General features: G+C 48.5%; 2 long non-coding RNA genes across 3 annotated transcripts; both read right to left on the reverse strand.

Annotated features, from left to right (window-relative positions):
* Positions 1-17,404: 17,404 nt before the first annotated feature.
* LOC119707049 lies at positions 17,405-23,141 on the reverse strand. The gene is made up of 3 exons (XR_005258668.1): positions 22,951-23,141; positions 18,639-18,791; positions 17,405-17,906 (listed from the first exon to the last, which is right to left on the reverse strand). It is a non-coding gene; the product is annotated as an uncharacterized LOC119707049 (long non-coding RNA).
* A 5,631-nt stretch (positions 23,142-28,772) lies between these two features.
* On the reverse strand, positions 28,773-43,859 carry LOC119707225. Of its 2 annotated transcripts, none has more exons than XR_005258711.1 (4): positions 43,671-43,859; positions 40,429-41,360; positions 37,908-38,118; positions 28,773-28,906 (listed from the first exon to the last, which is right to left on the reverse strand). It is a non-coding gene; the product is annotated as an uncharacterized LOC119707225 (long non-coding RNA). The 2 variants fall into 2 exon arrangements; XR_005258712.1 differs by lacking the exon at positions 28,773-28,906 and adding an exon at positions 31,541-33,648.
* Positions 43,860-71,391: the final 27,532 nt, after the last annotated feature.

Here is a 71,391-nt window from a genome sequence, read left to right on the forward strand (position 1 = left end):
TGGGTTTGATCGCTTTTTGCAGGGAAAGTGGCTTTGTTCAGCTGAGAGATACCTTCACCTTGATCCCTGGTTGAGCACTGTTCCTCCTCTATCTGATCCCTGGCAAGGTGAGGTTTTTAAGCCATTTTGTGCTCACAGCACAATTTCTGGATGTGTTTTCCCCCACAGCTCTTGCATGCTTGGTTTTGAAGGGTTTTCAGGGGCCAACAGCATAAAGGAGCAGGATGCTGGAGTGAGGTGCCCACCAGGGGCTGGTACCACTGCCCAGTCTGGGTTTGTGCAAGAGCACCCCAGAGAAGGGCAGCAAAGGCAGGGGGGAGAGATCTGCTCCTGGAGGAACTTCCCAGGCAGCTGCTCCAGAATAAGTCAGTGCTTTCTTCCTCAAGCCAGGGGTGGGGAGCCAGGCTGAGCTCCATGCTGATTGCAGGCATCTGTCTTCTCCTGACAGCTCTGCCTGTTAGTGCAAAGAGTCTGCTGTTTAATTTACCTGACTTGTTAACAGCTCCCTGTTTTGAAGTTGTAGGAAGTAGCTGATTTCACGTTTACAGTTGAAGCATTGAATTCCCATCGGGTGGCTAAAATTCACGAATAATCTGGTAATTTGTCTGCTGTCTTGGGAGCCCGTGGGGATGCTTCTCAGTGTATATCACAGTGTATATCACCATGTTTTGGTGAAAAGATTGATGAGCAAAAAGGAGCATGGAACTGGCTGGCCATGTGCCAGGAGGAGCTATCAAAACTGAAATGCTCCAGGAAATCCCTGCCAAGGAAAGCAGGGATGGGAGTTTTGCACAGCCTCCCCTTGCAGAGGGGTTGCAGAGGAGGGTGGTGGGGAGCTCACAGCTTTGGGGATGGTCTGCTTGCCACGGGTGGTGACCAGAGGGAACCAGAACATGGAGATGGGTTGAGTGGGTTCGTCTTGGCACGTTGCAGCCTCGGCCCCTCAAAATGTCTTGGGTATCAGCTCAGTCCACACAACACAGGGCAAGTGAGAGCCAGGCAGAGCTGAGCTCAGCTCTCCATGCTGCACATCTCAGAGGGGAAATGTGCTCTCAGGAGCACCACTGCAGGCAGGTATCACACCCAATAGCTGCAAGTAGAACAAGTCTTTAGAGTTTCTCATCATCAGTGGCTCATCTCCATCATTCAATGGATCAGTAACTGGCAGCCCCAGAAACTGAAGGACAGGAAAACACCATGTGATTAGCCTGGGGCATCCCAAGGCTGCATGAAAGTGGATTTTGACAATCAAACCCTCCCTGGTCACACCCACAATCCCTCACATGACCCACAGAGGATCCTGCAGGGACCCTTGGGAGGGAACAGACCCTCTGCTGCACCCAAGTCCATTCCCCAGCTGCCAAAGCAAGTGGGGAGTGAGCAACCTGCAAGCTCAGGCTCTGACTCTGTGCATCTTCTCCTGGAGCACAGACCACTCTACTCTAAGGAAAATGCTGCAGCTCCCCCAGAAACCAGGCATGTTGGATTTGTAAATGAGTTTGGAGTTAGGGAAGGCAGGCTGCAGCCATCCCAGCAGAGCAGCAGGTAATCAGTAGGCTGTCCTCTATGGGGAAGGTGTTAAATCCTTCTTGGAGTGCTGACAAAAAGAGTTACAGCCCATATGTTTATTGCCAGAAAAATAATAAAAAGAGTATTGGTTTAACCAAGTCTAACAGCCATCAGAAGGTTTAGACATGTGCTCCTGCCTGGAGAGTCAGTGTGCAGGGCCAGGAGGAATATTTCACCCCAGCCTTGCCATCAAGTGATCAAATCCAAGCTAACAACAGCCACTGGCTCAAACTCCCACCAGAAGGAGAATGTGGTGGTGAAACCCAACGTGAGGAAATCCCTCCTGCAAACCCTGGTGGCCTGTGAGGTGTCTCCCAAGAGACAGCTGTCCCTGCCTTCCTCCTGCAGTGCTCCTGCTGCACCTCCATCCCTGGCTGCCACCTGCTGAGGGCATGTCCCTGCACTGGGGTGCTGCTGTGGGGTGGGGATGGTGCAGGGTTTGCTGCAATTTCTGCCCAACCCCGCTGCCCTCTGGCAACTCCAGCCCCACCTTGTCAGGTTTTCCTGGCGCTCTTGGGGCACTGGTTGGGGCTGGGTGCAAATGGGCAGAAAATTTTGCTATTTGAGATGGACACACTGGTCCAGTGAAGTGTGGATGTGATGAGATGGGAAGACCCATTTTAAACTGAAGATTAGGAGATTTAAGTTTTCGATTTTTATTTTTTCTCCAACAGAAAAAAATAGAAAGAACATTGTTGAAAGGCCAATGAGTGCTTGAAATCAGAGCTGAGGGGAGCAAAACAAAACTGAGAAGGGGCCCAGGCAGGGCTGCTTAGCCAGGCTGGAGGCACAGGGCAGCCAGAGCTGGGGTTTGGCTGCTCTGTGTTCTCGTTTGCATTAACTAATGCTGCTTGGCATCATGTAATGTGTTATTGTTTTTATTGTTCTTGTTGTAAATACACCTAGAGGCATCTTATAAATAGAATTAATTATAGTTGTTTAATTCATTAGTTAAGTACAGAGCACATTCTGCTCCTAGAGAGGCTTGGATGGCTGCAGTCAGGGCACGCAGGTACAAATCTATGTGTGCTCACGTCCACTCTGCCTGGGCCTGTGGCACCAGCTCTCCAGACCCTCTGGTCTCACCTTTCCAGCTTCACTCCCACTGCTGCCCTTTCTCTCCAAAGCTCATGTCAAAATCAAATAGCTGCAAGGAGAGTTTGGGAAGATTGGTCTACAAGAGGGCAGCACAACAGGAGGAGAAGGGCAGAAAATTTGGGTGAAAAGCACTTGAAACCTTCCCAGGGTTGTGGGTGGGTCAGTCTATCCATCCTGGGTGGGAAGCCAAGGATGTGATGATGGGTGGTGATGGGTAGACTGTGTCACGCTGTCCTGGCTCCATCTGAAGCCAGCAAGGCCACTTTGGGAAGGGAAATGCTCTGTGCCAGGGCAGCTGGAGGAGGAATGCAGGTGCTGAGGCTGTTTTCTGAGAGAAAGGAATTCACAGGGCTTCTTACAGGGAAAGGGGACAGCAAAGTGCACAGGGTGACCCGGGCCTGAGGTCTGGCAGCTCCTATCTTTGAGCAGACAACTGCAGGGCAGAGAACATGTGTAAGGATGAGGATACATCCCCTCCCATCACAGCAACCATGTGAAAATAGCCTGTTCAGGAGACAGAGGAGTTGCCCAGAGTAGGGCCAATGCAGGCAGTGTTTCAGTGAGGATATTCGTGTCAGCCTCTGTCCTGCCTCTCCTCCAGCCAGGGCTGGGGCAAACCCAGTCCTTGGGAAGCAGTACAGGAGAGAAGGGGCTTTAAACCAGGCCATGTTCTGCTTTGGGACTTTTGCCTGTTCAAGCTGGCAGCTCCACAACCCTACAGCATGCAGAATTTCTTCCTGCCCTTCACCTATCATGGCTCACAGCAGAGTTTTATGAGCTCCCCCTGCCCAGGCTGACCCAGCTCAGAGCTGCCTCTCCTGCAGGAGCAGAGCTGTTTTTCTCCTAACCACAACACAACTGAAAAAACACAGCGGCTCAATACATCACAGAGCACACACTTGAAAGGGAAGAGGCATAAAACTCATGTCATTGATGCAGGGCAAGCCTTGCTCCCCTTCCCCTGATGCTCTGGACATTCCCAGGGCTGGCAGTGTCCTTTCCTGACCTGAGGATGGTAATGAGAGCTCAGGCCCTTGCTAAAGCTTGGAAAGAGGTGGAGGAAAACCCCGTGCAGAGCAATGGTTATGACACTAGACTCAGGAGGAGTTGGTGCTGGCTCTGGTGCTGCATGTGATGTCCCCGTGGGCTGCAGCATCCCCATCATTCCCTCAGAGGCAGAGACTCTAGCAGGGGATGGACGTGCCAGGACTTGAGCACCTCGCAAAGAGGCAGAGAGAAGTTCCTCTCTGCAAAACAGTGGGGTGGTAAAGACTTAAATTCAATCAGGGAGGAGTTCCAGTCCCTTTTTGGTCACCAGGCCTTGCTCTGCATTAACCTCATCTGGAAGGAGTGGTGATGCCAAGGAGCTGGGTCACATAACTCAGGCGTGCCCTGGACAAGAGCAGTTGTTTAAAACATCCCAAAATATCCCAAAACATCCCCCCTCCCGCCTGCACCGAGGCCACCACGAGCATCTTTGAAAGGTGCTGCTGCATCCCTTTGCAGGCAACTGCCCTTCATTCCTGCAGGACTGGGAGGCACTCACAACAAGATGGAAAAAAATCATAATCAAAGGAAAGCCAGTGAAGCCCCACGCGATAATAAAGGCTGACTCTAAGTAACAGTTGTTATTCAGACATTGTTAATGATATTATAAGCACTGCCATGTGCTAGGCAAGCTGTGACAGGCACCCCAGTGGACATATGGATAATCAGATCACATGCCTGCTTCAATCAAAGCCATAAGTACCAACTTGATCAGAATCAGAAGCAAGCCCAAGCTAACAGGAGCTGGGGATGTGCTTTGGGGGAACAGATTCTTACAGACAAGAAAACAAATAAAAAGGGGAATCATGATTGTGATGCTGGAGGGTCCTTGCTGTGCATGAGACAGCCCAGCCCAGGAGAGCTCAGCACCTCTGGGACAGAGCCTGGCCTGAGCTCCCACAGCCAGGGGCTTCCAGCTCCAGGGCACCACGGCCACCACAAGAGATGAATGCACCCAGAATCAACTGCAGAAGGAGTTTTCCTCTCTGCCGCCACTCCAGATTGTTGCCCTAGCTTGGGAGGAAGACTCTTGCTAGAGCTGCTATGGATGGAGGTGGTTGAGATGCTTTACCTTGATTCACCTCCTCCCAGCAGCCAATTGCACATTGCAGAGTGGTGCAGAGACACAGCTCCCTCCAGCACACACCTGAGCACTGCCAGTCAAGTCCCAGGCAGCTCATGTCCTTAGAAACACTGAACATAATCACCAAATTTAATGCCTTTATCATTGCTCGATGGATCAGTGAACAGAGGAGCTAAAAGAAAGACAATTAGAAGCGTCAGTCTATGCTAATTTTTTTCCCATTGCCTTGCTTTTGTCTAAAGAGTTATTCATTTCCTAATTGTGAAATGTAATTTTGTTTGGGGGCTTTTGTTATATTTGTTTTGTTGTGTGGCTAATGCAGTTATTTGCTGCACACAGCTGCTTTTCTCCCGCTCAGCCCGTTTAATGGAATTCTTTGGCAGCTTTGATTTAAAATCATTTTGGTTTAGTGACCAGGCCATTTCTGGAAGGGGGAATCAGATTGTTTCCTGGATTTCTCAGTTGTATTTTGCTCAGCAAGATTCACTTCTTTAAATGCATGTTTTCATGAAGGTTTTTTAATCCGGTCGTTTTGGTTCCAGTGGAGACAAATCTCAGCAAGAAACAGAGTTCTCCTCCCATCCTGTGAGGGGCCCACACCAACACCCTCCAGCCACTCTTTAGGAGAAAACCCCAAGGAGTAACCCCTCTGCATGCTGAACACACATCTCCACTAACAGCTGCAAAATCTTGGACCATGCCAGACTTTTCCTTCCCACAAAGGGTGCCCAGGAAGGAGAGCCACTGCCACCCCAGCCCTGCTGAGGCTCTTGGCAATGGCTGTGCCCCAGGCAGACCCACGGGATCTGCTTTTGTTACGTCATAAACCACACCTGAAAGTTGTTTTTTCCACTCTAAGTGTTTAACTGGAAGGCCTCCTACAGCTCCAGAGCCCTGCTGAGCTGGATGGCAATGCAGGGAGTGAGTAAATTGCCCTTTTAGCACGTTTTCTCTGGCAAGAGGATTTTCAGTACCGGCCCTCCCTCCACGTGAAATCCAGAGCGAAGGAAAACTGATTTAAAACCAATCACTAACACTTACACACAGCCCTTTATTCCAGCATCCCTCCCCATCTAAGCTTCATCTTGGACTATTGAATCAATCCTGTCTCCACTGCTGCTTTCCTAAGTAACAAACCAAATCAGATGATGGCACAGTCTCCTCTAATTGACTGAGCTGCACAAGCGTAGCCATGTCACAGGATGTGGGACGCAAAGTATGTGAAGATATTGATAAACTCCAGGCTGAGGGAGGCAGGAAGCAGGACTGGACCCAGGCATCAGGACTCACAAGGCTGGGGACCTCAACAAGAGAACTGTAGTTTGTCAGGAGCACAGAAGTTGAGGCATGTGGAAGTTGGGTGTGTCCAACATGACAAGATCAAGTTGGGTTTGTGGAGAGGTGATCCATCAGAGCGTGGCGTTTCAAATGTGGATTTGAAACCACGTGCAGGAGAGGTCTTGCATTTTGGATGCATCTGTTTCACTGAAGACTTTGGAATTCATCTGGTTTTAAAAGGTTTTTTCACCACAAAGCCACAGTTTCCATGATTTTCTGCTGAACAAAATTTACAACCCAGTTCTGTCGGACTCAGTGAAACCACCTTCATCCTCCATTTGTCACCCTTTGGGTGCACACCCATTTCTCCCCAGGGCTTGCATTCCACATCCTTACAGTCCCATTGTTTCCAGGGTGGACAAAGCAGGGACATTTCTACACCAGGCTCATCCCAGGCTCCAGCAATGTGGTCACTGGGGCATCCCTCTCACCTCTTTGCTCCCCACCACTTGTGCAGGTGACATGGAGATAGATCACAGTAATTTTTCAGGTCACCTCAGGCAGATGAGGTGTCCTGAAAAACACAGTGTCCACAGCTGACAGCTGACATATGGGATGGGACACCTCAGCAGCAAGTGACAGTGGTCTCTCCCACTTTGCCATGGAAATCATGGTTCAAAGCAGATTTTCCCTGCAGGGCTGAGGAAAGGGCTTTAACCCTTGTGGGGTTGTGGTCTTCAGAAGCAAAGAGATATACTTCACTTATCTGCCAGCAGTGGTACTTAACAACCTTAAGGGGCAGTGCCAGGGACCTAGGTGGCTTCCAAGGGACAAAATACTCTCTGTTTGGCCCTCCATAAACTTTTCCCTTCCTGCAGAATTGTGCATCCCTGCCAGGTCTGGCCCCACTGCTCCAACTTGGATGGAGCTCATTTCAACCATGCCCTGGCCAAGAAAAATCCCAGCTCCACCAGGAACCACAACCCCCAAACCACGCCTGGCTCTGTGCAGCCCTTCAGAACCAAGCCCTGCTGCCCACGTGGGCTCAGCCCAGCATCCCTGCAGTGGCACCGGGGGGATTCTTAACTCTGCCAGGCACTGCTGGAGAAGTAAAATCATCAACTCGTGTGGCTGGGCTGGGAACAGGTGTGTGAAAATCAGCACCCAGGCACCCGCTCGAACAACATTGTTTTTTCCTTGCGTGCCATAAATCAGAGTGCTAATCTTTCACTGTCCGGAGAGATCTCTCACTGGGAGGGTGATAAATTGCCCTCCAGCCCCTGACAGCTGCTGGGAAATCACTCACAGCCCGAGACAAACCTCTAAATCTGACATTATAGAGTGTTGAAAGGAAGAATGTCTGTTTTTATAACCTACCTCAGTTATAATAAATATTTAAAATCCACATTAACATCCTCTTATAGTTACAATCTGCCCTCTATGGAACAGTGTCCAACTTAGATTTAATTAGCAACTGAACCTTTGCAGTCCAAGCTCCTATTTAGGCTGAAGATCCAAATCTCCAGTGAAATGCTTCTGTTTTCTTAAACTACCTGCACTGTAATAAATATTCGCCATGTCGCCAGGCAGCTCTGTTGGAGACAGTGCTCTTTTTGTCTTCTCAAAGGCTAACATTTAATTTAAATGATAGGGTCTTTCCAGACTCCAGGGGGAATTTGTTTCCTGCTCTCCATAAACTTTGCCATACTTCACCTCCAAGGCACCAGGAGAACGCAGGAATGGAAACACCTTGATGCAGGTATGGGACTGGAGTGATGAAAATAAATTCTGGGCACAAATGCTCTGGCTTTTGGTCATGAGCACATGCTAGAAACATGGAGCAGAGACATCCCCTTTCTATAAAACTGAGGAGAATTTGGGAGCTGTATTCCAAACTCCTGCAGTTGGCTTCTCTTGGAGAAAGGGAACTAAAAATAACTGTCCAGAAGTTTTTCCATGTTCAGCCTTTTTTCCCACCTGCTTTTGCAGGGTGCCTTTTTTCCTCATTTATGGTTTTATGCCAGTTTATTTCTAGAAGGCAGCATTCAAACTCACTTCTCCCCTCCCTCCTGACTAGTGTTTCACCAAGATCTTTATCAAAAATACCACAGGAATACACACAGGCAGAAGTGTTAAAAACCCCAAAGTTTCCTGCACGTCCCTTCACTAAAAATCCCTCACCTGTCCATCTTGAATTGTGGAGGTTTCTTCCCTGTCCTACCTATTTGCTGCTGCCCTATGACTGTGTCAGCCTATGGCAGAGAGAGGAGCAGTGTCATATCCAGAAATCAGCCTGACCAGGAGTGTCATACCCAGAAATCAGCCTGACCCACATGCCTACAGCTCCCTGGCTCCAGAGGTGCCCTGGAGCTGCTCCACCAGCCCTTCAGGATTCCCTCTCTGGGCAGGCTCAGAGCAGCTGTGGCTGCAGCTCCAGGGCCAAGGCTGGGGAGGTTTGCTAAAAACCCTGGAGGTGTCAACCACCCTGCCAGCACCCTGCTTGGGTTTTGTGGTTAACAGGAGAGGGTCAGGAGGCTGCAGGCAGGATGGGCAGCAGGACAGCTGTGGTGTGTGCACATGCTCCCCCTCGGTTTCATATTTGGGCACCCCGTGTCCATCCCAGCTGCTGCTGGGATCAATAGCAGGGTATCAATCAAGGCATCCCAGAGGGAACCCGCTGCTCACGCAGAAATAAACAGACATTTTCCTTCTGCATGTCACAGAAAGCTACAGACATCTCCTGGCACTGCCTGAACTGAGGGTAAAAGGGACACAGCATCCTTAGCTGCACCACTGGAGAGTAGGTTATGGAAATTGGAGTGTATATTTATGTGCATTGGATATAAACATGTATGCAGACATATCTTGGCCCATGTTAAATAGACAGGCATGGGCTTCTGTTTAATTTCTAACTCTCCAAATGGTGGCCCACACACAAAAGGGTATGCAGCTTTTAAAAGAGCATCCTTTAAGCTCTGGTATTTTGCCTCCTCCATGTATTTTGTCCTGCACCAGAAGCTTAATCCAGATGTCTCCAGCGAAGGCAATGCTTGTGAAAGAAAAACCATGAGCATCCTGGTGGCACTTGCATAGTTTGGTGGCCTGATTGGGAGCTTCTAATCTCTGTTCTTGCAATGTCCATCAGGTTTTCCTTTTAATTTCATTTATTTCTGGCTGTATCAGTGTTTAGCCATCACTGAGTCAGGGCTGTCCTGCTAATCTTCGAGGACTGCAGGAGATGAAAGTGTAGCTGATCAGCCATCTCCTACCATCCAAAGCAAAAGCAGAGCCAGCTTCAAACATCTCCTCACCCCAAACCCTGGTATTTGTTTGCATGAGCTGCCTGCTGTGAATCTTGCTTGGGTTTGTAGAGATAGCATCACCCCCCTTGGGAAACAGCCAGTACCTTTTACCAGGAAACCTGCTGTTTTACAAAGGGTTTACAACCAGTGGCTCCTTCCTCTGAGAAAAGTTACATTCTCGGGCATTCAAGGTTTGTTTTTTGATTATGCGGGAAGTGGTGTGAATGGAAGTCACAGAGTCCTCATGGGAGAGAGGTAACATGAATCCCCAGCAGCTTTCTTAACCTTTGCTTTTGCAGATGTTTTTAGCTTTGCACAAGGAGTTCCCAGGAAGCCTCAGATGCAGAGCACATGGGAAGAAAGATGCTGAGATGCCCACAACTCTCTCAGTGTCTGCACTGTGCTGGGATGGCAAAGTCATTAGGAGGGACTGCCTGCTCAGTCCACCCAAAGGACCACAGAAGGATGTTTAGCACTTCTGGGATGAGCAGGGAAAGAGGTCTGGAAGAATCTGCTCTCTTAACATAGTAGAAGAGAAGGGTTTTCCAGCTCTTCCTAGACACCAAACTACTATTTCATGCAGAACTGGTGTCTGAGGACACATACCTCAGGATATTCCCAGTCTTCCCTGGGACTGCCAGCAAGCAAGAAGAAAGCAGGAGGTTCATGCAGCAGCAGCACAGCGTGGTGTGCAGATCTTCATCACACACTGGTGTGTGCGTGGGAAACAGACTCACCCTGGAGAGGGTGAGGAACACATTCCTGCTGGAGAGGGTGAGGAAGGCTGGAGTACCACATCCAGGCAGCCTCAGATCCAATTCCACTGCTGTGCTGAGCATTTGTCATGCCCAGCTCAGAGACCTCCAAGGGGGGTGACCGGGACCCACATGTCAGATGTGCCTATCATTGTCCACCGAGTAGGGACAAGGTTTTAGGTGGAGCTCAAGTCCTCAGGCCATGTTTAAATTTCTGTAGGATGACAGATGTGAACAGTTAGACTCCTAAAAGGATTAAGTTCTACAACGTCCTCTCTACCTTCTTGCCCAACTTTCTGCTCCTGCAGTCGGTATTATGCAGAAAGATGGACTAGATCAACTCATGGTCTTTTGTAGCCTCAGCCATCACCTGTGGAAGCTCAGGGAGGAGGTGAAAAAACAAAGAGAAGAAGGAAAATCAGCTTTCCTGGCAGAAGCACTGCTCCAGATTCCTAAGAGCCAATGCACTGCTCAGTCTGAATCCATAGCCAGCTCAAAATGAGGTTGGTCCCCAAGGAGGATTGTGCTTAGGGAGCCTGTCTGGAGGCTGCAGCCAAAACACCAGGTGACAGTGGGCAAGCAGGTGACAGAAGCAGGCAGAGATGAGGTGTGGCTTTGAAACTCCTGCAAGCTGCTTGCCAGTTTTACATCTGAAAGCCTCTCCTGGACAGTGGGGCTGGCTCATTGTGAACACTGGTGCTCAGTTCCTTTATACGCAGCCATTCCCCACGGGCGGCACCAGCTCGCCAGCAGCACGGAGTGTGCACCCTCATTAATCAACGTCACGCTTCGGGAGAAACGCTGAGTTCATTCTCATGTGTCTCCTCACACCTCTGGGGACTGGCTTGTCTCTAGCTGAGGCTGGTAGTCACCTGGAACAGTTTTCCAGCCCCCCTAAGCAGCAGGAGTGTCCATTAACTACCACGGATCGGTGGGGATGGTTTGTAAACTCCGGATACATACGGAGGGGCCCGGGCGCTTATTGGCTGGTGCTTTCCGCTCTCAGAAATGGGTCATTTAAACAGAAAACTGTAAAGTGTTCATGCCTCTGAATGCAGAAAAACTATCAAAACAAGCTCCCGTCTCCGTGCCACAGACCCGGCATTCAAACAGAGACTCAGGGCATGTTCTGCGGGAATGATCCAAGTGCTCCCAGCAGATTCCTTTCCTTTTTCTGATGCCTTACACAATAAACATTTCAACTCTCTGGCTCGAGAGCAGACATACCCCAATTACCAGGACAGCTTGTTTTGTTTGGAGTAATAGTTAAGGGTCCAATCCTGCATCCCTGGAGCCAGTGAGAAAACTCTCCTTGCTCCCAGTGGGCCTGAATCTAAGAGAGCCCCACGGTACATTAGAGATACCATTGTTAGCGGGAGAGTATTTTTGTCTTTCCTTATGGAAACAAAACCAGCTCAAGCAAGTTCTGCCAGGACTCCACCCACACAAGGGTGGAGACATCGTGGCTTCCCAATGAGAAGCTGGCATCCCCAAACAGTGCTGCTATAGGCCCATCTGTGACAGCCGGCCACCAGGGCTTCACTGTGTCCTACAGCTGAGTGACCTTTTGTCCATGTCCCTTGGACATCTGCAAGCCAGAGTGCAGCACCACAGTCCCTAAGGCCTTGGGAATCTCAGCTCTGCAGGGCCACATCTCAGGAAGCTGGAGAGGGGAGGAGTCACAAAGAGATTGGGAACCTTTTAGGCTTGGCAATTAATGACCAACCAAAAGAAAAAAAAGATAATGAATTTAGTAAATGAGATCTGAGTACAAACAGCCAGTCAGTAATTGTTACATTCAATATGGGCATTATACAAAGCTGGGCTGTTTATCCCACTGTCTTAAGGGATGTACAGCTGGGAAGTTCAATGACATGGAGAAGTGAGCTCAGGGAAACGAGATTGTGGAGGGGCTTGAACAAAGAGACAGGAGTCCAGAAATGAAACAGGTCTTGGTGAATGATTATCCAGCTCTCCTGGGGGATGTGTTAATAGAGAAGATATTTTTGAAGGGCCAGAATGCCAGAGTGAAAAAGTCTTGGAGGGCTTGGACAGAGGAAATAGACAGCTACAGCTGCCCTGAACCCAGATGTGTCCTTTCAGCAGGTACAGTGAGAGCTCTTCTGTGAATAACCTCCAGGTCACTCAAACTCCAGGGCTAAGCAAACTCCATCTCTGCCTTGTCTGAAGGCTCCAGTGAAGCCCATCAGCTCACTCATTTGCCTTGTTAAGTGCCATCTGTGCGTTATCAGCCGCGTGTCACATCCAGTTATTCCTCCCAGCTCCATCGCCGCGCTCCGCAGAGGTGAGGCTCTATCTGAATATTCACGAGCCAGATGAAGTCCATCTGCCCACACTACCAATATGTAGCTAGTCAAGGTGTCTTCTGTAGTATCCCACACTCATGAAGCTGATTTTTATCTTCTGAAATTTTCAGAATTACCCCCAAGCAATCTGATCCACCTTGTTATGGTGTCCAGAAGGTAAACAGGATCAAATAAACAGTATTGTTCTAGGGTGAGTATCAAAAGTATCAAAAGTGAGTAGACAGCTCTATGCTGTCAGAGTATCTCAGTGCAGAGACACTTCAGGATTTTCCTCCTGTCCTTTCAGCTCTTAGAATACCACAAAACTACACAAAATTTACTTCTTGCAAGATCCCATCTAGCCAGAAAGAGAACACACTGGTTGTGATGTGGAAATAATCTCTCACTGAGCATCTCTCTGATCCTGCTCTGGTTTTGGAATTGCACCTGGATGGACAAATAAATGTTATGAAGATGTGATGTATCTAAAAGTTGACAGATATTTCCAAAACTTGTTAAAAAGAGTATGGCTGGTGGCTTGTTGAGACTACAAGCAGGATATCACTTCCATGGGGCTGACCCTGCATCAGGCAGGAACACCCATGTGGCCTTCAAATTCTCCAAAATCTGTCTCTGAAAATGGTAGGGGCAAGCATATTTTAAAAGGGAAAATTTTCTAGCAAAATAATTACAAAATAAGAAATGTATTTCTGCCTTCTCTCAATGTTTTCAACATTTTTTTCCAGGAAAGAACTATTTTTCAAAATTTCCCTGAAAGCCTAGAGTGTTTCTGAGTACCCTCCAATAACATTCTTTCCACTATTTCTTGGAAAATACATGTCTTCAGAGGTTTAGGAAGCAGGACCTTCAATAGCAGGACCAGTGCTGAGTAGGGAAGAAGTGGGGAGCACAATGTGAAACCCTCTGGGGCCTACCTGGAGGAAAACACTCTGCTTCACTTTCTCACACGAGCTTCGGGTTTAACATAAATCTCCTTAGTAGCAGAGGCCTGAGCAAATACCAGATGTGGGATTTAATCTGTGTATGGCCTCAACCCTCTGACCCTTGACAAGATGTTGAGCTGGAGACCAGCACTGCTCCTAAATATCTAAAAGGATGAAACCATGGTGTGCTGAACTGGCATAAACCCTATTGCACGCACCCTCTGGGGCCATTTCTGCTTATTCTCCACTGCAAAGCAATTCTCCCAGGGCTCTGGCTTGCAGCTTGCTGCTGCCTCCTTTCACCACATGTGTTTTTGCATGGGGCAGGAGCTGCTGGGTGCCTGGGCTGGAGCATCCTCCCTGGCACCTCTCTTCCAGCACCGTGCCAGATGACGGCGTGTTGATGAGCTCTGGCTCTGCAGCCTGTGTGGTCACAGGCAAGCAGGAAAGGGGCAGGGAATGATGGCTTGGACATGTCCTGAAAGCCACTGCCTGCCTGGGCAGGGCAGACCCACTGGCTCCACACTTTTCCATGCTGTTGGCACTGCCAAAGCAAAGGGGTGTGATGGCTGCGCTCCCCTGTGCTTGCTGTCAGTCTTTCTGTCCGCCCAGATCCGTCTGCCTTTGTGCACCTTCCCTTGCAAGCAGCAATTTCTGACAGCTAATATTTCACAGAAACTGGAGCCAGCTCTCTCCCTCCCTCCTTTTTTTCCCTCTCTCTCTCTTCTGTTTATGAAGCTGAGGGTAAGTGTTTAATTAGTTGCCTAATTGCCTGGGTAATTGGTAGACATACTCAGCTCTCCAAGTAATCAGTCTGAACAGGCCTTGAAAATATCTGGCCCAATATTCATTAGTGCAGTTAAATCGTTAAACAGTTACTGTGTTTGGTTCCTGACAAAGCCCCGCCAAGGGCTCTGCTGGCTGTGGGGCTGCTCTCCCAGCCTGGGGGACACCGGGGACACCCCGCTTCCAGGGAAAGCTGCTCCAGCCCCCCCTGCTGCCAGAGGGGCTGGGGCTGCTGGATGAAAACCCCAATAAGTGCAAAGGAAGAAAGTGGGGGAAAGCAGGAGATCTGTCCCCTGTGCAGGGGACATCGGCAATGGGAGAAGTGCCTCCTTTTCTCTGCTTGACCTCTGGCTCCAGCCTCCCTTTCCCGTGCTGTTGGCTCCGGTCCCCTCTGCGTGTGGGCAGCTGCCCCTCTCCCTCCCTTGGCCACTGCAGGATTGGAAGCCAGTTTTGCCATTAGCCCGAGCATCAATGTGAATATTGTCTCAGCAGGCTGCCCTGACCAGAGGAACTCATTAAAAGGGCCCAGGCCAGTTGTGCTCTGGCTCAGTACAAAGTCACCCTTCTGCCAAGTGCTGCCAACCCGCTGCCTGCCCGCCCATCAGTCTGTCCATCCCACTCTCCCTCCTTGTGGATGGGGTTGGCACTGGTAAGGAGCCGAAGCCTCAAAGGAGATCTCCAAAGGGCTCCCCTTCCCCACAGCTGAGCTTCAGTCAGCGTCTAGCAGCACCTTCAGATTATAGGAAATTCCAAACGCCAATTCCTGCGCGACCATCCAAGAGGCCACCCTGCAGTAAGGAGGAAGGCATCAACACATCTGGTCTGGAGGCAAAAGATTTGAGACTCGAGCAAGTCACCAGGAGGAACGAGCTTCCCTCCACCAGCTTGGTCCTTGCAGTGGGATGATTGGGCTGCATAGAGTCCACAGCAGATGGGATTAAAAGTAAACAAGATGCAGTTGTAGGCCGGTGTGGCTGGACAGGACTGCCAGTGAGGGAGCTGCTCAGAGCCTCCCAAAGGCTCCAGAACACACGGAACAGTGAGCCCTAAACGCTGCACCCAGCTCAGCAGGTGGTCAGCAGGGATACATGACCTGAAGTTATTTCTAGCAATGATTCAAGGCAAATGCTTGTGTTATGGATTGGACCCTCGTTAAAAGGTTACTTGGCTGCAGATCCTTGTGCAATTAAGTGCAGAGGGGACGGGAGCCAGCCCTGCTTTCCCAGCCCAACCTCTCCAGCCAACACCCCCCTCCTTCCCTTGGTGCTGCCAGAAGTCTGTGTCCAGCAGCTCCACGTGCTTCATCTTCCACTGAGCTGGCTCATCCCCCTTTCCAGGGCTTCTCTGAGTTCACCTGCTTGGGGTCTGAGCTGGTGAGCTTATTTTTCCCTACCAACTCCTGACATTCCCCAAAAAGCCCCGTGCAGGACAACTCAGAGAAGGGACTGAGGTCCTGGGCAGTGGCAGAGGGGGAAATGACAACATCCAGGCACGTAAATTCCTAATCAGATCTCTCACCTTGGCTTTTGCCAGGTGAACTGTTGGGTTCCTGGCAGACAGGACATTGACCTGAAAACAAGGACAGGACATGCTCTGCCAGGCCCCAGGGCAGGGGTGGCCCTGTGCCAGCACTGCCAAGTACCAACCTCCCTGCACAGAAGGCAGGGCGGGGTTTGGGGCAGGGCAAGAGGCAAATTGGAGGAAGGCACAGAAAAGGTCCAGAAAGGAAAATGGAAAATAAAAAGGTAAAGAAGGGAGAATTTGGCTGTGAGCTTTGACACAGGGGTGAAGAGGAAATTGGAGATGGTGAATTAAAAGGGAAAGGATGCTGAAGAGATCAGAGAAGCTGTTTTGTTCACTGTGCAGGAGATATTGATAACTGGAGGAGAAAACTTGAGATGGCAATGTAAGGATTATGGGAAGACAAAACACCCTGCTGTGCAGTAAATCCAGGAGATGTGCACATGCAGTGGGCAGCATGAATGCTACCTGACTCCAAAGCTCCAGGAGAGCTGGCAGGGAGCACTTTGGTGTGGCTGTACCTGTTGGAGCAGCCAGTCCCCCAGGCAGGAGCCCCGTGCTTTGTCTGCATCAGGGATATCTTCCTCCTGTGCCCTTCCTCCTTTGTTTGTGTATCTTCTGGGATTTCCAGGAGAACATCCCATCCCTTTCGGGGAGGATGGAAGACAGTTTCTAGAGGCTCCCTCTGCTCAGAATGGGGATGAGTGCCTGCTCAGGGGAAGGTTTTTGGGCATTGGGGAGCACCAGGCAGGCCCCAATGAGTCTCCTGGGGAAGAGGAAGAGCATGCAGGGGCAGGAATGTCAGAGGCGACTAAGAAATAGGTCTCCATCCATTACTCAGCTGGGCGGTCCTTTCGAGTCACTGGCTGGCTTTGTTCTCACCAACATCTGTAAGAGATTACGGATGCCTTCCTCGGGAGGACATGGATGGGATCTATAAATACCAGGAGCCAGGGGTTGCTGCTGTCAGAGGAGAGCTCTGCCTGGGTGGCCTGGAGGCCAGCCGCACACAACGGGCCGGGAATGCAGGCTGTGTCCCCAGCCAGGCACCCCGGGAAAGTCTGGAAGGACTAGCACAAGGTGGTGACACCACTGGCAGGGTATTCCCTGGGATGTGCTGATGCAAAGTCAGAGACAGCTGGGAATGCAGACAGGCTGTGAGAGCACAGGACTGGGAGTCCTCAGCAGCAGTTCCAGTGCTCCTCACTCACCTTGAGAAATTCATATAGTTTTTCACCTAAAACTAAACTGACCTCTGCAAAGGGTCAGGTTTACTCAGCATTTTAAATATTTTTTTTTTTTAATTTGGCAAGGACCTCAATAGCCATCTCCTGTAAAGCTGAGATAATACCTGCCCAGATGCCATGGCATGGGCACTGTTTAAAGAGCACAAACAGCAGAGCTGTTAATGCTCCATCCTCCCAACTTCCCTGTGTCAACACCACTCCCCTGAGACCACCCTCTAATTCCTGACTCCACCCCGGGCTCCTGCTCTGAATGTCACAGGACTTGGTTTGGTTTATGCAACTCTAACACTGTCCAGCAGGAACTGAACTCTCCAGTGACTCATTGCTCGAGCATGTCTTTGTTCACTCAGCTTTTCCCTCCAAAAACAGATCCTGATTTTATAAGCTGTGAGAAGCCTGAAGATCCAGCACTACACTAACATGTTGTTAGCCACAATTATCCCCTTTCTGACAAAGGATTCCTGATTAGGGCTGTTGCATATTCATCGGTAGACTTGCCAAGCCTTGCTTTGTTTTTCAAGGTCGAGGATTGCATTTCTTTGGATTCAATTCCCATCCTAGACGTAGATTACAAGGCAGGAGAGGAGGAGACAGCTGAGGTTGCTGGAAGCTTTAATCCTCCTGGAATTGCTCAAAACACTCACCAGTCGCGTGCCAGACTTGCCATATGAACCAGCCACCCTCCCAGGCTTGGTTAGGTGAGCTGGGCAGCCTCAAAACTGAGCCTGGCTGCAGCTGTGACACGCTGGGATCAGATTAAGATTGCCAGGTGTAAAGGGTGAGTGCTGGGCAGGGATTTCAACCCACAACACGCTCCTAGCACTGAAGGCTTCATGAGGTCCAGTTCAACATCCTCCTTGAGGGACCAGTCCCATTGGCTGCCATGGGAGAAGGGACAAAAGGGGCACTTAGGCAGGATGGAATGTTTCACAGAGGAACTTCAGCTGGTCTCCCCTGATGATTCCGGCACTGGAAAAAAAAAAGAAAAAAAAAAAGGAAGAAAAGAAAAAAATAATTACTTCTCAGCCTCTAACCTTTCCAGCAAGTGACTTTGTAATAAATAATCCACATGTCTCTCCAGTGCAATCCATCAGCAGGAGTGCCTAATTACTTTAGACTCACTTTGAAAACCCTTCCAGTGACACTTTCAGATAAATAAAAAATTAACATGGAACTAAAGCAGTAACCCAGAGAAAGTTTCTCCACTTCTCTCAGTTCTCTCCAGGGCTGGGCTGATGCCTGGAAGGCTCCATGCCCAGGGATGTTTTCCCCTGTTATGCTGAAAGGTGACTGTGGGTTGCAGTTCATGGGTAATCAGCCACGGAGTGTCCATGGGGACACCCTACTCCAGACGTGCAGGTGCTTGGAGAAATACCTGGAGACAGAGTCAGTGCAGCTTCTGCGCATGAAGAATTCTTTTCCTTAATCCTTTTCTCTGGAAGTTTCTATTATTTGTTTCTTAGAGTGCATTTTGGAGGCAAAGAAGCTCCAGTTTCCTTCTTGGAGCTGTTCATTGATCCCCAGTCATGCTGTCTTCTGGGTCTCCCTTTTCTCTCTCACTCCCAAGATTACAGCTGTGAGGAAAGACCCCTCTAGGCTTGCCTTAAGTCTGGCTGAGATGACTTTCACCCTTTGTACCCCACACCCACCCCACCAAGGCTGAGGAACACCTGCTGTGTGATTTCTGCACTGATTCTGCACCTCATATCTTTGGCAGCTGAAGGTTGGAGCCTTCTGAGAAGACTTTGTCCAATATCATCTTCCTCATCTTCACACACCACTTCTGCATTCCCTTCTTTCTCTTCTCTCATCTCTGCTTAGAGCCTTGGGCAATACCCAACAAGCATTCAGAAACTAAAAAAACAAGCAAACCAAAAGAAACAAAATTAAATATCTGAGAAAAGCAGGCCCAGAACCAATAAGTTCTGATTTCACTGTAGGTTACTGCAGCCGAGGCAGTCATCTGTCAGGGGAGGAAGATGCTTAAAAAACATCCACAGGAGAATTAATTAAACGAATTTCACTCTGCCAATTGTTTGTTATTTTTGCTGACCTCACCAAGTGGATTAATATTTAATTAGCCTTTAGGAGAAGTGGAAAGCACTTATTAACCTGTTATGTCAATCTGTCAGGCCTGGGGTCTCAGGACAGGCACAGTTACCGTGAAACAATAGAAATATCAAGGTCTGTTTCTCTCCATCTCAGCTGTTCTCCCTGTTGGAAAGTGGCTTTTTGGGGGGAAGAGAGGGAAGGAACCCACTATGCCTAGCTGAGGGGTCTCTAAAAGCGAGTGTCACAAATCTGGGTGTCTTTTAGAGGCCAGAGCAAGAGCTAAGGAAGCCATATGTGCTGTCCCAGGTGCAGGTGGGAAGCACATATGGATGTATTATCCCCTTGGAGGTATTTTAGAACTCAGGCTAGATCTCATTTGGTGTGATGCCGGTGACTAGGGGGAAAGGTTTGGGCTTTCCTTCATTTTTCTTGTTTAAAGCACTGCTGCCTTTATCCTGTGTTTACAGTTACCATAGTTTAAGAAGTGCTAAACTTGGTGTTGACACATCCTCATCGGTGGGGAGATGCAAGCGGGCACTGCACGACACAGAGGTCTCGGGTGAGCCTCCAGGAGAGAAAAGCTCTAAAGCAGAAAACAGGATGAACACAGATGGCACAACAAGAAACCCATCCCCACTGGCAGCAAAGAGCAGCAGGTCCCTGTCCAGCACCTGAGCTCACATAAAGCTGGTGAGTCCCACCCTGGGATAACGACCACGTCTGCTTGTCACAGGGTCTGGGTCTGGCCCAAAAGAAATAAAACCTCAGGCACAATTAAACCCGAGGAAACATCCTCAGCAAAACAGTTACATTAATGCTGTGTACAGGTTGGTGGGGCTGGGCTGGGGGGCTTGGAAGGAGATGATGGCTGAAGTGCTGAAGCAGATGAGTATCTTTGGTGGAAATTCACCCAGATGCTGGGCACGACCACAACCTGACACTTACTGCTCAGAGAGGAGACAAAGTATCTTCTCCAAACCTCCTCAAATCCTGATGGCCCTGAGCATCACACACAGCTTCAAATTTGATCTGGTGAATCAAAACTAAACCTCCGGTTAAAATCACCCACTGGGTCTCAGTGTATTCAAAACCTCACCAGAAAACCCAAATAGCATCCACACCCTGGATTTGCTGTCTATCAAGGACACCAGAGAAATGCCAACCTCCACAAGAGCCAACCTCCCCTCAGAAGAGCTTCAGCAGACAGCAAAAATGACAAACCATGATCAGGACAATACTGCTGGCAGTGGGCAGGGGCTCCTGAGTCCCTTCCAGTCTCTGTACAAAGAGGCAAAATGAGCAAGCAGAGTGCCTGGAGATGAGCCCTGGGCGTGTGGCATCACACGGGCTGCCAAGGGTCACACTCCCTCCCTGCAGTCTGTGCCAGCTCTCCCAAGCTCTGTCTGAGCCTGGCCACGTCCTGCTCATCCCACAGGGCAGGGACAGGGACAGGGACCCTGCCTGCAGAGCCCCCCTGCCTGGACCGGGTGCCCTTACTGCCACTCAGTGACAGGCCTTATCATTTATTATTATTATTTTTTCAAAATGAAAATCCTCCTGAGCTTTATTAAAGAGGGATGCTGATAGGTAATTAAATCGCAACTTAATTAAATCTGCCGGCTCAATCCAACCACGGCATGCTGGCTACTCTGCAATCCCTGGGAGAGGTGCTGGCAGTGCAGGAGAGCATTGTGAATTAAACAGCATCATGCCTGGCACTGCCACTCCCTGCCAGGCCCAGGGGAAGGGGACCCAGGGGCCTCTCCATGCATCCAGCAGCCCATTGCAGCAGGGCGAGCTGGGCACCCACGGAGCAGCTGACCTGCCTTTGGTAGAGCTTCTCAGGTAGAGGCTGAGTCCTTCCAGAGTGGCAGGACCAAGGCAGGGCACTGGAGGCAGGTGAGGGTTTGTGCCCACCTGCTTTGACATGGTGTGATAGTGCTGAGAGTGAAATGCGGGGCAGGGAGGGGAGGGCTTTCCTTCCCCTGGTATGCACCACCTCTGTGGGGTGAAGGCCATGGTGGCAGTCTGGGATTGCAGAGAGCTTGCAAAGACACGAATTTGGATGAGAGAAGGGCTGGGATACCATTTCCCTGTGCTGGTTGTTCCTTCTGCACTTTGGGACAGAGCAGAAGGTGCTGTAGGATGCTGTGCATATTGATGTTGAGCCAGGTTAATGCTCACTCCAAGGGTCAGAGGACAAAAAACCCTCAGGAGGAGGCTCCTGTGATCTGCTGCTGCTGGGTGGGTTTGCAGATACAATCCTGCCCTGCAAATGCCAGCCCCAGCCCTGGCTCTGCTCCCCAGACTTTGCCTTTCTGTCTCTCTGGCTCAGCTGCTCTGAACAAGGGGCCAAAGGCAGCGACATGGAAAAATAACCAGGCAGCCTTGCTAAATCATCAATCTGCTCGTCCCAAGGAAAACAGACCTTGGAAAGAATTTCCCTTTTCTCTTTTCCCCCTTTTTCATTTCAGCACAGGCTGAGCTCGCTGCCTTTCCCAAACCTCTGATGCTGTGGCTGGCTTTGCCAGCCCCAAGGACAGGCCTCTCTCTTCCCACCCTGCGGGCTCCCCTTGGAGGAGGCACCACCCTACCTAACAGCATGGTGGTGAGGCTGCAGAGCTCAGAGAAGACCCTGCTCCCCGCACCTTCATACCACCCACCCTCCTTTGCCAGACCTGGCCCTGTGCCCACCTCAGATGAACCCTGGTGGTTACTCCTTCACCCTGCCCACAGGGCACAAGAGCCACTCCTGCACACAGAGGATTTTTTCTCTCATGCAGCTGTGGCCTCCTCAAAGTCCCAGCAAGAACCTTGAGCTCTCCTTTGGCTGTGGAGCCCCACAGAAAAGGCATCATACTTTTGGGGGAGGTATCACAACCACTGGGGTTTCCCCAGACTTGTGGGATACTTGAAAATGTTCCAGGTCACCCTGCAATCACCCAGGAGGTCATAGAAGAAAACCTAAAAAAAAAAGAAAAAAAAAAACCACCCCAAAAAGAGCTTGATGGGCAGCAACGTCTAATGAAAGGCAAAACCCCAAAGAGATGGACAAACCACCAGGAGCCTATTCAAGGGTAACTTTCACGCAGTAATCTTGGGAGATCAAATTCCTAATCTGCTTTCACCTCAGAGACAGAGGAGTGAAAGTCCTATGGGATTAATGTTTAATGCTTGACTTGGCAGGTGATGCCCTGTGTCAGGATGCTTGGGATCCCTGCTCTGCTCTGAAAGGGACTGGGAGCTGAGCTCAAGCAGCATCCACCCCGGATATTGGGGATGACCCTACTCTCAGGCAGAGGTCATGGAGGGGTTTCCAAGTTCAGGATTCCCCCCATCATTCCAAAGCATTGTTCACTGGGGCTGCAATAACAGATGAGTTGTCCTGTCTCTCTCTGCTGGGGCGTGTGAAACTTCAAACCTCCTAATTATTTTAGAGCCACTGAGGTGAACTGCTGGAACACGGCTTTGGGCAGGGCAGTGGTGGGAAAAGGCAGCTCATTCCCACTGCTGGGCTTGCATTTCTGCTCCTGGTGGAGGCACTGTGGCAGGGAACTGCTCTGCTGAAGCCCACACATGGCAGCCTCACCTCCTGTGCTCCCCACTGGGAAGGACAGGGATTGAAGGAGAAATGGGTCAGCTGCAGGGGGACACAGGGGGACACAGTCTGTGAGACAAGAGAAGACCTTAATGAAGATAAAGACAGAGGCAGACTCCAGGACACACAGACAAGCAGCTCCAAGCCCTGAGCAGCTCTCTGGAACAAGGGTCATGTTAACAGCGCCAGCTGTGGAGAAGGCTTCATTTTCTCTTCTCTATTTCCAGTAGACTTTCTCCCTTGGGACTACACAGCCTGATTTTGAGGGTCTGCTTTGTAGGCTGGACATCCACAGAAGGTGGTCAGGTTTCCAAAAATGTATTACAAAGGTTCCCAAACCCTTAACTCTGGGCAAAAACTCACCTTCAAGTAATGAATGGCCAGCAAGTTCTCAGAGCAGGATTTCTTTCTTATTAGCAGCTACATGTGACCTGATTTTAGCTTCTCCAGGAATGCAATGGGAGGTACCAGAAGGTCTTCTCTGTGTAGGTGTCCTACTGTGCTCTGGAGCTCTGGGAGATACTGATGATGAACCTTCTTGTATCTCTTGAGAATAGATCTGTGCAGAGTAGCTCAGAACCCTAAACAGTAAGACAGAGAGGTTAGTTAATAGGCAGTAGATGTTTTCTGAACTTCACAGCCAAAAGCCTTCTTGAAAACAGGACGCCCACTCAAACTTTTGGAATAAGAAAGTTCTGATCTGTGTCATAATGTCACCATTGCCCTATCACATGAGAGCAAATCTACTAAATCCTGATCCAAGAGTCTGGACAATTAGGGTTTAGGTCTAGAAATAATCTACATTTTGCAGTGCAGCCCTTTTCTTCTTTGACAGATTTTTTTAATATTCTTTCATGTGTCCCAGGTGGTGCTGGGACATGTCAGACCACAGGGCAGCTGGATGTTATGGGACAAACCACAGGTAATTTGGCAGGAGAACATTAAAAAGCAAGAGGAGGAAACTATAAATTCAGAGTGTAACCACCATAAAGTATTCCCTTAATTCCCAGCCAACCTCTTAAAAGCACAGATAGCTCTTCCCCCTACCCACAGGATGCCTTTCCCTCTCTGTAGGGTGTCATGTTATGGCTCAGACAACAGATACCATGGGAACAGTGATCCTGATGGGTTTCACATGTGTTGCAAGACCTGGTGGAGACTCTGCCTTTTCCCATGCTGGACTTCCCTTCTGCAGTATCAAAGGTTTGTCCTCTCATGGCCCTGCCTCATTTCTCCCTCTGCTGAAGGGCTTCATCTCATCCTTTGTCTTCTCATTGGTAAAGAACCATCTGCCTTTAGAGGTGGGAATGTACCATAACCCTGAGTTCTAAACAGGCTGTAAATCCCATGGCAACATCGATGAACATTTACGAGGCTCCTTTCTGAGACAGTAACACAGAGGAGCCATCAAAACCTTGCCTTGTCTCCTTCTTGTGTCTTCCCAGGGCTGCGGACCCCAGAGAAGCTGCATGTGAGGCTGAGTTCTGCTTCCAGACAAAGTGTCCAAACTCTACTACAAGCAATTCATGGGACTGTTCCTTCCACTTAACTAGAGTTGAAATTCTTCCACCTAAAAACCACTGAAGTGTCTAAATCACATTTTCAATAGTCAGGCATGTATAAACCCAAATCTCATAGATTTCTCTTCCAAATTGTAACCCTAAGAAAGCCTTTTCCCCCCAGCTAGACCAGTATCTTCTCATTTGCACTTTCTCTCCATTTACCTCCTTTCTGGTTATCTTTTAACCAAAGATCATTGCCAGATTCTCATTCTTGGTCATGCTTTAAGGGCCAGTTTTTGCCCTCTGAGGAGGAACAGGAAATATTCTGGCCACTTCCCTGTCCCATGCAGAGCCAACCAGCAAAGCAGTGCTCTCCTGTCTTGCAGGCACATCTGCCTGGCCCTGTGACCATGGGGTCAAGTGCACAGCAACCAGTGGTTGGGAAATTAGCCATATTTCTTGTGAACTTCATAGTATGAAACAGAAAATGAGTTTCTGAGGGAAATTGATGGAAATCTGTTTGTAGTCTTGCTTCAAAAAGAAATGATAAGTAGCAACTTAAAAATGACACAAAAGAAACCGCAGTGGAATTAATTTTTAAAAGGCCCCTTTTTAAGAGAAATTTGAAAGATTTTTGCAAGAAAACACTCCACTGATCTGGCCATCTTATCTCACTCACTGAATATGACTGGTGAGCCTTCCATTTCTGCTTCAGAAACTATTTATCTCCACTGCTGCCCTTAAAGGCAGGCACCTCTGATGAGGATTTAGTTCTAGCGTACTGATTGTTGAAGAGGAAAACTCACATTCAAAGTTTTCTTGTGAATATATAGATGTTTTAAACCTAGTCATATAGCTGAGACAAGTTTTCTGACACCAAATATTAGCTAATGTTAAAGAGCTGAGCATCCACAGGGAACAGCAGAAGAATTAAAAAAGTCGGGGAAGACTAACAGAGGAGGACTTTTTGAAAGCTCCTGAAACAGCTGGAGCCAAGCATGAAGGAGCAGAAGGATACTAGTGCAAGGAAAACAGAGTATAACACAAGAAATGGTGATGGGAAATAAGAAATGGGACTGTCAGACTATGGGGGAGGTAAAGACAGAGAGAAAGGGAGTGAGATCAAATGGATGGAGTAGCCAGACACAAGAAAACAAAGAGTAAACCTGGTATTTATTATCTTTGAAAAGCAACAAAGCATTTGCTTTCTGCAAAGCTCTTTTTGAATGTAGGCATGTTGCAGAAGAGTAAGAGGAGAGAATATGTCTAAATGCTGCCAGTTAAGTGATGGAATGCTAGATGAATGTTCTCCACCTAGGAATTTCTGGGTCTTCAGGTTCCAGATTGTGTTGGGACCTTGTATCTCACCTTAGCTGGTGTGACCTGCAGCCATCAATGATTTTGGTGTTGTTGAGCCTCTAAACCAGCTGCTGGCAGCAAGGATTGCCCTGTGTGGGAAGCACAATATCTCACAGACCTTGAGAAAGCACAGAGGCCTCCCAGCTGCCCATGTGCATGAAGCGTGCTCCTTCTCCAACGCTGATCCCAAGAGAAACAGCCAGGAGGAGCTCCGGAAGGTCAGAATGCAATTAAAACCAATGAGATTTTGTTAATGGGTGCATTAAGAAAGGAAAATGGCTCTGCCTCTTGAGTCATGCCTCTTCCACCCACTCCAGCCATCCCAGACTCTCCCAAGTGTCCTCTCCCTCCCTGTTGCTCATCCTTGTGGCCCTTCTTGTTCAGAACATCAGCCCCTCTGATGTCCAGGTCCAATGATTGGGGGGACAGTTGGGTAAATGTGTAAGTCCTGAGGGGAGGGGATTTACACCTCCTGTTGCCCTTGCAATGAATTACCAGGGCTGTTAATGGGCTGGTGCCCCAATGCCTCGTAAATCGTGTGTCTGAGGCCGAGCAGTGACGGGTGGCTTTGATCTGGACACGCTGCCCTGCCACGAACAGGAAAAGGAAGAGGTGATTTTTCATGGGTTACTACTCCTGCCTCCAAGTTTTCCACTCTGCTGAAACTTTGACAGTGCTTAATAATCCATCAATGAAGCTTTCCTTGCTCTGCTTCCACTCCATTACCACCTTCGTGTTCCCATTTAGCTTCTTTCACACGGACCCCGGAAAAGTTGGCTGTCTCCCACCATTCCAAAGCAGTTTGGAGGGTGGGAGCAAGGGCTGGGGTCACTCCACACACTTCCTCTGAGGAGAGGAATCAAAAGGTGGATGCTGAGATGAAGGGAAAGGGTTACGTCATGTCTACAAAGCTGTGAAGAAACTCATTGGTGAAACCTCTAAGGAACCCAGAGGAGAAGCAGAACAAGGCTGGAATGTCACTTTGTGTGAGAGGGTTAGATCTCCTAGGGTTCGTTTGAGACACTCTGGAGATCTGCCATGCTGGGAGAATATGGGTTTTCTACAGGTCTCTTGTCACATCTTCCAGCCATGCCTGGTGTCTTGGATACTTTAAGATGTCTCAAGTAGTGCAATCCATTCGGGTACCTGAGCAGTCTTTTGTCACCTCCTTTTCCACCAAGGGCTGCTGTTCAGATTTATTCTCTAGGCTCATCATTTCTCTTGACTGTCCCTTCTTTCTGTCTCCTATAGATTAGACCGAGAGAGTGCATGCATTCAATTTTGTGTGTTCTGCCTTCTGAATGGAACTGAATCCTCGGAACTGCACTGTTTTCTTAGACTAATGAATTCTTTGAGGGGAGTAAAAACCACCTTGGTAATAAATCCAGACTGTGAAGCCTTGATGTATCTGTTTTTCTGTTCGTCTCCACTGCTGCTAGACAGAATTAGCCCTCACCTAATACAGAGTGCAGACTTGATACAACCTTGTTTAGCACAATTGGTTCGAATCCATTATATTGACAATATCAATTTGTGTAATTCCTGCATTAGGATTTTGTACTAAACTGTATTTGAAAGGAGCTGTTGACCTTGATTAGCTCTTTAATTGTGGTTAAAATCCAAAGTAATTCAGATATCAGCCTTGACTGTGGAAGGAAAGGGCCATGCCACGTGACAGTGCAGTCAATAACTGCCACGTTCCCCACGGACACATCTCCCCTGCTTTATGGGCTCTGGGTCTCACCACTTTCACAGTGCATCCATTTGCTTCCACTTTGACCATACCCTTGGGGCTTCACCTCTCAAGAGTGTGTTGTAGGAGCAAGCACTCCAGGTCTCCTGGACACATTCCAGCTGAATTATCCTTGTGGCTCACACCACCACTGCTTCTGCATGCAGGTGGGATCTTTTCCTTTGTTTTCCATCCTAAACAGGACTGTAACAAGGCTGGGAACTACACAAGGGCTGCTGGTAAAGGGATAGGAAGGGGCCTGTCAACAAACCTAAATTTTAGTGGCAAATATTGCCTGACTCTCTTCATGGTCTCTTAGGAGCAGAAGAAAAAGAAGAGCATGATTAGTGCACATTAAGAAGTCCACACCTGCCTTTCAGAGGCCAGGTGTCTGCAGGGAATGTGGAATGGTGTTATGGGCACCCTGGAGAAGGGATGGACAGGCCTGCTGGCACCAAGCTCCTACCAAAACTCAGCAGGAGCTGGGTGCCTCATTCTCTCAGGTCTGCAGGAGCAGATCAGCTGTGTGCCCTGAGGTCTGTGCTGGTGCAAGTGTTCTGTGTGAAAAAATGCCAGGCAGGAGGAAAGGCCATTTCCAGGACTCCCATGTGCTGAAAGGGAAAATGGATGGGATGAAGCCTGGAGGGGGGGAACCCTTTTAAGTCAATGAGGAATTCTGCCAGAAAACAGCAGAAGGAGCAGTTCAGCGGGAATTACAGAGAAGAAAAAAAAATCTGGCAAGAGATACAGCCTGGAAGATGGAGCACTTCATTTTGGGCAAACTGAATGTTTCAATTAAAAATGACAGAGCTGCTATCCTTTAAGAGCAGTCAGAATTTAATAAATTTTTCATGAATGGAAGCAGCCCATATCCTGAAGACCTGACAAACTCTCCGCTCTTTGGAGATCACATGTTCTCCTGGATCTATGTCTTTCTGGCATCAGATGGCACTGCCAGGCACGGATCAAAGGAAAAAAGCACAAAAAGGCCCACCAGGCATCTTGTGCTACATATGTGTGCAGAATAGAGTGTGCAGAGAGGAGATGGATGCCGGGTGCTACAGCAGGGAGGGAGAGGGTTCATGAGAAGGAAAAGCAAACCAGCACTGGAGAACGGGACACAGAGATGAAAAAAACAGGCAGTGAAGAAAACTAATATCAAGGAGAGGAGTTTGTGAAAGACAAGAGTAGAGCAGTGGAGGTGGAGAGAGGGAGGGAGGAGGAAGAGGGGGAGGGAGGAACGTCCCCTCTGCGCCTGGGAAAAAGACAATAAAAGCTGTGGACTCCTGTCACGCAGGACAATCCCAGCACTATTTACTGTTTGCTCATTTAACCTGGTTAATTTTTAATAATGTTGAAATTTTCATTTTAATAATTTAGGTAAATTATTTATTAAACCACAGGATAAAGGAATCATAGCAATTATGAATTGACAGTGTTACCTGAGGCTCATGAAAAGGTAAGGGGTTTTACAAAGTCCTTGTTATTGGATAAACATTAAATTAGTAACAACTTCACATCCAATTCAAATTACCTTCTTCCAAGGCTAAGATTGCTCTCTCTCGGTCTCTCCTGGCAAGGAGCACTGTGGGCAAAGGAGGTGGCAGGAGCCAGGTCCCATGTGGGGCTCGGATGTTTCTCCTGGAGGAGAGGATGAGGCAGTCTGTCCATCAGAGGATGGCAACAAGGTGACATTCACTGCTCTGATCACGTAGAAAAACCCAGCCTGGCAATACAGGAGATGGGTTTTGTCTGGCTGTGACTTTCAGAGGAATGGTGGCTTTTCTGGTGCAAAAACTGCCAAGAGAAGCATGCTGGAATTTCCTAGCCTTGCTTCTATAAGGGCTCCTTACAGTGTTTTGGTGAAGCAGACACCCAAACCAGCCCAGTGACCAAGGGAACAACAGTCTGGTGACAACCCCCTCATGAAGAGGAAACACAGACCTGGTTCTGCAAGATCCCAGGGATGTTCTGGAGGTGTTTGTGTAGGAGTCCAGAGGCTGCCCCTCGAGGAAAGCAACCTTTGCTGAAGTTGGTGCTCTGCAAAGAGACACAGCTCTCTGCTTACGTAATTGTAGTGGGGTTGCAAAATAAAGCTTTAAGTGTTTGGGAGGCTGAAACTGATGAACTTGACAAACACCTAGGGAAGGTGGCATCCAGATACTCTCAGAAAGAGCAACAAGTTTTGCTTAAGAGTGGAAATCTAAATGGGGAATGGCAAGAGGTGGGAAAGGGAAGGATAAGGTTGGGACCTGAAGTCTGGTGGCCTCAACCAGGAAAGTCCTGCAGCATTTGCCCAACTTTCAGCATCAACAAAGACCCACAGAATTCAAACCAACCATCTACAACTTAATAGCAACCCCAGATTTTAAGTGTTGCAATGAATCAGAGCCATGTTTGCAGTTTCATATTTTGTGCTGTTTAATTTTCAAGCATTTTGTTTTAATTACCAGTTTCCAATCATTTTTATGTTAGCTCTGAGTGCCTTTCCAACATTTTCTTCTCAATAATTAAAACTTTTTAATAACATTACTTTCAATCAAAGAATTTCAATTTATCTTCTAACTTAGTTCTATCCTAATAAGTTTTTTTCCCCTGGAAATTTCCTAGCATTCAGTAAAGGAAACAAGTGTTTCTGAAGAGTCATTTTTTTCCTCCTAACAAATTGACAGCTCAGTTGTCTTGAAAACATTATTTGGCAAAGCAAAAAGACTCAGAGTCCCAAGTATTTGTACACAAGATGGCTCAGATACAAATCTGTTCTACCTCCTCTTTGGTTTAAATAACAAAAGCCACTGACCAGTGTGTGAAACAAGTTGATAAATAAACATGTCCTGTAGGCTTGAGAAAACACCCTCTCAGTTTTGAAATCTGCTCAATCACATTTTTGTATCATGCCTGACAGGTGAGAGAATACAACCTACTGCCTGAGAAAACAATGTTGGGCAGAGTAGGCAATAGTATACAATATACAGTATACAGAGTATACAAGAGTGCACAAAGGCTTAATTCAACTGCAAGGCCTGCCTGGCTTATAATAAAATAAAACAGCCTCATTACAACAAAGAAAAAACAAATGAAAACACAATTGTTCAGAGTCTCTAAGCCTCAAATGATTCTAAACTTGCCCACCTCCTGGGTTTATAAACTGCCAGTTTCCAAACTCTGGAGGGTTTAGCAAAGTCTCTCTGAGGGATGCTTGCACCTCACAGATGAAATCACAGAGAAACCTTAGAAACTCATAGGCAGAGAAGATGTAGGAGATAAATATGAACCATGGAGATCTCACTAATATGCTGAGGCACTCATCAGCATTGTGGACAGTCCATTATACCTGGATCAGCATATTCCTGAGAATATCACATTAACTGAAAACAAACAAAACACCAGCCATGGGCATCTCAGTCTCCTTCCTTTGCCCTCGATCTTCTCTCAGATTCTTCCTTCAGGAGATCAAGTGATAAATGTCAAGTGTAAAAATATTTTGTTACTGTGACTTAATGACAAAGAAAAAAAGCTGAGCAGCTTTTCACCAGAAGATGCTTATTCTACAAAGCCATGGGGTTTGTTAGGAACCCAAGTGTGCTGAAATGAATGAAAATTTAACACAATCCTTCATGCAGGTAAAGTCCAAGAGTATGTTTCAAATTTAGCAATGTATTTCCTCTTTCTTGGTGCACTAAGACACTAATGCACAGGCTACTATTTATTTCACAGATCTTTCCCAAGATCACGATATTACAGGATGTATTAAGTTTGCTCCTTTCATGGTCAGTTTTTAAATTTTGGCTTTTCATTCCAGTATTGAAACTTCCTACAGAAAGTCTGAACTTTTCCTACTTTGGAGCCTAAATTCACACTGGGAACAGCATTACTGCCATGGAGCTGCATCCTATGTAAGCAGTTCCTGATCCAGGAAGCACCCAACAGCAAACCCTCTGAAACCAAAACTGAGTCAGGGCAGGCAATTCACAGCCTCTCTAAGTTCCTTTCTACAAAATTTCTGTTCATTCTGTTCAATAATTTCTGTCTAAACTAAGACAATTTGACACCTTTGGGTGTCCCCAGTGTCTAGGCAGCTAATGAGTGAGGTGTCCTTTGGGTGGAGGCTCCCACCAGCTCTTGGAGGCTGGAGGAGCCTCTCTTCCCCCAAAGCACCTCTGTCTCATGTGGTTTTGTTCAGAGAGTGTTTTCCTTGCAGGGTGGCTGTAGCCAGAAGAAAATTTTTCAGGTTCACAGCTCTTCCCATAGGCAGAGAATGTATACACATTATATTATCTGGCATATTTTCTGCTGCCCAGCAGACACTATCAGCTGTTTGGTGGAGCACACACTAAGATGAATGTGTCAGAGCAGGAAGCAATTAATAACCACATCTGATTACTTAGAGCAAGTCTTCCCAAAGTCCTCTTTGGCCAAGAATAACTAAGCTCTCTGTGCTCTTCCATTTTCCATCACTCCTGGATACTCAAGTCAACGCTTATTTTTCAGAGGTGGGGTCTGATCCAAAGCCTAACAGAAGATGAGAAGAAGTCTTCAGTGGTCACCACGTGGCTTTGGTTCAGTTCACGGGCACACAGAGGACTTGCAGAGGTATTCAGATGCACATTCAGGAGCAGCACACCTGGGGATGGCAGCAAGCCCATGCCTGTCCTGCAAGGGCAGCTGGGGAGCTCCTGAGAGACCCAGTGTGACCAATGCTGCTGTTTCCCAATGCAAGACACCCTGTTGTCTCCAACTCCACAAGCTCTCCGCTGCAGCCCCATCTTCCAGCATCCCTCCCATTCCTTGCTCAGGCAGGCACACTGCACGTTTGTCTTTATTTTAAGTTACCATCTTTTTAATTTTTTTTTTTTCAAAATGGAAAAAAAAACCAAACAACTCCCCCTTGCCTGTCCCTCCTTGCCATGTTCCCAAGGTGCCAACTAATCTCCGATGCCCAGCTTGTACACAGCCACCTCTAATTGCTCCTGCATTTTCATCTGGTGTAAGTTCAGCCATCGCTACAGCTGCCCCTCCTCCCTCCGGGAATTCACACCTTCATTATCACTCTTTACTGCAGAGCCGTCCGCAGGCTCCCGGCTCCGAACAGCAGCTCCGATAAAAAATAGAGCAGCTTTTCAGTGGTTTCAATTTTAATTACCAGCATCAAGGCAGCTCGCATTCTCACCAGGCTGTTTCGCACTAATTAAAGTGAGGAGGAGTTTATGGAAGGGACACCAACTCCACTTCACTCCCTCATCTATTATTTACAGACAGTAATACAAATAATTTCCAATTTAAACAGTCTGAGCTGGCCAGCAAAGAGGAGGGAGAGGTGGGGAGAACGCTAAGCAAGGAGAAACTCAAATAAAGAGCAGAAACTAAGATAAGGGGATGGAAAATCGACTCCCAGTGCCCTCTAGTGGGATGATTTCCTGAGGGGTCGCAGGGCTGGGGGTGTGAACATGCCCACGAGGCCCATCGAGGTGGCAGACGTTGGTTTCTCCTTGCCTGGCCTCACCGGTGACCTTCAAGATGTGATCAAGCAGCAGCAAAAGATCGTTTTGCACCAGGGTCCAGCTGGCTCTAGCTCTGCAGCAGTGCAGGGGGGTTAGTCCTGTGCTGTTCATCACTGCTGGTGCTTCATCTTTCCACGGGCATGGCAAGGAGCTGCTGGAAATGGGCTCTGAAAACCCATCCTGGGTGGGCTCTGAGCTGGCAGACACCACCAGCTGGGTGCCCAGTCCAGCCTGAGAGCCCTGGTTCTGATGGGGTGTGAACAAAGGATGGAGTTGGGCTGGAGATCATGAATGGGATTTCATGGGAGTCATGGGAGAATCCCCTATCCAGAGGATGGGCTGCCCACACAGATGATTAAGCCAGCAGACAGGGTTTCCCAAAGGCAGGATTGTTTTCATTCCTGGTTCCTTTCTCCCTGGATGGGGAATGTTCTCCACCCCTCAGACTGGCTCTGTTCAGCCTCTCACTGTGCAGCGTGTGTCAAGCCTAGAAGTTTTATGATTTGGAGGACAAACCCTGATGAGGGGCTGGCGCAAAGGGAGGTGGTTCCATACCCACGAAAACCCTGTTTGTAAACAGGGAATGTGGAAAACCCCACTGCACAGTAAATTCTGCCACGTCAAGGAATGAAAATGCAATGGTGTCTCATCCACGTTGCTTTGTGCTGGTCAGCATGGATGGGGGGATATATAACCCAGGGAACGTGGGTTATAGCTCTGGTCTTTACAGGGCCCTGAAACCATGTCACCTGTGGGTCACATGCAGATTTCATTTAAACCAGTGCTGATCAGGAATAACTCCAATAAGAGCAGCGTTACCCTGGATTTACACCAGGCTAAGGCACATAAGCCTGAAGATCAGTGACTGAAGGAGAAGAAGTTTCAACATAAATGATGTTACTACAGAAAAGTACCTTGATTGAAGCACAGGTGTTGAATGTTAATCACTGTAGGCTTGATCCAGCATCTGTGTAAGTCAAAAGCAATATCCCATTTACTGCAGCATCTCAGAATTGGATCAACAGCAGGTAAAAACTCAGAGACTGAATCATCTTTCTCTTGTACCACTGCTAGAGTGTGGGAAGTGCCTGGGACTTCAGTGAAGGCATTTCTGATTTATGCCACGGTGCATAAAGCAATCAGGCCCTATCTTCTGCTTCTTGGGTGTTTCCAGGGAATAATGATGGCATTTGGAGCAATTTTACCTTGAGATCATTAATTCAGACCCGGGCCAGGCTGGGTGACAGAAAAAGTTGTTACCAAAGGGGAGCTTCTGAAATGAGTGGGGTTCTGGGGTACGATAAAATTTTCCACTGGTACAAGTAGAGCAGATATTTCACAGATCCTCTTAACAAAAACCAGATTAGAGACTACAGCTCAAGGTACACTGCTGTCTCCCCTTTGGCAAACACAAGACTTGGGGCAGATGCTTGACTTTCCTTAAAAATGTGTGAGCTCAGCCCTGGTGAAGTCCCCCTCTCATTCCTGGTGCTGAGGAGACCATAGCTGCAGTTACAGACTGGGGATTTGACCAGGACGAGCATGGAATCAATTTCCCCAGAGTTTGCAATTCCTTTGTGCTAGCAGGGGTTGGGTTGGTGAGCATCCCTGGGGCCCAGGGTGAGTCTCCCTGTGTTTTTTTGCTCCACATCAGACTGTGCTTGTCCAAAGAGAGGAGAAGAGGCTTGCTCGCATGCCCCTGGCTGGTCAGACCCAAGCCAATGCTCACTCCACACATGCTGGCAGAGCCCAGCTCAGCTCTGGCAGCTGCCAAATGCAGCTGGAAGCACAAATCATTTCATAACTGCTGGTGTTTGTATGGCTGTGCTCGGGTACTCCTGTGGCCAGGCCTGTACATCTCTGTTATGGGCAACTATTTACACTAAAAAAAAAAAAACCAAAACCAATGTCATATTTGCTCTCATCTGGATTCATGAGATGGATTTTGTTGCATTCTCTGTGGTGAAAACCAGTCATTTGTGTCAGCAAATAAACACAGCCATTTTGGCCTCAATCAGCTCCTCTCCAACAGCATCAGTTAATTGTAGTTTGAAATCCCTTCTTCTGTCCTAAAATGTGCTTTCTGATCATCCTCTCAGAGCAAATATGGTAAATAACTAACCAATGTGAGCGGCCACAAAGCCATAAACATTTTACAGATGTTCAGCCAACATCCATGAATGCAGACAAAAATTCCAAACTCCAGCCATGTGCAATGAGCCCGACTTGAAGGGAGGATGTGCAGCTGAGTAGTTGGGTGCACTGTAAATGTGCCTGGTTAGTAAGAAAAGGTTTTTCACCACAGATCACAGGGAGCCCCTTCGTGGAGCTGAAATGCCTTTGCACCAGGTCTCTTGCTCCCAGCCAGAAAGTATCTCTCTCTCTGATGAGAAAAGGGGTTTTTCTAATTTATTGCTTTTATGGGATTGTTCCTCCACAGAGGCACAAATAGCAGCATATCAATAAAGCCAGTCGTTTGAAGTTGGATATTTCCACCTCTGTCACAGCAAAATAATTAAAAAAGGATTCACAAGATCATAAATTGCATGTCACCAAGGACACAGCCTCCTTAACCCTTTAAAAGCCAGGCTGTGCCCACCCATGGCCCATCTTACCGAAGGCATGAAGACACATTTGTTATTTTTAGCATCTCAGTCACAAGGGCTTTCTTGTCTGGAAAGAGATACAGTAAGAACCTGTCTGCAGAGGGAATGAACTGGCTGGCTGGTGGGATCCTGGCCCAGCCCTGGTATGCAAATGCACATATAGATTTGATTTTCAGCCAGGCAAACCAGGAGCTGTGCTGCAGACCTGCAAGAGCCCAGCATTTAGTCACATGGAAGTTAAAACACGTTACAGGCTCATCAGGCATTGGGGATAACATTTTCAAACACAGTTGAAGAGCGGCAGCGTGAAGAGGGCCTAAAATCATTTGTTCTCAGTTAAAAGCTCCTCTGGTTTCAGCTAGGTAATGGAAAAGGATGGAGACCATCTGGGCTAGAGACTCCTGTTGTCCTGCTGATCCCTCCCCAGCACAGACACAGCCAGAACACACCCTGAATCATTGGAAAAAAAAAAGTTAATACAAGAAAAGGAATGAATGCTATTTTCTAGGCAGGTTGCAACTTAGTTCCCAATACAACAGCCAGTGCTCCAGCCTAATTTGGCTACAGTCGAGGTTAGCATCCATTGTTAAATTCAGCAGGTTATGTTGAATTCCTGCCCTCTTATAAATCCAGAGAACTCCATGGAAGAGACTGAGGGTGTAAATCTGCAGGTCTGAGCCCTGGTGGCCCGTGGGAGCTGGACTCCTCAGTGTCGGGACTCAGAGAGGCACGACAGTGAGTAATGCCTGCTGGGCTGTGGGCAGAGCATGAACCAGGGTGGCAACTGCTTTTTCCTGGGGGAAAACACAACCCCCAGCCAGTGGCAGGTTGTTGGTTTGGTGTTGCTTTCATAAAGACCACTCTTGAAGCCTGCAGAGTCTGCGGCGCCAGGAGAAATCCCCCTGGAGGTGGATTAGGGGGAGGAACGGAGCTGAGTTAAGAGTGGTTTATCACAGGGCAGTGTAATTATATTACACATATCCCATGGCTGCATCCACTGTCACCAGCATGAGAGGGAGGCATGTGGGTTTCCTCACTATGCCCTCCCAACCCAAGACAAAAAACCCTGGAAAAGAGTGGGATTTTCCTTTTTGTTACCCCAGAAAAGGATGGTGGGACCTGTTTTTCCCAGCCTGAGATTTCTTGTGTAAGCTCCTTAGAGGAAGAAGTAAAGAAATCAGCCATTGTGGTATCTGCTTTTGGTAACAAAACGTAAGTTTTTGTGGGAAGAGTGAGATTTGGGACAAGTTGGTCCATTATCAGAAGCTCAGGCAGAAGTGAGGCAGGTACAGGGGGTCTAAAGATGTCTTTTTCCTGAGCAAAAGGGTCCTTGCTCTGATACAGACTCAGAAAATCAGAGGAGCTCAAAGTCTTTATGCCTAAATAGCTTCAGTTTTGTAATGATCATCAGCAAACACAATAAAATTAAAGCCTTAAGCCAGGAAAGCAGATGTAGAGCAACAACATGGACACCAACTCCGGTGGGTGTTTGGTTTTAACTAATACCCTTTCCCAAGCTCACGCTTTGCATGGCTGTAAAATCAACCCCAACCCTCAGGAGCCCTGCCCTGCCTTCTGGTCTTCTCTCAACATGACACCAAATTAGGACCCTTCAGTGGCAGAGCCACAAACCAGGCAGACAGGAGTAAACGGCCCCTGGATGCAGGATTACCAGGGCTTTGCTGGAGAATGGGGCAGTGCAGGGAATTGCAGCTCCCTTCCCATCACAGCCAGGCAGAAAGGGCCTGGGGAAGAGGCTGTGCATATGGAGAAGGGCAGCAGCTGAGCCCCATCTGGAGATCCCTGGGGATGTGCCAGAGAGGGGTGGGAAAAGCAGAGGATGAACTGCAGTGTCCAAAGAGGACCAATAAAGGGATGCATCTCGGGGAGGGAGAAGGTGCCTGGCATGTGGCTCTGGTTAAACGGAAGGAATAGAGGAGACAGAAAAGATGGCTTCTCCTCAGACTGACACCCAGGGTCTGCAGGAACAGCTGGTTTTGCTGACCCTCTCTGATGCCACCATGGGGCAGCAGTTAGTGAAACCCTGTGGGTTTATTGAGGCATTAGGAATCCTGCAGAAACACCAAACCCAATTCCCTCTCCTGTCCTCATGGCCTCCAGTCTACCCACGGGTTGGGAACTGAGGTCTGTAGCAGGCCAGGAAACAAAGAGATCTGTACTTCCACTGGAAACCCTCATTCAGGAGTCCACAGACTGGAATAAGTTAAAATCACAGTTTCATTCCTAAATGGTAGGAATAAATTGCTGCCCTTCTAGACAATTTTTTCTATTATCTACCCAAAATAAAGTATATAGATAAATAATGAAATCTTACAGTACCTATCAGACTAGCTATAATAAGCATTTGAGCAGGATGAAACACTGTCTTATTAGGAGAGCTGAAGGTGTGAAGTTTGCCACCAGCTCCAAAGGGCAGAGATGCTCATATGACAACTGTCTCTTAATATTCATTAGCAAACTGATGGCTAATATAAGAAAACCCCTCACATTATCACTAATCCATCAATGGTACTCGTGGGGCTCCTATCACCATAACACCCAAGTACCTCCAGCATCCCTCAGCAGATTATTATCCATGGAGAGCCCAAATAACTCTTACCTGAGCCTCTGAGCAAGTGATAGGGAGGTTTGAAGGAGGGGGGAAATCCTTCTTTTCCATGCTGGACAAAGAGTCTTGATGAGATCTGTTGGTCTGAGGGCTCAGTGAGCTTCAATGCCACAGAATGGGGGTTGTTCCAGGGAAGGTTATCTGTGCTCATGGTGCAACACCAACAGCCAGGCCTTGTTGGGACAGAGGGATCTGAGAAAACCTGTGGGAGCCATGTGAAAATGAAATTAAGAGAATGTGGCTCTTCAGATTTTTCCCGGTTGTCCTGTTTGGTCTTGGGATGAGCTGGGGTTGAGGGTGTTGGGATGGCCTCTGGTCTCTGCCTCATGGAAACCCCAAAGAGGCCAAAGCAGAAGTGGAGGAGCAACAGCATCAACCCTGTGCACCAGGAATGGGGCCAGAGGCTGGAACCTTGGCTGGGATTTTGAGAGCTGTGGGCTCAGCAGGTGGGGTTTCTCTGAGCTGGCAGAGACCCTGCTGGGACCCACAGTGATGTCTGCAGCAAACCAGAAAGGTCAGGACATGGAAAGTGGGATTCAGACAGGGCCAAGCCCTGCAAGCACACCACAAGCACACATGACACGCTACCTTTTAATTTAAGAACTAGGAAATGCTGTTGTACTGCAGCAGACATCCACCAGCACCTCTAAAAAAGAACTCCAACCTCTGCCTGACTCACAGAGCACACCTTTTCCCTAACTTCATCCCTGGGACCCAAGGGAGGCAGCATGGGGTCCCCAGGGGAGACCAGAGCAAAGCTGCCCTCGCTTGCCTTGCCCCAGGAGAGCTCAGTGAAACATCATTTTCTCTCTCCAACCCTTTGAACTATGCTCCTGAGTAGAGACAAAGGAAAAGAAGTGGGACAAATTAATTTCAGGCAGTTGAGTGTCTTCCCAGCTCTGGCTAAGTTTGGAGTAGGTACACATAATAATAACATTTTAATAATAATTTAATTTATAATACGCCCCCCTGCCAAGGCACTCAAGGCACTACACAAACAATTAAAATATGATTATAATAAATAAACAGCAATAATTAAAACATCATAAACCAGACAATATTAGAGACAAACCAAATGCTAAAAAGCAAAACAAAGCAGCATCTTTGGAGGAGGGAGATCCTTGCACAATTCATCTTCCAAATCTCCTGTTGATGTTAGATTGAAATTCTCCTGTGAAGCTGTTTCTGCATCTGCAAAGATTTTGGCAGTGTCACTGTCATTAAAAAAAATGGATTTTATACTACCATAAATTAACTAGAGTTTTGCAAGGCTGTAATAACACAACATTCACTTTCATTTGAATAAATTCAGAACTCAGTTTGCTCAGGAAACTCAGTTTATGGTGCCGAACCTGTGTTGACTGCCCTGAGTTTGGGAAAAACACACACTCATACAGTTTGTGGTTTGTAAAACGTGCCTCATTATAGAAACCAGAACGTATTAAAGATTTAAAACCAAACCCCAGAACTGAAAGGCAGACCAGCCTTCTCCTGGCTGTCAGCTCCTCGGAGCCAATGGGATCAGCTCGTCCCAGTTTACACAACTGGAACCAAAAGACCTAAACTAACAAAAGAAGCAATCTCTCTCCAAAACAAATGAAATTCCAACTTGTGCCAGGAGAGAGCCGTGCACTGAACTCTAATGATTAAAGGAGACAGGCTCTGTCAAGGCAGAGGTGGAACTGAAACACAGCCAGTTGGTCCCTCCTCTGAAAAAAGCTGGCACCAGCCCTCAGACAATTACATCCAGGATCCGTTCACTCGAGTGCCTCAGCTGATCTCAGTGCTTGTGGCAGCGCATGAAGGGAAAATCCTTCTCACAAGCCCAAACCACACAGGGATATCTCCATACTAGGGAAAAAAAAAAACCAACCCAAACAAAACAAAACAAAACAAAACGCGTTGGAAAGATGAAGCTGGGGGTTTTTATCCAGCACAGAAAACCAAGAGGATGTTTTCCATCTCGTTCCTCTGAGGTTTTGTTCTCGTGTGTTTTACTTTGAGCTTCAGATCCGAGAATCTTAAAAATCAAGGGGATGGCAAATGACACCACGTGGTTCTCACACACAGAGCTGTCTTTGGGGCTGGGCTTGTTCAAAAAGAGCCTTCAAAAGGGTTCATGAGCTTAGTGCATGATGCCACAACTCTGGAGGCAGGTAAGAGGCCTGCAGTGGAGAATCCATTACAGATTTGGGGCACAGACAGATTCCTTTCATTTGTTTCTGTAATCTCCTATCAGGACGCTCTAAAAAATGAAATGAACCACAGATTCCTGGTTCCCTGCATAGCCACCTTCAGGAACGGCCCCAAACTTTGCTGAAAGCCTGTGCTGGAAAGGACCTCCTCTTGTCTGCAGGAAAAAAAGGTGCTTTCCAGGAGGGTCCCACATTACCAGGGTTGGGGGTTGATTGTTTCTTTCCTCTGTTGAATGCAGCCTACTCCCCTTACAGGTCTCATGACTGCATTAAGGCTCTACTGCCTTTCATGGAAATGGTCCTTCCTGGGTGCTCACCTTTTGAAAAGGAATTTCCAAGGGCAAGGGAGCCTCATCACAAGCTCATCTTCTGGCATCTCCCAGTATCTGGGCAGCAAGGACCATTCATCAACCAGTATTCCCACACTTTTCCCAAATCCTTCACCCTGCATAGAAGTCATTGAGTAAATTTCAAATTTCCACTCCATGGAGGTAACTGGAAATTCATGGCTCTTCATTCACCTTCTTCTCCAATACACAAACAGCATTTGGACTCCAATTCTACAAAAACAGTTTCTATTTTCTGTGGAGAGGGAGGGCACTGGAACATAGAGAAACTCATCCAAGTCCTCTGCTCTTCCTCATGCTGGGCCACATTTCAGCTGAAAGATTCAGATTCTGGGATGAACCACAATAAATTTGCATTCTGTGTCATTCACCACTCTCCTTCTAGTGTCCTGTGTGACCTTGAACAGGGGAATCAGACACAAACTGTCAAAAATGTCAGATGTCTCTGCCTTTAGGATCAAAGAGAGCCAAACATCTCACACCTTGAAGGATGTGGATTAGAGGTCTGTGCCTCAGTTTCCCTATGTGCTTTCCTGCCTTCCAGGACAGATTGGACATCAATATATCAGCAGTTTTTCTCTTCAACTTCCTCATTCATTTAGTCATCAGTATTTTTAATTCAGATTTTCAACCATGAGATGATGATTCTGCCCATGTCAGCATTTCAGCATAGCAAAAGAACCTGACTAGAGGATCTTCCTGGTGTGACACTCAGGGTCTTCTTTCCAGATGCCACTCAGGGCTCTGATTCATTTGGAAAGGCTCCACAGATCCTCCAAGACTGGGGTAGCTCCAGCACAGGGGCTTGGGAGTCATTGGAAACTGCTTCAGAAGAGCACTCACTGACACTTGAGAGCAGAAATGAGAAGACAGAGGTGGCAGAATTTATTTTATGACAAATCCTAAAAGGAAATTATGCAAAGTAATAAAATAAAGAATTATAAATGAGGACAAGAAATGGGTGAGATATAGAATAAATTATAGCAAAGCAGGAAGGTGTGGGGGAAGAACTGAAGGCAGAAGTGCTGAGTTAAAGAATAATTATTAGAAACCGATGCATAAACTGAAGGGAAGAGGGCATTTGGGTTGGGGATGGGTACAAAAGGAAGCTGCACATTTTTGTGCATTGGCAAAGCATCTCTCTGTTAGGTGTGCCTTGGGGATGCATGGGGTGACAGCCACTATTCATTATTTGGGTGCAAACCCATAAATCCGGGGGTAAGATTGCTCCTGCTTTGACCTGCAGCCAAAATAAGCCAAACCTCAGGAATAAAAGCACTGGATGGCCGGTGCTCAGGCGGTGCATCCCGCAGGAGCTGCCGGCTGGATCCTCCCTCCTGGCAGCAGCGCCTTGCTCCCTTCTCAGCATCCTCCCCCAGCCCCGCAGCACCCACCGGCGACGGCTCTGGGGGAGATGCTCCGCACAAAACCCCCAGCACAGCTTCCCCAGAGAGAGCCCGGGGCGAGCCGGGCTGCTCCGGGGTCTGTCGGGGGAATCCTTCGGAGAGTTGCGAGCCCCAGGTGCGGGGAGGGGGCGAGGGAAGCCCCTGCTCTGGCCAGGGACTCTGTCTGGGGGCAGCCGATGGCAGGAGGAGCTGGTCCCAGCCCCACGGCCCCAGCTGTCACTCTGAGCGATGAATTACATGCTATAAGAAGGTGTTGACAGGAGCAGCTGGACATCAGGGAGTGATGAAAAGGGAACAAAATTCATTCCGAGTTCAGACAGACTGGCTCGTTAGGGACAGCGGCGGCAGAGGCCGCAGAAGCACTGCTCCATCTCCTGGACATCCACCGAAGCGGCTCCCGAAGAAGCCGAGAGCCCCCCGGCCCCTTCCCGGTGCCATCCCGTGTCGCAGCAGGGCGACACCGGAGTCCCCCCCTGTCCCCCTCCTCGCCCAGCCCGGCCTGAGGTGTCCCCCAACACAGCACGGGATTCAATTTGGATGTCTTCAAAAGGAACCTAATCAAAGACTTTTCGTGCCTCTTGTTTGAGGCTGTAATTTGTGCGATCTGTATGAAGAGGAATGGGGGAGGCGGGACGGGAACATTTGGCATCAAAACAATTATCTCCATTTTAATGCAAACTAAACGACATGCTGAAGGGGAATTGTTTCGTACATATGTACAGCAAGTGAACATTAAACCACACGGCTAATAATTAACTGGCTCGGCATTACCCTTGCTGCGAAATGCGAGGGTGTCCCCTTACATTTAATGTACGGAGAAGTTTGAGGACACGGAGGTCCCGTATGAGATTATTCCTAAAGCTGCGAAAATAACAAAGAGATTTTTTTTTTTCCTTAGTCAAGCTACTTCTTGGCATTGACAGAAGTTGGCAGAGAGAAAAAAGTGTTAGTGCTTCTCCCACCCCTTTTCTCCCTCTCTCCCTCCCTTCCTCCGGCTCTCCTCCCTTTCCTGACTTCCACTTCTTTCTGCCGCTGGAGAAAAAGAATAGCAAATTCAGAGAAAATTTCATTGACGTTATTCAAAGAGTTTTTCATGGATTATTTACACAAGTGCTGTTCAAACAGCCTTTGTCTGAACATCCCTTGAAATCTGCACCCAATCCTTTCAGATTCAAAGCAATAGCTCAGGGGAGACAAAGGGGAGCGGCTGACATGGGTTTCCTCTGCAAGTGAATGAGAGGTCTGGCTAAACACAGAGGGCTTTGGGATCACAAGCTTCCTTTCAGCCTGGAAAATAAACACTGGTCTGAGGCTGGGCAGCTGTACCTCCGAGCAGCCTGCCCCATCCACTGCCATGGAGGGAGTGGGGCACACACCTGGCTGCCCCCCCAGGGCAATGCACCCCTGTCCTGTGCCCTGTCCTGCCCTGCTTCAGTGCCCAAGCCATGTGTGCCAGCCCTGAGGACCCTGCCTGCACGATGGGGACAGGGAGACCCAGCACCCTGAGCCCCCCAAACCCAGCCCTCCGTCCAAGGGACACAGGGAAGCTCCCAGTAGCCTCCTGGCTGTGAGGATGGCAGAACTAAATGTGCTCCTGCAAAAGCCAGGAGTGTAAACAAATGTACTCTTAATCAGAGAAAAGAAAGAGGGATGGTGGAAGGAAAAGGAGGGTGAATGAAGGCAGGCAAAGCCACTATAGAAATATTACAAAGTGCACCCATGTTCAACACCCACTCGCAGCCCTCTCTCCATCCCAAAGCTTCTGCACAGCACTCCCTTCCCCTCTGGCAGAGGAGCAGCACTCACCTCCCTCTGACCTGGGAAACCAGGCACCACAGGCTCATGAAATGCTTGAAGTGCCCATAACAGGGTCAATTAAAATCAAGGGAATAAGTGAAATATGTAAGAAAGGCCAAGTTCTGCCTTAAATTACCCCCAGAGCAGTGACCAGCTGCGAGGCGGGGAAGGCAGCACGGCCCCTGCTCCTGCCACGCCTGCCCGTCCTCTCTGCACAGCTCACACAGCATTCGCTGCCTCCTCTGCTCATCTTCACAACTTCTGGCTGTCACCCCTTTTAGATTAAAACATTAAACCATTCTACACACATTGATCAGTCCAAGTGCTCTCTGCACTCTTTGCTTACATAAAACTGTTCTTATTCCCTGCATTCTTCTTCCCAGCTCCTGTTTGCCTGTTTCTGCTTTCCTAGCTCACCCACCAGCCCAGTCCCAAACATCAAAGGAATCAGCTTTTCTGCTTTGTTTTGCTTTCTTTGCTACATTGCTAAAGATTTGCCCGAAGATTTTTGGATTTCAGTGGGAGGTGCTCATCTGCTAGAACTGGCCCTTGTCATCCTCCTAGTGTCTGTCAAAATAAATCCTTTCCCTTCTCCACCTGTTCCTCCTTTCTTGCAGATATTCTCCTTCCTCCCTCCTGGCTTTCCCACCATCACCACAAACCAAATCTTTTCCTTCCCTGATTTATTCCCTTCCTTTCTCATCTTCATCTGTGTTCTGGATGTCTCACAGAAGATGTGAACAGAAACACACAGCCTGAGTGCCAGCTCTGAGCACAACAATCCCGTCTCCAGGTGCCCCAGAGGTCTCAGGCCCGTCTCAGCTCTACCACTGGAGGCAGCAGAAACTGGTGGAAGAAACCCTGTTTTGAGAGTAATGAGCTGGTTAGTGGAGTCCTGGTACACAGAAATGCTCTCCTGATCACCACCGTCAATACAAATAATAATAATAACAATAATAATAACAATAATTCATACAAATCTAGATGTATTTATCCATAAAAATGCTGAATCTCCTTTTGAACTCTGTTCAGCTTTCAGCATCGTGCCCTTACAGGGCAGTGATTTCCAGCCTGCTGGGCGCTCATGAAGATGTGATCATCTTTTATTTTTCAGCAGCTCTGAATGGATCTGGCTTTCCAGTTTCACTAGGAGATGGAGGAAGGAGAGCCCCCTGCAAGGTTGTTTCATCCCTTTGAGTCCCACACAAACCTTGAGTTTTGTTGAACTACCACTTTTAACTTTCCCAGAATGATGCTGCTTTAGTGCTGAAAAAGTAGCCTCGCCTAGAAAGAAGATTAAAATCCTATTACTTGTTATTCATGTGTTATTTTATGATATTTTTTCCATTATGTATTTATTTATTTTTAAGTTACTTGCTTTGAATCTCGAGCTGGTGTTTTTAATATTAAGTCTACTTTCTAGTTTGTTTTTCTAATTGGAATAAAATAAACATGGAATAGAATTTTCTAGTGGTTATTTTTATATTTATTACAGGAATGACAAAAGCAAACCTCAACAACTGATGACCAAACCCAAAAGGCAGTAATGCAACTGCACAAGAGCAACAAGGCAATAACAAGCCCCAAAACTCCAATGTGTCCCTCACAGAGGCCCATTACTTCTCTGGTAATGATTTGGCACCCAAGTGGTGCTCATATAAACTCTGGCTTGAGGAAGATCTCTCCACACACAGGTATCTCTCCATCCATGGAGAAGGTGGGATGAATCCATGTTCCATCAGTTTTTGAGGATGATGAACTTCGTTTTGGGAGAGGGCATATCTTTTTGATGAGTGGGTGGCTCTGAAGATGAAATGCCACGACCTCATCCAAGAGAGAGCTCACATCAGTGAGGAGCTTCCTCTAAAAAAAAAACATATTTTCAGGGCCTGGAAGGAAACCTGAGAGAAATGGGTCTTATTGGTGAGATGAAGAGCCAAATGGAAGATGGATGAAAGGGAAATAAAGATGGAAGGAGAAGAGAGGAAATAAGGAGAAGGCTCCAGAAGGAAAATCAGTCACTGTGATAGGTTCCCGTAAAGGTGGATCCAAGAAGAGCCAGAGAAGTGGAATGGGGTCAAATGGGAGATCAAAAAGGAAACTGCCGCAGAAAAGAGAAGACATGGCCAGGAAAGGAAGGAACAGAATGACAAGGAGGGAACAGCAGGACAGATGAACAGGGTGGAAGAGGCTTGGAGAGACAAAGGAAGCAAGAATAGGAGAGAGGGGAGGAACAAAACTGCCCCCAGAATGAAGTGCAGCACCCCTCCTGAATCTCTTGGATGCTTTTAACAGGCGCCTGGAAGAATCTTCATTTATCAGGAATTCAATTAAGTGGAATAGTCGTTATTAATTTTATAGGAATTATTTGTGCAGGAAAGCCTGGAGCGAGGCAAAGCCTCCCGGAGCCATTTCTCCTGTCAACACCCTGGGTCAGGTAGGCACTGGCAGCACAGACTCACCAGTTGAGATATTAATGAGATGCCTCTAGGTGCAAATGATAGTTTAATAGGTGTTAGTTACCAGGAGTGCCCCTCGCCTGCACACGCCAGCACGCACAGCTCCTGACGAGGCTGCCTCCTTGTTAGAGTAAGTAATTAGAATGTAGGAACACTCACTTTGACACTTTAATAAAGTGTCAGCCGTCATCAATTTAGTATTTAATAAAAATAAAATTAAATATTTACTGCATTTTTTATAATGTTATATTTAAAATACATATTCCTCAGATTTGGGGGATTTGAAATGAGGTCCTGCTAGGATGCTGGTCCTAAAAAATAAGGTCCATGATTTCTTCCTGGGTTTTGCTTGCCATGTGGAGGAGGGACATTTTTATGGACAAGAAAATCCAGCAGCACTCGCAGAGAAGTGCAAGTGCAAGTGCTCTCTTATATGGGAGAAGAGAATGATGGAGATTCCTCCTCCATCTTCTGAACCTCCCTGTGCTGCCTGGAGACTAAGGATGAATGGAGCAAGCCAGCCCAGACTGCCACTGCTGATGGCAGGCCGTCACTCACTGCCAAGGGAAAACACAACTTTGTTCCTATTTCATTGGTAGAACAGTTTTCCAAACCAGGTGTTGGAAAGAAAACAGAAGAAAATGCTGAAAATGAAACACGCTTTAAGCCTGGAGGGAATCTGAAAGTTAAAACAGCTTAAACGAGTTTATTCCCTCCCTATCTCTCCATCCCATGTTTGCCCTTCCTCAGGGTGCCCACATGGCCAAGGGAAGCCCAGCACTGATGTGCCAGGCTGGGACCTCAGGATGCAGATGGCATCCTGGTGACAAAGCTGAATGAACTGCAGCCCACAGGATGCTCAGTGCTCCAGCAGAACAGTCTCTCCCCCATCTGTGCTAAAACAAAGAGCAGAGTCCAGGAGTCCATGGCAGAGCAGAGTTGTTTGGGGTGCAGTCAGCCTCGTGCAGGTGTCTGTGCCCACAGAGCTGAGATGCTCTGTCAAGCCAGGGCTGTTTGGAAAACAAAAGGCAAGAGGAAGGAGCAGAAGGAGGTGCAGAAAGTCCCTCCAGTCAAGGTGCCTTGGCAACAGGGGGCAGGGGGTGTCCCCAGATAGTGCCCTGCTGACAAGGGATCCCATCTCAGAGACCAAGGATTCACTGATGAAAGCCTGGCAGCAATTGTTTAAATTGAAGATGCAGAACTCTTTCTCCTGGAGGGGGACAGTGCTGCTGTTCCCTGTCTTTTGGGTTCCTGCTGGGCTGCATGCAGGATGCTTGCCCCTGGGGCATTGCTCCTGGGGGCTGTGAGTGTCATTGCAGACACCTTAAAGTACCAGAAGATTGTCCAGTGTCACCAGCCACCTCAGACCAAGGCCAAGTTCAGCTTCTTGGGTTTTTCTAAGCTGAAAAAGCTCTTTCCTGGGCACAGTGCGTATTTTAGCCCAGGCATCAAATGGATTTTCTGGGGGAAGGCGGCTGGGTGTCTCTTACCTCTGGGCTGGTTTAACCAAAATGGCATTGCCATTTTCTGGAGCCACAGCTGTCACACCTGGATCCTCAATCAGACTAGGGCCACATCCACCAAGAAAAAGCAGATTATATCCCCTAAAACCAAGGGAAACTTACAGTAACACCAAGTCACATCCAAACAGTTAAAAATTCAATTTCAGACTAAAAATTTGAAATTTAACTCCAATTAAAAACCATCTCTGTTAGGGAATCAGCAAACCCTGTGCCACCAGCAACATCTGTCCCCCAGCAGGAGATGAGGCCACTCTGCTGCCCCAAACACCAGCAGTGACATTCACTGAGAAGTTTGTCTGATAGAGGTGAAGCCATCAGGGAGCAGCTGGGAGCTGAATCTGATTTTGTACTCCACCAAAGTCTTCCTGGGAAGGCTGAGAGCAGATAGGAACACCCAGAACCTCTAAAATTGTAGCTGCAAGCAAGTCCTGACTGGAAACCCTCACTCTCCACGAGCAAAATAAGACCTACAGCACTCCCATTCTGTAGGAGCCAGCCAAAACATGACTCCATATAGACCCTACAAGGTGTTGCTCAAGTAAAGGGAGGTCTAAAGATGCTCGGTGTGATGGCAGAGCAGGGCAGGAGGTCTGTGGGTTCCCACCAGCCTGGGCAGGCGATGGGGAGCGCTCAGCCCCTGCCCCACGCAGGGAGAGGTGTTACCTTGGAGAAGAGCTCCATGGCAAAACAGCTCAGCAGCTGCCCAGAGTCGATTCACAAGCTAACACCACGTCATTTGTCACCGAGAAAAGCAGCCGGCTCTTGAATGGGTAGTGCTGGCAGCCTCGCATCAATGTTTTCACAGGCAAATTCATGCACTGACCTCCTCGGTGAAACACGCAGCAAATGCCTGGAGTCTGGTTTACATCTGCCGTGGGATCCTGTTACATTCAGAACAACCCCTGTCAACGCTGAATCTGTAACAATCAATAAAGAGAGAGAGTTTGTTTGTTCGTGTTTGGTTGGTTTGGGTTTTTTATGTTTTCTCATTCCTAATTGTGATGTTTTGCTACTCCAAGTTTTGCAAGTTTTGCGATTGCCTCCCTCCTCCCCTTCTTGTTTTCTTTTAGGACAAGCTGTCATCTTTTCACATCTTTTCACCAGGCCATTGCAAATGTAAAACTGTAAATTGCAGGACTGTGCAAATAGCACTAATAGCATTTGCATAAAAATTGGTTGCAAAGAGCAATTAGCACTTCATTAATAATCAATGAAGGGCCAATTTACACATTGCCCAAAAGCAAATTGTAAATTCAATTTTGTCTATAACTGAGCATTTGGTGCTGGGCAACTGTACAATGGTGCCAGGAGAGACCAGCACAGCACTTTTAGAGTCAGATTTGCTGTGAGCTCAGGTTTTCAGTGATCCCCAACATGGCTCTTGCAGAGACCAAGCCAGCACCCCCTTCCCAATGGAAGGGAATTCCAGGAGGTTCAGAGGAAACTCACAAATGTCTACATGCTATCAGTCCTGCTCAGAGACACCCCTAGTGCCAGGAACATGGATACTGCCTTGTCCTGCCCGAATGTACCTTGCAGGGATGCTGAGGGAAAGGGGAGGTGCACAAAGGACAGCAGAGAGGTGCCATCACCTCTGTGCTGAGACCTGATCATCCTCCCACTGCAGTACCTGCCACTGCTCTACAAGTGACAGCAAAACTCTGTCCTTTGCCTCTAGGTGAAGGCCTGACATAATCCTTGTGGGTGAAGGATTCCTACAAAGCCAATTCATCCAGTGTCCCCTTTGTCACTGTCACCCTCACGTGACCTTTCTGGGACACCCCAGATTTGTGTGCAGTCACTGAGGTCAGAAAGACCAAACAGCCCTGCTTTGTCCCTTTGATTTCTGTGTCACAGAAGGGCTCCTGGTCCTGATTTGGCCATTAGGTGATGCATCCCCCAGCCTTCCCCTCGACAGGAATGGTGGTGTCCAATAAACCGAGGCAGCTTAACCACAGCAACAAACTTTCCCAGCCCCAAATTCTTTGCTATCTCATCCTCCACTTAAAAGGCACAGCCAGCTCCATTTCATGAGCAGAGCCTGACTCTAAACCACTTGACATCTGAAGTTTTCTTATCACATTTAGCATGGATCTCATGAATCTGGTGAAAAGCTAGACGATCATTTAGCAGGGGTTGGTCGCTTTATCTATTTTCCATAATAATTTGAATATTATTACAATGGCACCTTTCATCTGGGGATATACATGCACTTTACATATGTTACATTAATTTCACCGATGAGCTGGGGAAGCACTCCTTATCCCTATTGTGCACATGAGGAAATGGAAGCGCAGAGATGATATTCTGCTTGCCCAGTATCACACAGGAAGTTTCTGACAGAGCCAGGAATAGAAATCACATCTCCCATGTCTTATGCAGAAGAATATCTTTATGTCCCTGCCCAGTAACTGAGCCCTTAATCCAGACTAAGACACCCACACAGGACCCACTTCGCTGAGAGCAGCACAGACACCCAGAAATGGCAGTGCCTTGCTCTGGGAGAGACTTGACTGATCCAAAATTTCCCCCACCATGAAGGCTGGGAGTACCCTTTGCAAGGAGCAGCTCCGGGGGCTCCAAGGGAGGGAGGCTGGCTCTCACAGTCGTCTCTGTCTGAAGTGGATGTTATTAGTTGGTGTAAGCAGATGCTCGACGTGGGATGCTCAGGACTTCTCAGTTTTCACCCAGCAACGTCCCTGCTCCCTTTTTCCTGCCTGTTCAATCCACCTTTACCAAGAGATTGAATTTACAATGGACTTGAACACATTTAAATCCATTTATTGCAAAATTACTTTTCAATAATTACATCATTGTGCTGACTGTGTTGCATAATGAAATTAGCATGAGAGATATTAGAAAGAATATAAAATTATAAGACATATTGAAATACCTCTTTCCCTGTCTGCCTTAGCACAACCCATAGCTTAACTGGAAAACGAGCACTGCTCCTGGATGGGATTTAAATGCATCAAGTGTAATTTTATAGGGTTATTTTATATAAATTAATTATAATGATTATTGCTGCTTTACATTATTAGACTGAAATTTGCCTCCACTTCAGTGCATTAAAAGAAAGCTGCATCCAATTGCTTTGCAATGCCCTGAAAGTTCTCGTGGCATGGAACCATCCTGCCCACCCTGACACCATCAACAACTCTGAGGTCAAAAGCTTTGGGCTCGTGTGGGACTGGCACAGCCCACCATGGGTCCCAAACCCACAACCAGAGCCCTGGGAGCAGGCACTGGGGTCCTCACAGAGATCTTTGCCTGGGATGGGGCATTGCACCCCTTCCAAACCCTGATTTTTCTGCTCTGTCTCTGAGCACCAATAGGGATGCTCAGGCTGGTTTTAGCAATCCCAGCTCAACTGTGCATCTGAAAATCATTTGAGGCAATAGATCCATTGCCAAATCCATGCCATGGCACAGGTGAAGTGTCTGACTCAGAGCAAGCACAGCCCATTTAGCTGACCATGGGCTGCTGGCTGTGTGTGGGAGCATCTCTAGAACAGCTGGGGCCATCCTCAGGAAAAGCTCTCCTTTGAAAAAAGAGTTTGGACACCATGCAGTGATTCCTTTGCCACATCTCCACATTCACATGTTGTTTTCCTCATCTCATTCTGGGCTATACCTGCCAAAGCAGCCAAGGAGAGGAGGCAGGGAGCTATTGGGCGGTTAACAAACCACTGGCCACGCTGGACAAACCACAGCCACGCAAAGCACAATGAAGACACAGTGATATGCTTTTACTGCCTCTTAATCCTCAATAGAAGTCTACTAATATTCAATTTGTGACATTATTTGCACATTGAGTTAATCCAGAAACTAAAGGGCTAATGAGTTATGGGAAGTAGCACACGGTTTAATTGCAACAACAAGGGCCTGCCGGCCTCCCACCAGTCAGGAATGCCTGGGTAAAAATAAAATCCTGCATGCACTGGTACACACTGATGGGCAGGGAACAGCAAACTAAACAATGTGAACTATCTGAATGACTGTTCTTTTAAGTGGCCTAAGTTTTCCTTTTGTTTTCAGGCATGCTCCCCATGAAACAACAGTCGTTAAGCAGAACACAAAAAAGTCCGGATGACCAAAGGAAATAAAATTGACCATGAAAATAATCATAGAATCATTTGGGCTGGAAAAAATCACAGAGTCCAGCTGTTAACCCAGCAATTCCAACTCCATGACTAAACCAAAATCCTGAGTGTCACAATTTCCTTACAGAAAGACTCAAGGTCTTTAAGGGATATGTTGAAAACAGGAGAAGTCAGTTGAAGAACTTACAGAATGAAAACGACAGTAGATATTTTCAGCATATGATGCCACCAGCCCTTGGCAAAAGCTGTTGCTTCATTCAGTGTGCTCAACCCTCTGCACAAGACCTACCCTGCAGCAGGACCACAGCCTTGGTCCACACCCAGGTGAGTAAGAATTAGGACTTAAAAGTCAAACTGCAAAACAGAAAAAATCATAAAACTTTCCCCCTCCTCAAGCTGTCTTTTCAACCTGCTCTGGAGGAAAAGTCTCTCCACTGTTTCACACCTTTCTGGAACACCTGAATTTCCCAGAATGGGCCCAGCTTCCAGCCAGCCACACAGCACAGTCACATCCTATGATACACCTGATCTGGGGTCAAATAATCAGAAGGAGGAGACTGCAGTCAGCAATGAAGCTAATGGAATGCATGAGGAGGAAAAAGAACAGGCTCACTGCCTGGTTGGTTGCTATTTCAGATGATTTAAAGCTCTTCCCAAAGCTTTTTACTGTGAAGAAAAGCCAGGAAAAGCGTGGACTTGTGGAAATTGTCCCTTCCTCAAATCCCCATGTGGCAGAAACTCAAACTTTTCTGTTATGCTCATGGTATGGAAAGCTGGCCTTCTCTGAGGTCTCCTCCAAACCTGGTCTAACAAACACATAAAACAGCAAATCCAGCAAGCCCAGACAAAATTCCTCCTTTTCCCTGCCTGAGCTTTGTTAATGGTCAACCCAAGCCAGTAGTTCCTGCATTTGTTTCTGTCCTTTCCATCCTGCTGCTGCTTTCCCCAGCTGCTGCAACAAAAGCAAGATGGAGCTGCCAGCAAAGAGGGCTGGAGACCCTCGTCTCAGAGAGAGCCAGGAGCTCAGGAGTTTGCACTATTTAATAGAAAAAGTGAATAAATCTAAACAGCACTTAATTTATTGATGAAGTAAGAAAGACTGTTTAATGTGGAAAACATAAGCAAGATCAATAGCAGGGAGCACAAATAACTAAGGCTATTGACACTCAAGTATTTTAAGCCTAATTGCAGGCATATGCACTTTCTAAGGGTATCTCACCTTCTAATAGCACCCTTGAGATTATGGGGTTAATTGATGCAGCTGTTTACTCCTGGCTCACGTGGTCCAGATTGGGATTCCCTGGAGGATGCTATTAAACTAAAGTGTTTAATGAAGTGCTAAAGAGTGGAGTTTCTAATATTCTCTTCCCTTGAATGAAATTGAATAGGAATTGGAGCAAACTTCTCCTCCCCAGGTGGGAACTGCAGCTCAGCGTTGGAGTAAATCACCCTGTGCTCCTCACAGGGAGCTTTGTGATGCAGGGGAGGAAGACCAGACCTGCTCAGGTTCAGTTTTAGCCCGACATTGTGGGGATACTTGTGGGTCTTTTTCCTCCCAGGTCCCAGACAGAAGAGACCTGCAGACATGCTCCATTTGAGCACTGCTGTAGGACAAGGAATCTGAGGAAGCCAATGGCACTCCTGGCTTTTCAGTGTGATCCTGGGCTTCTCTCTTTTGGGGTGGGCTGAAAGGATTTGATCTCCATTTGGGAAGGAGAGCAGATAACAGCACCCATGACATCACTGGCCCGGGTGTTCAGTTCAGTGTCAGGAGGACACAGCAAGACTGCCAGAAAAGAGGCTCTTTAACCAGTCTCCTCTGTTTTTAACTTGCCCCAGGCTGGTTTGGTACCTTCAAAAACCATGTAGATGCCTGCATACCATGTGATTCCTAGGCTGACATCCCTGGTCAAAGGGCTCAGCCTCCCTGTACCCATCCCACAGTGCACAGCACAGAGCTCAGCTGCCTTTGTCCCTGTAATGGGAAGGTCTTGGCTCTTCAGCTCCGTCCACCACCACCAGCTTCTCCCGAGTGAGCTCTGGCAAAGCACAGCAAGTAATGAAGGAGATTTCATCTCTGCAACCCTTCACCATCACCCAGACCCTGCCTGGAGGGACCCTGGAGCCTCCTCTGCCAGGGCCCATCCATCCCCTCAGCTCCCCCTGAGCAAGGCTGGTAATTGCTGTGAGGCAGAAATTGCTTTCTCCATTTGGCTTTTCCAGCCTGAGAGGGCACACAGACAGTGGATCTGATGAGGACAGGGAGTGAGGGCCACGGGCTGCTCTGCCTGGTTCAGCACACTGACCTCAGAGCCTTGGAGGTCCTCCCAAGGAATCAGGTGCCCTGCACAGACCCTTTAAAACCATCCTCTCCCTCCACAGCAGACTTTCCACTGCAACTTGAGATTTCCTTCTCTTTTAAAATCAATTAGTTTGAAACCGTTTTACAAAAGCCTTTCTGCAGCATAGCTGTTCCCAGTGAAAATGCTCCTTCTATTGCCTCCATCCACATTGCGCCTCCCTTGGGAGGGCCACAGAGATGGTGAGAAGGAAACATTATGTTTGTAGCCCAGGTAATGTTACCAGCTCCACTGAAAATGCTTCCAGGAACAAGCCTGCTGACTGGTGTGTGCAGAATGTGGCTGGGAGGGTGGTGGGTTAACTGGGTTGGTGTTTTCAATGTGTTTGCCCACAGATTCCAGAGCCATCAGGAGTTGTGGGAGGTAACCAAGGAGAGCTGGTTTGCTGTCAGTCAGCACAAATTCTAAGTACGTGGAGAGGTCTGCTCACGCCTTGTGAAAACCTGGGGGTTCTGTGAACCCAAAAAAGCTGAAATCATGGGTGAAGTGGGTTTGGGGCTGTTTCTACTGTTTCTGTCCCAGCTGTCAGAAGGAATGTGGAACAGAAAGAGGCTGTGAATTCTGAGTTGGAGACAACCATAATCCACCTCAGAACAAATCTGAGTATGCTTCCTCCTCTCCTTGTGGCCAGGACCTCATGGTTTTGGGACAACGTGCTTGGAGGTGGAGGAGGAGAGAGTTTCCTGCTAAAACAGGGTGGCCACACTTGAGAGAGCTTCCAGCTCTCCACCATGTTGACCAGGCTCTACAAATCTGGGGGAAATGGAAATAATAGGAGAACAGTGGAAAGAATAGGCTGGAGAGCTTGGCTGTGTGCTGAGGGATGTGCTTGTTGGCTCAGTGCCCTGCAGAGCTGGACATCAGTGGGGTTAAAGGGAAAGGACAAGGTCCATGTCTGGTGTTTCCCCATCTGCTCCTCAAGTGCTGCCTCACCTCTGAATAAATATTTCTGATACCAGGACTCCCCAAGTCTCACCTCTCACCCCCTGTTCCTTTCTGGTTTTATTCTCACTGTACTTCTGCCCTCTACAAATCTTCCACCCACCCTCCTCCTTTTGTGCCTTTAGCCAGCTGTGCCCCACAAATGCATCCCTTGCACATCAACCCTCCAAGTGAGTGTCCTGGAGCTAGAAAAGCAGCTCTTCTGGGTCATTTTAAGCACATCCTTATCAACCTGTGTTAGGGAGTGAGATCAGTGGTGGCTCTTCTCTCCCTGCTCTTTTGCAGCTCACCTAACTCCAGCCCTGCCAGTGACATTCCCTGAGTTTTGCCACCATCCAGCCTCAGGGACCTTCACCTTCATCTTCACAGCTGCACCCAAGGAGGGGCCATGAGTTTATGCCCTGGACAAGGGCCCCAGCTCTTGCCTGGGGAAGGTGTTATTTGCCTCCTTGCTCCCAGCTTCCTCTTGCTGGATTTACTCACATTTGCCCGTGTGCAGTTGATTTCCCAGGCTCCAGTGGTGTCTCAGGCTCCAGTTCAACGTCACCTCAAATGTCACCAAGGGTGTTTTTACCTTCTCTCAGAGCCAGGGAGGCAGGTGTGCTGTTCTGGGTGCCCCACAGCCACCTCAGCTCTGGGGTCCTGCCCAGGTACGGGACCAGCAGCTCCTGGGAAAGTCTTCATGTGACTTTCCTCCCAGTCCAGCAAGCCACAACCACCCTTCCAAACCCACACTGAGTAGGAATTGGAGCATTCCAACAGGAATTGGAACATTTCTCTTCTGCTACAACCACTGTGAGGGCAGGCTTAAGCTAAGCTGTTTTATTTTCACAAATGCAGGCAGGCCAGCATATCACCAAACAGTGAGGCTTTGCTATGTGCAAACTCATTAAACCACTGTAATTTAATTGCTTGCAATTGTCCATCCATCCCCTGAACCCTGCCCTCTCTGCAGCACAGGGCACAGAGGATCTCCCATCCCTGCAGCCTCCCCTGCCCTTGGCAGAGCAGGACCTGTGGTGGCAGAGGGGACAACACACAGTCCCCAGCCCAATGAGGCCATCACAGCCCCCAGCACTGGGAGACCAAAATCATTTGTGGTGCAGAAGAGAAATGAAGGCAGCCAAAAGGCTGCGACAGAAAACCAGGGAGAGAGGAAAATTAACTAAGAAATATGCAGTCTTGACGTCGATTCACTAAAGAATATTTATTGTCCTCTCACACATCTTGCTTGCTCTCCTAACAAATATAATATTTTTGAAAGAAAGTCTCTCTTTACCACTGCTGTCTCTCTCGTGCCCTTTCTCTGTCTCACCAGCTCTGTCTCTGTCTCTCTGATACCAACTCTGACAAACCGTGCGATTCTGATGGAAAATTCATTAGTCGTCCCTTTTTTTTTTTCTTCCCCATTTTCCCAGTCAGCTTCGCGCCTGATCTGTCAGCCTCTTCCATCCTGATTATCTGGAGACGCCAATTTCAAAGAGACATCTTAATAGTGATGTCAACGAATTAATTAGATGTGTTAATGAGCTAAAAGCAACCCAAATTAAATTAATGCAGTAATAAGCACAGACAGCAAAATTAGCTCCAATTTCTGTAAATGATTCTGAACTGTACACAACATCTCATCCTGCTAGAACATTACCATCCCCCAAAGCTAATCAAGAACTCCAGTGCAATTAACTGCTTAATTACAAAACACACACACAGCTCATAGATCCAGCAGCAGGAGGGGTGCGCTGGGCTGCGGAGCGAGCGGGGAAATTCTCTGCAACAAACCCTGCACGTCAGCCCTGCCACAGAGGCTCTGCCCCCACCAAAAACACCCCCCAGGCTCCTCAGAGGGGGTGATCCAGACAGAGGGCATGCACAGGGGCAGGGGAAGGGTGGCCAGGGGTGCTCCTCAGGAGCGCCCTCCGTGCTGGATGCCACCACGGGAGTCCCGGTGTGGCCAGGGATGTTCTCCGGGCCAGAGGCAGAGGTGTGCCCACAGCCCCACCTTGGTTATTGTGTTTATCAGACTGGGGGCTGCGTGGAAAAGCCTAATTGTCCAGCTCTGCTCACCTCCCCCTGGGATGAGAGAGGAGCCACTAATAGCTTTGCAGAGCTGCTCAGGTATCTGATTAGCTCTAATTGCAGCTGGGAAGACAGAGGAAAGGAGCAGGATAGTGCTGTGGACACAGGGAAGGGGAAGAGGATGGTGGAAATGGGGAGAAAGGAAGGGCTGGGGGGAATGGATGGAAATCCCTGGAGGCACGCAGGAAGAAGGAGAGAGAATGGCCAGGCCAACAGAGAAATGATGGATGCAAACAACAAAAAGAGGGAAAAATCAGACAAACAAAGAACTGAAGGCAGAAACAAAGGGAAGAAAGGCAAGACAAAGAGGGCTGCATGCTGCCAGGCCCCGTGGAGCAGCCGGGGCAGGAGACTTGGTGGATACAAGAGTGGGTCTTGGACAGGCCCCATCCTGGCCCTGCAGAGCTGGGGTGTGCTGGAGATAGTGGGAAACACAGCTGCCTCATCATGGGATGACACAACCAATTTGGAGGTTGTGGAATCATTAGTCCACCCTGTAAATGAGGAATATATGCAATCAAGATGAGGGCTGAGATTCACTGTGACAAATAACATCTCTGTGTTTCCCCCCTTTTTTTTTTCCTCCACCTTTTATTGCAATTAGTTCAGTCTGTTAATAAGCAAAGGATATTTTTAGTTAATTTCAGTTCCAGTTAATTGATTCAAAAGCGAAACCCAGCAACTGAGTTAATTGATCCATGTGTCTTGTGCTGTAGCGGCGAGGAACTCTCTGGGCAGCTGCCACGGCTGGGGCTCACAACAGCACGGCAAGGATGGCAAGCAGGGAAGCAGCAGAGCCCCTGCCCCGAGCGTGGGGGCCAAGCACCACCCCAGCAGCTGTGCCACTCACCCCTTGGTGCAGAAGGAGCTGCAGGATGATGGCCTTTGCACGCCTGCCACGGGGAGTGTGCCAGCCCCTGCGTGCGCTGCAGCAGAGATGCCGGTGCCAGGAGCTGGGTGAGCAGGATGCCCTGGCTGGCTCCATCCACTGGGATGTCCAGCCTGGCACACTGTCTCTGATGGGCACAGCAGGAGATGGTGTTTCAGTGAAGTGTGCTACCCCTGCTGCTTTCCACTTCCCTCGTGCTCCCTGAGCTGCCTTGGCAGAGATGCTGGAGGGTGCCAGGGATTTCAGCTGCTACTTATAAAGCTGTTTCCATGAGTTTGTCTAATCCCCTTTTCCTCCTGTGGCAGTAAGTTCCCAAAGTTCACTACCTGCCGTGTCCAGAAGAGCTCTTTTATCTATCTCAAACCTAATCTCTTACTGTTTTCAATTGAGTGCCTCTTGTTCCTGCATTTACAGGATCTGGTGAACGACCATTCTGTGTCCAGATTATCCACTGCCTTCAGGATTTCCTAAATCTAAGCCAAATCTCCCTTCAGCCTTTCCCACCTCTGCCTGGCAGTCAGCACCATCCCTTACCTGCCTTGTATGTTTGCATCTTGTCACAAGGGCCTGGTCCATCTTTTCCCTGCAAAACTGGATCTCCTTCCCTGTGAATCCAACACAGGAGTCTCCTGTCCCTGTGCTGCTGGTGCTCAGGGTGCTCACATCCCTGAGCAGCCAACACTTAGCAGCATTTTCAATCACAGAATCAAAGAATAATTTGGGTGAGAAAGGACCTTTAAGATCACCAAGCCCAACCATTAATTTAGCACTGCCAAGGTCACCAAGTGACCTTGTCCCCAAGTGCCACATCTACAGGTTTTAAATACCTCCAGGGACGGTGAGTCCACCACTGCTCCAGGCAGCCTGTTCCACTGCTTGGAAACTCTTTGGTGATGAATTTTTTCCTAACATCCAGTCTGAACCTCCACTGGCTACAGCCTCCTCTCAGTGAGTTGTAGGGAGTGAGAAGGTTCCCCCTGAGCCTCCTTTCCTCCAGGCTGAGCTCCAGCTCCCTCAGCTGCTCCTGATCAGAGTTGTGCTCCAGACCCTTCCTGCTCTCTGTTATCATTTTCTGGACTTATTCAGCCCCTCGATGTCTTTTTTGGATCGGGGGGCCCTGAACTGAACACAGGATTTGAGGTGCAGCCTCGCCAGTGCCCAGCACAGGAGATGATCCCCATCCTTGTTCTACTGGCCACATTGTTGCTGATACAAGCTGGGTGTCACTGGCCTTTTTGGCCACCTGGGCACACTCTGGCTCAGGTTCAGCCAGTGTTCACCATCATCCCCAGGTCCTTTTCCATGGGCAGCTTTCCAGCCACTCTGCCCCAGTTCAGTATTGCATAGTCAGTCCTGACTGCTGCTTTTGGGATTTTTGGTTTCATGGCTGCAGGCAGAGCCAGCCTCCACCCTGATCCCACAGCCCTGCACACCCAGGACCTTGCAGTCAAGGTTTGCCCAGGCTGAGGGGGCCATGGGTCACACCTGACTTTATCAGCTGGGTTAGAGTCCAGGGGCAATCCACTTCACAGCTCTGCAAGTTGTTTCTTTTAGCAACAGCTCCCCTAATGCCTTTCTGAAATACCTGTTGATATGGGTCTCCTGAGTTTCCTACAGGCTGCTACTGTTCCTCTTGCCCATTCCTCCTGATAGCTCCTCAAGTCAATTCACAACCACCTAATCATTTCCAGGGGAAAAACAAAGCTCCTGGGGCAGATAAACCAGAACTGTCAAACACTTGAGGAGCACAAGCCATAAATTGCATCTCGCAGTAATGGGCACAGTGCAAACAAGAAGAACACCCAGGCTACAAAACCAGGTTTGAAACAAGACATAAATTGTGCCAGAGATAAACAAAGAGCCTTCGAGCTTCCTCTGCACCATCCTGGGAACCTGACAGGATCAGACCATATTCAGCAGGCAGCTCAGCATCTCCTGAGGTATGTAGTGGCCAACCCATGCACAGAGGCTCCACATCAAGTCACTTTTAGAGAACAAAATTTTCCTGGCAGCTCCATGGCTTCAGAAAGGGGTCAAAATGCAAAACAACCCATCTCGAAGGCTACAGCAGAGGTTTTCTAAACATGACTTGCTTAAGGCACAGAGAAACACGGTCAGTACACGGTACAAACCCACAGCAGGGCTGTGCTTGAAGCTGCTCTGCTCCTGAGCTGTGCAGGGGCCCCTCCAGCTCACACCACTCCTGCTCAGTGGCCCTAGGAGACCCTGAACTGAGGCACCAAGAAACAGGGACCCTCTCTGCTCTCCTCATGTCTCTGCCTTCACATCCATCTCCCCTCCAAAGCCATGGTGGGATGAGCCATCCACAGCATGCTTGGGCACAGCCGTGAGTTCAGATCTCTGAGTAAAACTGAAAATTTGTTGTGTTCCCTGTTAATGAGTAGGAATAAAGAGGGAATAAAAATCTGCATCCTTGAGCATACTGACTGTTTCGTGCCTGGCCACTTCTTTCTTACTCTCATGTAGGAGTTACATTTTTAAGACAAATAATGCATTTTCAAAGGGACATTAGGGATGTTCTTGCAGTCTCTGAGGGCTGCATGCCATGGCATTAAGGACTAGTGACAGAGAGACAGACAAATTCCTTGGCCTCTGCATCTGCAGTGTAACTAAAGACTTTTCAAATGAAAGAGCCCAATAAAAAATAAGATTTTTCAGAAAGTGCATGCTTAAACAATCTTCTGCAGTAGGGCCTAATAGCAAGTGCTCTGTGCTGGGAGCTCAATGTGGTGCAGTTTCCCCTCTTCCCAATTTTTAAAATAGGATGCTGCAATGCACTATCCATGAGGAAAAATCAATAGATGAAAAGCTGGGCAAGGAGCTGAGCTTTTTTTGAGTGTGATTGGCTCTGAGAGCCCCCAGCATCTCTGAGGAATGAGGTGCAGGTCCCAGCCTTTCAGCCAGAATTTGAAATAAGGGCAATCCTTCCCTTGTCAGAACCAGCAGGGACAGTTTGCTTTTAGTGCTCATTGGGAAAAGTTGAAGGGAGAGGGAGCTCTTAAATAATGCTGCAAATTACCCTCACTTTAAAATGCTAGTCCTTGATTTGTCAGCCTATTTTTGAATAATTTACAGTGGATTTGGCAGGTTGCTGTGATATACAGTGTAATATGCATGTGGAACTCTTTCAAAGCAGAAGTTAATACTTTCCAGGAGAAAAGGGAAATAATTGTGTCAAAACAAGCCTTAACCACTGAGGTTTACCTGTTTCCTAATACACAGGAGTTTGCAAACATGACTCCCATTAAAGCAAACGAGACACACACACATGAGTCTGTCTGCCTTGAGAAGAAAATATTCTTCACAAGTGCCTTTCTTGGTGTTGGATGATCAATCCACCATCTGCTTTTATTTATTCATGATTTCTCAGACTACTACAACAATATTGACATTAAATACAGCTTTGGCTTATTAATTTTTTTCATTCATATGTATTTTAAGTCAATTTTATTGACTTCCCCTTGGCTTGCTCTTTTAGCTGTTTGCTTGTTTTCCTGGCCTGCTACTTTGTGCCTACCCTTACATCCATTTCCAATATTTTCTTTCCAGCTCTTTGCTTCTGTTCCAGGTATCCACCAGAGTGAAATTTTCTGTTCCAGGCACAGTGGATGAGCTGAATTCAGACCTGTTCACCAGACTGAATATTTCCCCAGCTCAGGCTGCAGATTTGGGGCAGTCCTGCTTATCCCAGGATCACTGAGGCCCCAGCAAGGTACTCTCAGCCCCTGTAGCTGTTCCCAAGTGATGGCATCAGGACATCCACATCCCAAGCAAACCATCATTCTCCCCCACCCTGGGCATATGCAGATATGTCACTTGTTCCCAGCAGCATTTGTGAAACTCAGGACAGACAATTGTTAATTGTATCTGTCCCCTTTCCTTCTCATTGCCCACAGGATCCAAGGCCTGGCTAGAGCTGCACATTCGATAGCCCACCCCTGACTGTGACCTGTCCCTTCTCTTCCTCATCTCCACACCCTCTTCCTTCAGCCCTTCACTGCCTCACCCCAGTTTCAAGCAACACAGATCAAACATCAAAGCCACAAAAGGCTCCCAGCCGAGGACCAAGTCTCCTTGCAGTGATTTCAAGAATTTGCCCACAAAGATTTTCAAGCTTTGCATCTTGCTCTTAAGATGTCATCCTTGTGGAAGGGGACAAATCTCATTCTACTCCAGCAATTCACCACCCTACACCCTCCAAAATCTCCATGTCCATTTTAGGGAATATTGTTTCCTGTAAGGTGTTTTCCCTGCCTCTCCAATAATCTTCTTTTCCCCCTCTGTTTCTGTAGCTTTATCTTGCCTGTGTCCCTCACGAGTCCTTACTTGTTCCTCTTTGTGCTCTGCTCTCTGATCACTGCTTTCCCTCTTGTCATATTCTGCACTTGTGGAGTAACAACCTGTCACATTCATAACCTCTTTGCACCAAAAATGTTCTTTGATCTGTGCAAACTACATTTGATGCTGAAATCCTTGATATTAATATCTTTTGTTTGTGTGTCAATGTTCTCTAGAATCTAATTAAGCAATGTTTTGAGAGCATTGTATATGTTTGAACAATTTGGCAGAGCAGACAATATGAGCTATTGACCTGCAAGGATAAATTGTGCTTGCAGATTCTAGCAACTCACACGTGCATGCTTCTTTATGCTGTTCCTCCTGAAATATGTGCATTCAGAACGAGGCCTTGCTTTGTAATAATCTCTGCAAGGCTTAATCAACTATCTGCTCATGCTCTTTACTGTAATTGCAGTGGCAGTTACAGCAGGGCACAACAGAGGCAGGTTTAAGCTGCCAACACACCCAATATTAAAATACAACAAAGAACAAGTTCTACCCCTGCGCTAATAACAGAGATTATTCAATCAATAGCCTCTCGTTATGAATGAATAGCCTCAATTGCCTTTGAATGATGTAAAGATTGACAAGCCTGATATAACTACTTACCCTGATTTGACTTGAGTGATTTGAAAGGTGGCACTGGATGGCAGCAGGGTCAGGCCTGTGGGGCTGTGCAGGTGCCAAGCCTGCCCTCAGAGGGGACACAGTGGCTCTGGGGGATGGTCAGGACATGGCAGCAAACACTGCATCCCTCCACTGGATTGGACCTGGAGAGGGGTTTTAAAAGAGGGCGGGAGGGAGGGAAAAAGAGAACAGCAAATTGTAGTAATGAGAATTGGAGAGATGGCTCAGCTGGGTGAGGAACTGTGCTCACACTCACTGCTGGTCCTGCTGGCTGGGATGGGTCTGGTGGCTTAAGGCAAGAAAATTGGGGAAATTGGGTCATTCTGAGTTTACCCCACCTTGACACCTGCTCAGATGCAGCTGCCAGGTAAGAGCAGCTCCCAGTCCTGGCTTTGGGGCCAGGCTTCCCCATCCCCATCCCCATCCCACATTCTTGCTGTCTAGTGGAGGATGCAGTATCAATACAGGGGCCTTATCTCATTGCTTAGACCTCTTTAGGGAGCTGAAATCAAGGAAGACCAGGATATCAGTGACACCCACCAGGTAGGACTGGGAACACTGGGGAATGGCTCCACAGGACTCCACAATACTGGCGTGGAAACAAGTTAGAATCAGCCTGGAAGGCAGGCACATTTTGAGTGGTGGGGCTGACTCACCCTAAACCACCTGCCCAATGCTGCTGCAAGGGCAAACTTGTGGCTGGAGCCATGAGCGTGTCTCTGCTCCTGGAGCAGCAAGCACAAACCTCAGGATGTGTGACATAAAGAGCACTCTCAGGGGAGGTTTGATGGAAAAACAGGCAGGGGTTTATTACCAGGAACCAACCTCACCATCCCTCACCTCTGCTCTGCTGGTGCTAGACAGCCAGAGTCCCCAGGGCTAAATTCATACTCCAGGCAAGGGCCACCAGGGCACACTCTGGGGAGCCCTGCCCCTCCTGCCAAAACCATCAGCTCCCCCAGCTGATTTCCTCAGCTGGCCACTGGCACAGCCCTGAGTCTGCCACAGAGGCTGCAGGGAGTAAAAATGTTCCCTGATGAGAATCTGAACTTTCCTAACACTGCCCCGGTTTGCTGGAGGGTTTTGCCTCCGTTTTCCTGTGCACAGATAACATCCCACGGCTGTGTACAAAAATCCCTGCTTGGCACGGTGCTTTGGGCCATGGAGCCTTCTCCACGGTGAGACTTTGCTTGTGCTTCTGCATGGGGAGAAACTTCCCTGAAGTGCCAGGCTTTTCCAGCATTCGGGCATCCCATCTCTGGCCTCCAGGAAGGCTGGGCTCCTCCAGAAACAGCACAGTGCCATCTATTGGCTCCCTCACCCTGCGATGGATCAGAACCCTCGAAAGTCCTGGGAAATCTGAGAAAAGAGGGGGAAAAAAAATTTATGTGCACCCTGGCTTTCCCCAAGCTTCTGCCTGCCCTTCTCACTAACTCCTGCAGGCAGAGGTGGTGGGTCTGGCAGTGGGAACACTTTGCTTTTCCATCTGATGCCTGGCTTTGTGTGAGAGCTGCCCTCTGGGGCCCTGCTCCCCCAGCCTTACGGGGCAGCGACAGCTCAGTCCCCCTGGGATCCTGGATAATCCACTACCAGCACCACCAGGGCTCCTCCAGCACAACTTCCTAGAGCTCTTTTCCAGGTGGAAATGGGGAATTTATCGGGGATGCTGCATGACCCTGCTGGAAGTGCTGATGTCCAGAAAGCCTGGGCAGAGGGACAGCACAGGCAATCTGTGTCTGGGGCTCATGCACCTGCATGGCAAATCCTAAAAATCTGACCTTGGCACAGCGAACTGAGCAGAAATGGCCACTTCCTGAAAAGGTTTCAGTCCAGCATGCTCCTGGGTGTAGGAATGAGTGTTGTCCCTGTCCCTGGGCTGGCTTTCTGTGTTTTATATGGGAGCGCCTACACGGAGGTGGTGGGTGGATTTATCACTGTGCTGCACATCAGCTTCAGTGCTCGAGGATGATTCAGGTTGAATGACTGGGAACAAATGAAGATTATATTACCACTGTACAGGATTAAGGAATGTGCCTCTGCTCCAAACATTTTTTCATTGTATTAAAGAAATGAAGGAAAAAATGCCAAAAGAAAACTGAAATTCCTTATGGGAATTAAGAAAGGATTTTTTTCCTAATATTTTTACCCCCTTTTCTTACTAGAGGAGAAGATTTTGTAAGTAAATCAAGAGATGGTGTCCCCAGAGAGGCACTGAGGGGTGCTGTCTTGGCCAAGCAGGAAGTTCAGGATCCAGTGCTGATCCTGCCCAACCTTCTCTCCTGCCTTGAGTTTTCCATGTGAGAATGCAGAAGATAACACTGCCATACCCCTCCACTTCACAAGAGCAACCCAAGCCTTCATCAATTAATACCTGCAAATGGAATTTGAAGATGTAAAGTGTTCCACAAATGTTAAATATTATTATTCTTGCCATAAAGCAAGAAGTGGAAAGAGACAGGGATGAAGTTCAGCTGGAGAGCTCTCTCATTACTGACAAAACAGTGTCTTGAGTGGTGGATGGATAGAAAGTTTACACCACTTCCACAGAAGAATGCAATTGTCACCTGGAGTAATTTCACTCTCTAAGTTCACTCGTGTCCAGACCAACCATGTTTAGCTTGGAGGTGGCCTGAGCAGCAGAGAGGACAAGAGAGGGTGAAGCTGCAGTGTCCCCAGCCACATCTGTCCACCCTGCAGCTGAGCTGGGGGCTCTCTCCTCACCCCTGGTGTATTTGCAGCAGCAGCTCTTTGCTCTCTACCCAGAAATGGCATTTTTGCACTCTGGAAACAGAGGCTGGGGGATCCCTGCACCGTGTTATTAACGAGCCAGGCTGCTGAGCTGGGCAGCACGGAGTGAAGGATGGGCCCCCTGCAGACCTCAGCCCCACTGCAGTGGGAAGGGTCCTGAGCTTCACACCCAGCAGATGTCCCTGTGCTCAGGAAACACTGCTGGGGCTTCAGTGGCCACAGGCCAGACACCAGGGAGCCAGCCAGCCTGAGGAAAAGCTTCTAACATTTTCTACATTAACACTAAGTGGAGGGAACATTTGAGTCACTATTTCCAAGCTGAGATGTTGTGCTTGTTTCTCCCAGGGGATGAGCTCCAGCCACCAGGATGTGGCAGGGCCTCTTTCTTTCTGGACTATGCTTCATAATTTTTTTTTAACCTAAGTAGACCTAAATTTTAAAGAAAATAATTTCCTCAACTCCTTCATCACTACACCCTCAAGTATTTTTGAAATACACAAAGGGCAGCAGTACCCAGTGGTCCAGGCTGCATTTTGGGAGTGAGGATGCTGCACACCAGGGTGAACCTGAGTGAAGCAGTGGCCAAATCTGTGCCTCAGTTTCCCTTCCCTTGAGATGCAGCAAGCACCTACTGACCCATGTGCAAAACACTTCCTAAACCACGCATGAAAGGCCTTACACAAGTAGTTATTAATATTAATAATAATAATTGTTGTTGTTACTAAGCCAAGTATAAAAATAATTTTTCAGAGAAACAAAGTGCCCTGTCTCGTGGTGATAGATTACATGATGCTAGAAATTACTCACAGTATGAAGCTGGTTTCCAGTCTGGTTCTTTTCAATAAATTATAGACCGAGCCCTGAGTGAGTACAGTTTACCAAAGTAAATTCAAAACAGGCAGAAAGTATATTCCCCCATCAATTGTGCTCACAACCATTTGGGGTTTGCTCCTGAGAAGAAGTTAAATATCCTCCAGCAGTTTCCCAGAACCTTTTCCTGGGGCTGCTGGGGACATGGTCGGGCAGATGGCTCTGTGCTGAGCAAAGGGATACGGGGATCCTGGTGGGGATGGGCTCTGTGTGGAAGGGCACATGTCCCATATCCCATGTCCCATGTCTCATGTCCCATATCCCATGTCCCATATCTCATATCCCATGTCCCATGTCCCATATCTCATGTCCCATATCCCATGTCCCATATCCCATATCTCATGTCCCATATCCCATATCCCATGTCTCATATCCCACGTCCCATATCCCATATCCCACGTCTCATGTCCCATATCCCATGTCTCATGTCCCATATCCCATATCCCGTGTCCCATATCCCATATCCCATGTCCCATATCCCATATCCCATATCCCATGTCCCATATCCCATGTCCCATATCCCGTGTCCCATGTCCCCCGGGTGCTGCCGTGCCCTCTCCCGCTGCTCCCCGGAGTATGAGCCATCCTCACCGGGGACGGCCGCATCTCCCCTGGCACCACCGCTTTATTCCTGACTGCCATTCTGGGGGTTCCTCGCCCTTCCTTATCAGCTCGGTCCTTGCAGAAGGGGCGGCCGCTCCTCCTCTCCGCTGCCGGCGGGGTCCCGCGGCGCTGCCCGCGGGCAGGTGCGGGGCAGAGCAGCATATGCCGCGGCTCTGGCAGCGCGTCTCGCCGGGCAGCGCTCAGCTGGGACCTGGCGGGGATCGCAAACACCATCTGGCCTTGGCAGGCCCGAGGAGCCTTCCCCAGCAGCGCCAGCCCGGTGCCAGCCGCGCTCGGCACGGCCGGGACAGCGTGCGGGGAAGGGAGCGGCGCTCCGGGGGCTCCGCGCCTCCGGGCCCCGCGGGAAGCGCAGCCTTTGGCAGCCCGCAGGTGCTTTAGAGCCGCTCAGGCATCATCTCCTGTCCCCGTGGAGCGGCCAAGTCCCTCCAGCATCAGGGGATGGGGAGGTGGCACACGGCGGGGAGCTCTCCCCGGGGATCCTGCACATCCCAGCGAGGCAGCGGCCGCTGCTCCAGCACCTGAACCTGCTGGTGCGGGCAGGACAAGAGCCACAAACGGGAATTATTTACGGCAGAATGAATCTCTCTGCCTGGTGGCTCTGCCCTGGAAAGCTGCCCCGTGCCTCTGATGGCACAGCCCACCTGGGACAGGTGGCTGTGTGTGTAGTATCCTATCTCCTCCTCCCTGAGGAAGTACCAGCACCAAAACCATTCCTGGGTGGCTGGAGTAAGGTCAAAGGGAATTAAAAACAAAACCAAAAACAAAGCAAAAAACAAACGCCACACCTGAAGCCTGCCTGGCATTCTAACAAAGTCCACGAGGGCAGAGTCCATGGCTACTATGAACCTGTGCAGGATATGTCCCACTCAAGGACTTTAGGATAAACCTAAGTCCATTTGGTTTGCTTTCTGTGATGCTCACACATTTTGCCTGTACTGTGATCAGAGTGAATTCCATCGACCCTCCAGGAAAGCCCTGCTCCTGTCATCGCTCCCAAATCCCTTCCCACTGAGGACTGGCAGGAAAGGGGTGGCATGACCTCACATGTGCAATGCCAAACTCTGGGACCAGCTCTGCCCTGGAAATACCTGGGCGGTGGTGAGAGATGCTTCTGCCCTCACTGAGCTGTCCAGCACTCCCAGCTCTCTGCCAGAATGTGATCACAACTTACAAACACATTTGCAAAGGAAAAGGGCACAGGGAGGCTGCAGGGACAAGAGGAACAAGGCTTCCCTCCCTCCTGTGCACAGTGAGAGGCCATTCCCCCAGGCTGCAACAGCCTCTGCAAAGCCTGACAGGAGACAAAACTTTCTGGAATGAGCTGTGCTTGCAAACATTCGGTCTCCCCCTGGGAAAAAGGGTTTCCCCACCTCCTCAGCTATAGCAGCAGCAGCAGTTGTGAGTCAGCAGGGAGATGTGTATTCAGATCCCAGAGGGATTCTCTCTGACCTGCTCACTCTTGTGAAAGGCCCCACGGCAGCAAAGCAGCCCCTGAGCAATGGGTGCTGGCCATGAGGGCAATCCTCACCTACCTCTGTCCAGGCACCTCTCCCAGCTCACATGAAAATTCTCCTATCTTCCTAGCCACTTCCACCAGAAACTGGCACATCCCTAAAAGCAACTTGCACCCACAGAAAGTGGCAGTGTGACATCAGCATCTGCAAGTGACTTCTTTTGTGTGTGTGTGTGTGTTCACAGCCAGAGAACACAGCTAAGTGCCTTGGACCCCGGGACCCTGCGGGCCTGGGCAAAGCTGTGCATCATCTGTGCAACTGCACAGAAAATAAGCATGCAGAGTCACGGCTGCAGTGGAGCAGAGCATCTCACAGGGTCCATTTGCTGCTATTTGCCAGCAAATTCTGGTTGCAATTGCACTGACACAAACCCACTGCAAGACGAGTGTCAGCAACACTACACCAGCCCTCACCAATGCACCTGCCAGGACCCATCAGTACAAGCCCAAAGCTGACCTCTCTTTCCCTTGCTCTTGAGAAGGAAATGGTCTGATTTTTTCCTTGCCAGATACTGATTCCCAAATGCAAACAAAACTCAAGTTTTGTCAGATCCTTGTGCGCCAGGAGCTGTGAACCCTAAACAGCAAGGTGCTGCCTGTCCTGCAGACAACTTTGTGTAGCATAGATATATCTACCTATACCTAAATTATATATATTTATATACATATGTGTGTGTGCATATATATATATATATATGTGTGTGTATATGTACTACACAACTAGCAATTTTGCATGTAGAACAGCTTAAAGACAGGCTAACCTCAAAGTTACTTGAAGCCCTTAAGCTCCCAGGCCTCTCTAACAGTGTGGCCATCCCTCTGGGGTCTGTCTAGCCCGGGAGGATGCTGACAAAGGAGAAAGAAGAATGACAGATGCTCCCTGTGCACGGAGGCAAATAGAGACGGGATGAGGGGGAAATGGGAGCCTAAAGGGAAAGAAAATGAGTGTGCACACACACACATATGCACACAAAGACAGGCAAGACAAAGGCAAGGGGGACAAGCAAAAGGAGGGGAGCTGGAGAAACCACCCGACGTGCTTGGCGAGGGCTCTTCGTGAGATCCATCCAGGACATATCTGCATTGGTGAACCAGAATCCTGACACCGGTCCCTTTGATAAATATTTATCATGCCTGGCTCTCTATCACTTCAGTTTCCACCAGATTAACCTCGATTCTTCCGACAGAAAATGCCCTGATGTTCTGCCTGACACACACGCACCACACTGACCTTCCTTCTCCGGATTCCCCAAGGCCCTCGCTCCCGTTCAGCTGAGGGAAAAATTTGCTCTCATCAATCAGGACTGGATTTCTCCCATGCCATGTAAATAATTTAGAGGCACAAGCATCCATGGCACTGCTTATGTGAAGCCCAAACCCAGTGCCAGGAATCTTGGGAAAAGGGCCCAATAATATTGTACCAGTCCAAAGTAATTAAAGTGCATCATTACATATAAATTTGTAATTAAACACTTTAACGTAATCATCCCGCACAGCACGATTCCTGATGAATTAATTAAAAGAACTCCAGAAATTAATGTTTTACTTGTCACCATTGTTGTGCTAGCTGTAGCTGTCTCCCTGACTATTCCTGCAGCATGTTGTGAAGTAATTATATAATTACTGGGGAACGGGAAGGCCCAAAGTCCCAACAGAGAAGAAACCTGAAACAAAGTGGAAACAGCAACCACAAAAGGCAGAAGCAGTGCCAGTGTCCCCTCATCCAGCCCCAGCAGAGGGGAGTTTGCAAGAGGAGGGGAATGATGAGGTTTCCATCAGCTCTGCAGCACAGATGTGCTCTCCCAGGTGGGAACATCTCGCTCGCACCCATATGTGCATGTGTAGGGATGGCTCCTGCACTCTCCTGCTGTCTCAGCCTGGATTCCTTCTCCCCACACAGAACTCCTTGTCAAGCAGAAGCAGAGTGGTCACATCAACAACTGCCCCTCTCCATATGTGTCCATCTATTTCCCTGCCTCAGTTTCCCCCCCTTCCACACCCTCCTCCTCCAGCTCAGGGCTGGTGCCTGAAATGGGGTGTTCTTCCAAGCCCACTCTCCATCCAACCCTCCTTCCGCCCAGACCTCCTAAAATCCTTCCTTTCTGCCTTACATTACACTGGGCTTCAACTTCTTTTCTCCATCCCCTACTTCGGATACAGCTGAACAACCTGATCTCCCCAAGAACCAGCCACCTCCTTCCCCTCTCAATGGCTTTAAGCACCACCAGCTGTGTGTCCCCCACTCCTGGCAGCACTGAGCGCCAGGATTTGCCTCCTGCAGCAGTGAAGGGGTTAAGGCTGGGCTCAGATTGAGTGCTGGATGCGGCGGGTGTTTGTGCCAGGCCATCCCTGTGTGTGTGTGAGTGTGCATACATCTACACACAGCGTGAGCCCTGCTGCACAGCAGCTCCCCGGGATGCACCCGGGGCATTCCTGCAGCACCAGAGCCCCGGGCTCTCCCTGCTCCACACGGAAAATGTACAGATGGGTGGAAGGAGGAGCCCAGAGGTGCCCTGCCCTGCCAGGGCTGGGTGCCAACCAGCTGTGAGTGCCCAGCCAGCTCAGGGGATGGGTGGCTCAGTGTCCCTGAGCACGGTGCCCTTGTGTGAACAGGATTTCCAGCACTGTGCAGACACAG

The sequence above is a fragment of the Motacilla alba genome, chromosome 14 (assembly GCF_015832195.1).
Source record: "Motacilla alba alba isolate MOTALB_02 chromosome 14, Motacilla_alba_V1.0_pri, whole genome shotgun sequence".
NCBI lineage: Eukaryota > Metazoa > Chordata > Aves > Passeriformes > Motacillidae > Motacilla > Motacilla alba.